This window comes from Myodes glareolus, chromosome 27 (assembly GCF_982192425.1).
Source record: "Myodes glareolus chromosome 27, mMyoGla1.1, whole genome shotgun sequence".
Classification (NCBI taxonomy): Eukaryota; Metazoa; Chordata; class Mammalia; order Rodentia; family Cricetidae; genus Myodes; species Myodes glareolus.
This window is the reverse complement of record NC_142052.1, coordinates 22,171,354-22,243,442: the sequence shown is the minus strand read 5'-3', so window position 1 is coordinate 22,243,442 and position 72,089 is coordinate 22,171,354.

The following is a 72,089-nucleotide window of genomic DNA, read 5'->3' as shown; positions in this document are numbered from 1 at the left end:
TAACAACAGATACAGAGGAAATTCAGAGAATCATTAGATCTTACTACAAAGTTTATATGCCACAAAGTTGGAAAATGTACAAGAATTGGGTTGGTTTTTAAATAAATACCATTTACCAAAGAAAAATCAAGAGCAGGTGAACAATCTAAATAGACCTGTTAGTCACGAAGAATTAGAAGCTGTTATCAAAAACCTCCTGACCAACAAAAGCCCAGGACCAGATGGTTTCAATGCAGAATTCTACCAGAACTTCCAAGAAGAGCTGATACCTATACTCCTTAAGGTATTTCACAATATAGAAACATAAGAGTCATTGCCAAATTCTTTTTATGAGGCTACAGTTACCCTGATACCAAAACTACATAAAGACACAACCAAGAAAGAGAATTTCAGGCCAATCTCACTCATGAACATCGACGCAAAAATTCTCAACAAAATCCTGGCACACCAAATCCAAGAACACATTAGAAAAATTATCCATTATGATCAAGTAGGCTTCATTCCAGAGATGCAGGGCTGGTTCAACATACGCAAATCTATCAATGTAATCCATCATATAAATAAACTGAAAGAAAAAAATCATATGATCATTGCATTAGATGCTGAAAAAACATTTGACAAAATTCAACATCCCTTTATTGTAAAGGTGTTGAAGAGATTGGGGATACAAGGATCATACCTAAATATAATAAAAGCTATTTACAGCAAGCCGACAGCTAACATCAAACTGAATGGAGATAAACTCAAAGCCATTCCATTGAAATCAGGAACACGACAAGGCTGTCCACTCTCTCCATATCTCTTCAATATAGTGCTTGAAGTTCTAGCAATAGCAATACAAAAACATAAGCGGATCAAGGGGATTCGAATTGGAAAGAAAGAAGTTAAACTCTCATTTGCAGACGATATGATAGTATATATGAACGACCCCAAAAACTTTACCAAAGAACTCCTACATCTGATAAACATCTTTAGTAATGTGACAGGAAACAAGATCAACTCCAAAAAATCAGTCGCCCTCCTACACACAAAGGATAAAGAAGCAGGGACGGAAATCAGAGAAACTTCACCTTTCATGACAGTCACAAATAGCATAAAATATCTTGGGATAACTCTGACCAAGGAGTTATCCTATTCAAACAGTTCAAAAACCTGTAAGATGTAAAAGGAGTGTTGCTTTACATTGGAAATGCTATAGTTTAAAAGATAATCACTTTCCTTGAAAGTGCATTTAGCTTCTTAGAACCTTTCATGAGAAACACACATGCACTTCTCTAAAAGAGAAGCAGTCTGTTCAGACACTTCAGAGCACTGTGAAAAGTGAATGGAGTGTTTTATTTCTTTGTAAATGCTGTAGTTTCAAAGAAAATTACTTTCCTTTGAAAGTGCATTTACCTTCTTAGAAGCTTTCATGAGAAAAGCCCATGTGTTTCTCTAAAACAAAAGCAGTCTGTTCAAACATCACAAACCACTGTCATATGTGAGAGGAGTGTTGATTTACATTGTAAACAATGTATTTTCAATGATAATAACATGCCTTTGAAAGTGCATTTACCTTCTTAGAAGCTTTCATGAGAAAAGCCCATGTGTTTCTCTAAAACAAAAGCAGTCTGTTCAAACATCTCAAACCATTGTCATATGTGAAAGGAGTGTTGATTTACATTGTAAACAATGTATTTTCAATGATAATAACATTCCTTTGAAATTGCATTTAGCTTCTTGGAAGCTTTCATGAGAAACACACAAGCATTTCTCTAAAAGACAAGCAGTGTGTTCAAACACTTCAAAGCACAGGGAGAAGTGAAAGGAGTGTTTTGTTTCTTTGTAAATGCTGTAGTTTCATATCACTTTCCTTTGAAAGTGCATTTTGGTTCTAGGAAGCTTCCTTGAGAAATGCACATGCCTTTCTCTAAAAGAGTAGCATTCTGTCAAAAAGTTCAAAGCCCTGTAGAGGTGAAAGTAGTGTTGCTTTACAATGTAAATGATGTAGTTTCAAAGATAATCACTTTCTTTGAAAGTGCATTTGGCTTCTTAGAAGCTTTCATGAGAAACACGCATGCAGTTCTGTAAAATATAAGCATTCTGTTTTGACAATTCAAAGCTCTGTCAGAAGTGAAAGGAGTGTTGCTTTACTTTGTAAATGTTGTACTTACAAAGATAATTACCTTCCTTTGAAAGTGCATTTCGCTTCTTAGGAGCTTTCATGAAAAACACACATGTGTTTTTCGAAAAGAAAAGTGGTCTGTTAAAACACTTCAAACCACAGTGAGTAGTGAAAGGAGTGTTGCTATACTTTGTAAATGTTGTTGTTTCAAAGATAATCACTTTCTTTGTAAGTGCATTCAGCTTCTTAGTACATTTCATGAGAAACACGCATGCATTTCTCTAAAAGAGAAGCAGTCTGTTTAGACACATCAAAGCATTGTGAGAAGAGAAGGTAGTGTTGCTTTCTTTGTAAATTCTGTAATTTCAAAGATAATCACTTTCCTTTGAATGTGCATTTAGCTTTTAAGAAGCTTTCATGAGAAACACACATGCATTTCTCTAAACGAGAAGCTGTCTGCTCAAACTTTTCAATGCACCATGAACAGCGAAAGGAGTGTTGCTTTACTTTGTAAATGCTGCAGTTTCACAGATAATCATTTTCCTTTAAAGCTCATGTAGGTTCTAGCAAGCTTCCTTGAGAAATGCACATGAGTTTCTCTAAAAGAGAAGCATTCTGTTAAAACACTTCAAAGTACTGTGAAATGTAAAAGGAGTGTTGCTTTACTTTGTAAATGCTGTAGTTTCAGAGATAATCTCTTTCCTTTGAAAGTGCAGTTAGCTTTGAGGAAACTTTCTATAGAAACAGACATGCATTTCTCTAATAGAAGCAGTCTGTTCAAACACTTCAAAGCACTGTGAGAAGTGAAAAGACTGTTGCTTTACTTTGTAAATGCTGTAGGTTTACAGATAATCACTTTTCTTTCAAAGTGCATTTATTTTCTTAGAAGCTTTCATGAGAAATGCATAAGCGTGTCTCTAAAAGAGAAGCAGTCTGTTCAAACACTTCAAAGCACTGTGAAAAGAGAAAGGAGTGTTGCTTTACTTTGTAAATGCTGTAGTTTCATGAATAAGCACTTTTCTTTAAAAGTGCATTTAGCTTCTAGTATGCTTCCTTGAGAAATACACATGCGTTTCTCTATAAGAAAAGCATTCTGTTCAAAGACTTCAAAGCTCCATCACATTTGGAAGGAGTGTTGCTTTACTTTGTAAATGCTGTATTTTCGAAAATAAACACGTTCCTTTGAAAGTGCATTAAGCTTCTAGGAAACTTCCTTGAGAAACGCATAGGCGTTTCTCTCAGAGAAGCATTCGGTTCAAACACTTCAATTCATTGTTCGAAGTGAATGGAGTGTTGCTTCACTTTGAAAATGCTGTAATTTCAGAGAAAATCACTTTCTTTTGAAAGTTCATTAACCTAATTAGAAGCATTCACAAAAAATATACATCTGTTTCTCTGAAAGAGAAGCAGTCTGTTCAAATACTTCAATTCACTATGAGAGGTGAATGGAGTGTTGCTTCCCTTTGTAAATGCTGTCTTTTTAGAGAAAAATCACGTTCTTTTAAAACTGCATTGAGCAACATAGAAGCATTTAGGAGAAACTCACATGCGTTGCTGTGAAACAGAAGCAGTCTGTTCAAACACTTCAATTCAGTATGAGAAGTGAATGGAGTGTTACTTCACTTTCTTAATATTGTAATTTCAGAGAAAATCAATTTCCTTTGAAAGTGCATTAAGCTTCATAGTAGCATTCTCGAGAAACTCACATGCGTTTCTCTGAAAGAGAAGCCCTCTGTTCAAATACTTCAATTCACTGTGAAAAGTGAATGGAGTGTAGCTTCACATTGAAAATGCTGTATTTTTAGAGAAAATCACTTTTTTTGAAAGCTCATTAAGTTACTTAAAAGCATTCACGAGAAAGTCATATGCATTTCTCTAGAAGAGAGGCAGTCTGTTCAAACACTTCATTTCATTGGGAAAAGTGAATGGAGTGTTTGTTCACTTTGTAAATGCTGTAATTTCAGAGAAAATCACTTTCTTTTGGAAATCCATTAAGCTTCTTAGAAGCATTCAGGAAAACTGACATGGGTTTCTCTGAAGGAGAATCAGTCTTTTCAAACACTTCAATTCACTGTGAGAAGTGAACGGAGTGCTACTTCACTTTGCAATGCTGTAATTTCAGATAAAAACACTTTCTTTTGAAAGGGCATTAAGCTACTTCGAAGCATTCGGGAGAAACTCACATGCCAGTATCTGAAAGAGAAGCAGTCTGTTCACACACGTCAGTTCACTGTGTGAAGTGAATGCAGGTTTACCTCTTTTGAAAATGCTGTACTTTCAGAGAAAATCATTTTCTTTTGAAAGTGCATTAAGCTTCTAAGCAACATTCACCAGAAACTCACATGCACTTCTCTGAAAGAGAAGCAGTCTGTTGAAACAATTCAATTCATTGTGCGAAGTGAATGTAGTGTTGCTTCACTTTGTAAATGCTGTAATTTCAGAGAAAATCACTTTCTTTTGATACTTAAGATACTTAGAAGCATTCACTAGAAACTCACATGCATTTCTCTGAAAGAGAAGCAGTCTGTTCAAACACTTCAATTTACTGGGCGAAGTGAATGGAGTGTTACTTCACTTTGTAAATGCTGTAGTTTCAGAGAAAAACTCTTTCTTTTGAAAGTGCATTAAGCTGCATAGAAGCATTCAGGAGAAACTCACATGCATTGTTGTGAAACAGAAGCAGTCTGTTCAAACACTTCAATTCACTATGCGAGGTGAATGGAGTATAGTTTCACTTTGTAAATGCTGTAATTTCAGAGAAAATCACTTCCATTTGAAAGTGCTTTAAGCTTTTTAGTAGCATTCACGAGAAACTCACATGCATTTCTCTGAAAGAGAAGCAGTCTGTTCAAACAATTCAATTCATTGTGCGAAGTGAATGGAGTGTAGCTTCACTTTGTAAATCCTCTCTTTTTAGAGAAAACCACTTTCTTTTGAAAGTCTGTTAAGCTTCTTAGAAGCATTCATGAGGAAGTCACATGTGTTTCTCTGATAGAGAAGCAGTCTGTTCACACAATTCAATTCTTGTGCTATGTGAATCTAGTGTTGCTTCACTTTGTAAATGCTGTCTTTTTAGAGATAATCACTTTCTTTTGAAAGTTGATTAAGCTACATAGAAGCATTCATTAGAAAGGCCCATACGTTGCTGTGAAATAGATTCAGACTGTTCAAACACATCTATTCACTATGCGAAGTGAATGAAATGTTGATTCACTTTAAAAGATGTAATTTCAGAGAAAGTCATTTCCTATTGAAAGTTCATTAAGCTACTTAAAAGCATTCATGAGAAACTCACATCCATTTCTGTGAAAGAGAAGCAGGCTGTGCAAACACTATAATTCACTTTGGGAAGTGAATGGAATGTGCTTCACTTTGTAAATGCTGCAGTTTCAAAAAAAACACTTTTTTGAAAGTGTATTCAGCTACTTAGAATTAAACAGGAGAAACTCACATGGGATTGTCTGAAAGAGAAGCATTCTGTTCATACCCTTCTATTCACTGTGCAAAGTAAATGCAGTTTTGCCTCACTTTGTAAATGTTGTAGTTTCAGAGAAAATGACTTTCTTTTGAAAGTCCATTAAACATCTTAGAAGCATTCACAAGAAACTCACATGAATTTCTCTGAAAGTGAAGCAGTCTGTTCAAACACTTCAATCACTTTGGGAAGTGAATGGAGTGTTGCTTCACTTTGTAAATGTGGTAGTGTCAGAGAAAATGACTTTCTTTTGAAAGTCCATTAAGCTTCTTTGAAACATTCACCAGAAACTCACATGTGTTTCTCTGAAAGAGAAGCACTCTGTTCACACAGTTCAATTCCTGTGTTAAATGAATTTATTGTTGCTTCTCTTTGTAAATGCTGTAATTTCAGAGATAATCTCTTTCTTTTGAAAGTCATTTAAGCTTCTTAGAAGCATTCACGAGAAACTCACATGCGTTTTTCTGAAAGAAAATTAGTCTATTCACACAGTTCAGTTCATTGTGCTAAATGAATCTAGTGTTGCTTCACATTGTAAATGCTGTCTTTTTAGATAAATCACTTTCTTTTGAAAGTGCACTAAGGTACAAAGAAGCATTCATGAGAAACTCACATGTGTTGCTGTGAAACGAAAGCAGTCTGTTCAAACACTTCAATTCATTATGTGAAGTGAGTGGAGTGCTGCTTCACTTTGTAAATGCTGTAAATTCAGAGAAAATCACCATAGTTTGAAAGTGCATTAAGCCTCTTAGAAAAATTAACGAAAAACTCACATTTGTTTTTCTGAAAAAGTAGCAGTCTGTTCACAGTTTTATATTCAGTGTTCAAAGTGAATGCAGTTTCAAACATTTCAATTCACTGTGGGAAGTGAATGGAGTGTTTCTTCACTTTGTAAATGCTGTAGTTTCAGAGAAAATCACATTTTTTCCAAATTTCATTAAGCTAAATGAAAGCATTCAGGAGAAAATCCCATGTGTTGTTGTGAAACAAAAGCACTCTGTTCAAACACATCAATTCACTATGCATATAAATTGAGTGTTGCTTAACTTTGTAAATGCTGTAATTTTAGAGAAATTCACTTGCTATTGAAAGTGCATTGAGCTGCATAGAATCATTCAAGAGAAACTCACATGCGTTGTTGTGAAACAAGAGCAGTGTGTACAAACACTTAAATTTACTATGCGAAGTGAATGGAGTGTTGCTTCAATTTGTAAATGCTGTAATTTCAGAGAATTTTACTTTCCTTTGAAAATCCATTAAGCTTCTGAGAAGCATTCACGAGAAAATCACATGCGTTTCTCTGAAAGAGAAGCAGTCTATTCACACAGTTCAGTTCACTGTGCTAAGTGAGTCTAGTGTTGCTTCACATTGTAAATGCTGTCTTTTTAGAGAAAATCATTTTCTTTAGAAAGTGCATTAAGCTACAATGAAGCATTCAAGAGAAACTCACATGCCTTGCTGTGAAAGAGACGCCGTCCGTTCAAACACTTCAATTGATTATGCGAAGTTAATGGAGTGTTGCTTCACTTTCAAATGCTCTAATTTCAGAAAATCACTTGCTTTTGAAAGTCTGTTAAGCTTCTTAGAAGAAATCACGGGAAACTCACATGTGTTTCTCTGAAAAAGAAGCAGTCTATTCATACACTTACATTGACTTTGTGAAGCAAATGGGGTGTTGCGTCACTTTGTAAATACTGTAATTTCAGAGAAAAATGCTTTCTTTTAAAAGTGCATTTAAGCTTCTTAGCAGCATACACGAGAAACTCACATGCGTTTCTCTGAATGAGAAGCAGTCTGCTCAAACACTTCAATTCGCTGTGGGAAGTGAATGGAGTGTTGCTTCACTTTGTAGATGCTGTAATTTCAGAGAAAAACAATTTCTGTGAAAGGGCATTAAGCTGTGTAGCAGCAGTCACGAGAAACTCACATGTGTTTTTCTGAAAGAGAAGCAGTCTGTTCACACAGTTCAATTCCTGTGCTAAGTGAATCTAGTGTTCCTTCACTTAGTAAATGCTGTCTTTTAAGAGGAAATCACTTTCTTTTCAAATTTCATTAAGCAACACAGAAGCATCAGAAGAAATTCACATGCGTTCCCGTGAAACAGAAGACCTCTGTTCAAACACATCAATTCAATATGCGTATAACTTGAGCGTTGTTTCACTTTATAAATGCTGTAGTTTCAGAGAAATTCACTTTCTTTTAAAAGTGACTTAAGCTACATAGAAGCATTCACAAGAAAATCACATGCGTTTCTCTGAAAGAGAAGCAGTCTGTTCAAACACTTCAATTCACTCTGCGAAGTGAATGGAGTGTTTCTTCACTTTCTAAATGTAGTAGTTTCAGAGAAAATCACTTTCTTTTGAAAGTGTCTTATGCTACTTAGAAGCATTCACAAGAAATTTATATGGGTTTCTCTGAAAGAGAAGCAGTCTGTTCCAACACTTCAATTCACTGTGCGAAGTGAATGGAGTGTTGCTTCGCTTTTTAAATGCTGTAGTTTCAGAGAAAATCACTTTCTTTTGAAAATGCCTTAAGCTACTTAGAAGCATTCACAAGAAACTCACATGCATTTCCCTGAAAGAGAAGCTGTCTGCTCAAACACTTCAATTCACTCTGCGAAGTGAATGGAGTGTTTCTTCACTTTCTAAATGTAGCAGTTTCAGAGAAAATCACTTTCTTTTGAAAGTGTCTTATGCTACTTAGAAGCATTCACAAGAAATTTATATGGGTTTCTCTGAAAGAGAAGCAGTCTGTTCCAACACTTCAATTCACTGTGCGAAGTGAATGGAGTGTTGCTTCGCTTTTTAAATGCTGTAGTTTCAGAGAAAATCACTTTCTTTTGAAAATGCCTTAAGCTACTTAGAAGCATTCACAAGAAACTCACATGCATTTCCCTGAAAGAGAAGCTGTCTGCTCAAACACTTGAATTCACTGTGCGAAGTGAATGGCGTGTTGCTTCACTTTCTAAATGTTGTAGTTTCAGAGAAAATCACTTTCTTTTAAAAGTGTCTTAAGCTACTTAGAAGCATTCACAAGAAATTTACATGCATTACTCTGAAAGAGAAGCAGTCTGTTGAAACACTTCAATTCACTGTGGGAAGTGAATGGAGTTTTGCTTCCCTTTGTAAGTGCTGTCTTTTAAGAGAAAATCACTTTCTTTTGAAAGTTCATTAAGCTTCCTAGATGCATTCTGGAGAAACTCACATGAGATTCTCTGAAAGAGAATTAGTCTGTTCACACACTTCTGTTCAATTGCCAAGTAAATGCAATTTTGCCTCACTTTGTAAATGCTGTACTTTCAGAGAAAATGACTTTCTTTTGAATGTCCATTAAGCTGCATAAAAGCTTTCTGGAGAAACTCACATGCATTGTTGTGAAACACAAGCAGTCAGTTCAAACACTTCAATTCACTGTGCGAAGTGAATGGCGTGTTGCTTCACTTTGGAAATGTAGTTTCAGAGAAAATCACTTTCTTTTAAAGTGCATTAAGATACTTATAACCATACCCAAGAAACTCATATGCGATTCTCTGATAGAGAAGTGGTCTGTTCACACCGGTCTAGTCACTGTGTGAAGTAAATGCATATTTGTCTCATTTGTAAATGCTGTAGTTTCAGAGAAAATGACTTTCCTTTGAAAGTCCATTAAGCTTCTTATAATCATTCACGAGAAACTCACATGCGTTTCTCTGAAAGAGAAGCAGTCTGTTCACACAGTTCAATTAACTGTGCGAAGTGAATGGAGTGTTGCTTCACTTTGTAAATGTTGTAGTTTCAGGGATAATTACTTAGTTTTGAAAGCGCATTAAGCTTCCTAGAAGCAATCATGAGAAACTCACATGCATTTCTCTGAAAGAGAAGTCTGTTCTAACAATTCAGTTCACTGTGCGAAGTGAATGGAGTGTTGCTTCACTTGGTAAATGCTGTCTTGTTACAGAAAATCACTTTCTTTTGAAAGTGCATTAAGCTACTTATCAGCATACACGAGAAAGTTACATGTGTTTCTCTGAAAGAGGAGCAGTCTTTTCAAACAATTCCAATCACTGTGCGAAGTAAATGGAGTGTTGCTTCAATTTGTAAATGTTGTAGTTTCAGAGAAAATCACTTTCTTTTCAAAGTGCCTTAAGCTACTTAGAAGCATTCACAAGAAACTACATGTGTTTCTCTGAAAGAGCAGCAGTCTGTTCCAACAATTCCAATCACTGTGCGAAGTAAATGGAGTGTTGCTTCAATTTGTAAATGTTGTAGTTTCAGAGAAAATCATTTCTTTTGAAAGTGTCTTATGGTACTTAGAAGCATTCACAAGAAACTCACATGCATTTCTATGAAAGAGACGCAGTTCGGTTCAAGCACTTCAATTCACTGTGCGAAGTGGATAGAGTGTTGCTTCACTTTGTAAATATTGTAGTTTCAGAGAAAATCACTTTCTTTTGAAAATGCCTTAATCTACTTAGAAGCATTCACAAGAAACTCACATGCGTTTCCCTGAAAGAGAAGCGGTCTATTAAAACACTTCAATTCACTGTGCAAAGTGAATGGATTATTGCTTCACTTTCTTAATGCTGTAGTTTCAGAGAAAATTAGTTTCTTTTAAAAGTGCCTTAAGCTACTTAGAAGCATTCACAAGAAACTCACATGCGTTTCCCTGAAAGAGAAGCGGTCTGTTCAAACACTTGAATTCACTGTACAAAGTGAATGGAGTGCTGTTTCGCTTTTTAAAGGCTGTAGTTTAAGAGAAAATCACTTTCTTTTGAAAATGCCTTTAGCTACTTAGAAGCATTCACAAGAAATTTACATGTGTTTCTCTGAAAGAGAAGCCGTCCGTTGAAACAATTCAATTCACTGTGCGAAGTGAATGGAGTTTTGCTTCCCTTTGTAAGTGCTGTCTTTTTATAGAAAATCACTTTCTTTTGAAAGTTCATTAACCTTCCTACATGCATTCTGGAGAAACTCACATGCAATTCTCTGAAAGAGAATTAGTCTGTTCACACCCTTCTTTTCACTTGCCAAGTAAATGCAATTTTGCCTCACTTTGTAAATGTTGTAGTTTCAGAGAAAATGACATTCTTTTGAATGTCCATTAAGCTGTATAGAAGAATTCAGGAGAAACTCACATGCATTGTTGTGAAACACAGGCCGTCAGTTCAATCATTTCAATTCACTGTGCTAAGTGAATGGCGTGTTGCTTCACTTTGGAAATGTAGTTTCAGAGAAAATCACTTTCTTTTAAAAGTGCCCTAAGCTACTTAGAAGCATTCACAAGAACTTTATATGGGTTTCTCTGAAAGAGAAGCAGTCTGTTCAAACACTTCAATTCACTCTGCGAAGTGAATGGAGTGTTGCTTCAATTTGTAAATGTTGTAGTTTCAGAGAAAATAACTTTCTCTTGAAAGTGCCTTAAGCTACTTAGAAGAATTGACAAGAAACTCACATGCATTTCTCTGAAAGAGAAGCAGTCTGTTCCAACACTTCAATTCCCTGTGCAAAGTGAATGAAGTGTTGCTTCACTTTTTAAATGCTGTAGTTTCAGAAGAAATCAATTTCTTTTGAAAATGCCTTAAGCTACTTAGAAGCATTCACAAGAAACTCACATGCATTTCCCTGAAAGAGAAGCGGTCTGTTCAAACACATCAATTCACTGTGCGAAGTGAATGGAGTGTTGCTTCACTTTCCAAATGCTGTAGTTTCAGAGAAAATCACTCTCTTTTATAAGTGCCTTAAGATACTTAGAAGCATTCACAAGAAATTTACATGCGTTATCTGAAAGAGAAGCAGTCTGTTGAAACACTTCAATTCACTGTGCGAAGTGAATGGATTGTTGCTTCTCTTTGTATGTGATGTCTTTTTTAGAGAAAATCACTTTCTTTTGAAAGTTCATTAAACTTCCTAGATGCATTCCGGAGAAACTCACATGCGATTCTCTGAAAGAGAATTAGTCTGTTCACACCCTTCTGTTCACTTGCCAAGTAAATGCAAATTTGCCTCACTTTGTAAATGCTGTACTTTCAGAGAAAATGACTTTCTTTTGAATGTCCATTAAGCTGCATAAAAGCTTTCTGGAGAAACTCACATGCATTGTTGTGAAACACAAGCAGTCAGTTCAAACACTTCAATTCACTGTGCGAAGTGAGTGGCTTCTTGCTTCACTTTGGAAATGTAGTTTCAGAGAAAATCACTTTCTTTTAAAGTGCATTAAGATACTTATAAGCATCCCTGAGAAACTCACATGCTATTCTCTGATAGAGAAGCAGTCTGTTCACACCGTTCTATTCACTGTGTGAAATAAATGCAGTTCTGCCTCACTTTGTAAATGCTGTAGTTTCAGAGAAAATGACTTTCCTTTGAAAGTCCATTAAGCTTCTTATAATCATTCACGAGAAACTCACATGCGTTTCTCTGAAAGAGAAGCAGTCTGTTCACACAGTTCAATTAACTGTGCGAAGTGAATGGAGTGTTGCTTACTTTGTAAATGTTGTAGTTTCAGAGAAAATCACTTACTTTTGAAATTGCAGTAAGCTTCATAGAGGCATTCACGAAATATCGCATGCATTTCTCTGAAAGTGAAGCAGTCTGTTCAAACACTTCAATTCACTATGCGAAGTGAATTGAGTGTGGCTTCACTTAGTAAATGCTGTAGTATCAGAGAAAAACACTTTCTTTTCAACGTGAATTAAGCTAATTAGATGCATTCAGGAGAAACTCACATGTGTTTCTCTGAAAGAGAAGTATTCTGTTCACACAGTTCAGTTTACTGTGCTAAGTGAATCTAGTGTTGCTACTCATTGTAAATGCTGTCTTTTTAGAGAAAATCACTTTCTTTTGAAAGTCCATTAATCTACAAAGAAGCATTCAAGAGAAACTCACATGCCTTGCTGTGAAAGATACACAGTCTGTTCAAACACTTCAATTGATTATGCAAAGTGAATGGAGTGTTGCCTCACTTTCAAATGCTGTAATTTCAGAAAATCACTTGCTTTTGAAAGTGCATTAAGCTTCTTAGAAGAAATCACAATAAACTCACATGTGTTTCTCTGAAAAAGAAGCAGTCTATTCAAACACTTCCATTCACTTTGTGAAGCGAATGTGTTGTTGCGTCACTTTGTAAATACTGTTATTTCAGAGAAAAATGCTTTCTTTTGAAAGTGCATTTAAGCTTCTTAGCAGCATTCACGAGAAACTCACATGCGCTTCTCTGAAAGAGAAGCAGTCTGTTCACACAATTCAATTCCTGTGCTAAGTGAATCTAGTTTTGCTTCACTTTATTAAAGCTGTCTTTTTAGAAAAAATCACTTTCTTTTGAAAGTGCATTTAAGCTTCGTAGCAGCATTCACTAAAAACTCAAATGTATTGCTGTGAAACAGAGGCAGTCTGTTCACACCCTTCCATTCACTGTCCAAAGTAAATGCACTTTTACCTCACTTTGTAAATGCTGTAGTTTCAGAGAAAATCAGTTTCTTTTGGAAGTCCATTAAACTTCTTAGAAACATTCATGAGAAACTCACATGCATTTCTTTGAAAGAGAAGCAGTTTGTTTCAACACTTTAAATCAATGTGTGAAGTGAATGGAGTGTTCCTTCACTTTGTAAGTGCTGTAGTTTCAGAGAAAATCACTTTCTTTGAACGTGCATTTAGCTTCGTAGCAGTATTCCCGAGAAACTTACATGCATTTCCCTGAAAGAGAAGCAGTCTGTTCACACAGTTCAATTCCTGTCCTAACTGAATCTAGTGTTGATTCACTTTGTAAATGCTATAATTTCAGAGAAAATCACTTGCTTTTGAAAGTACATTAAGCTTCTTAGAAGAATTCATGAGACACTCACATGCTTTTCTTTGAAAGAGAAGCAGTCTGTTCAAACATTTCACTTCACTTTGGGAAGTGAATGGAGTGTTGCTTCACTTTGTAAATGCTGTAGTTTCAGATAAAAACACATTCTTTTAAAAGTGTATTAAGCTACTTTGAAGCATTCAGGAGAAACTCACATGCGATTCTCTGAAAGAGAAGCAGTCTGTTTACAGCCTTCTATTCAGTGTGGGAAGTGAATGCAGTTTTACCTCACTTTCTAAATTCTGTAGTTTCAGAGAAAATGACTTTCTTTTGAAAGTCCATTAAGCCTCTTGGAAACATTCAAGAGAAACTCACATGCATTTCTCTGAAGGAAAAGCAGCCTGTTCAAACACTTTAGTTCTCTGTGGGAAGAGAATGGAGTGTTTCTTCACTTTGTTAATGCTGTAGTTTCAGAGAAAATCACTTTCTTTGAAGTGTAGTCATGAGAAATGAAGCAGCATTCACGAGAAACTCACATGTGTTTCTCTGAAAGAGAAGCAGTCTGTTCACTCCTGAATCTCTCTCTGCCAAACACAGTAGCCTTAAACTCACAGTGACCTGCCTGCCTTGGGCTCCCTGATCTCTTAGGTGTTTTATCATCTCTCTGTTTCTCTGCCTGGATATCTATCTATCTATCTATCTATCTATCTATCTATCTATCTATCTATCTATCTGTCTATTTGCTAAGCCTGACTCATTTATTTACTCATTGATTGTTTTTATTCATTTTTATGCATTCATTTATTCATTATTTCTTTGTTTGTTTATTTATCTGTTTTTTATGTATGTATTTTCTTAATTATTTTTTGTTTTTCATTTACTTTTTAAAAAACTTACTCTCTTTTTTCCGTTGGGAATGTAGATCGATTATTTCCTTCCTTCCTTCCTTCCCTCCCTCTCCTGACTGTTCTGGAAACATAACTGACTAAGAATATGCTGGCCTCCATCTCACTGAAATGAAATTTGATATTGTGTGGGCGGGCAGGTGAAGGGATAGATGGGATGTACACACACACAGATTTAAGTGCAATAGCTAAATAGTAAATCATTAGAATACCTAAAACTGTTCAAATAAAAAGCAATTCCATCTCTCTCTCTCCCTCTCTCTCTCTCTCTGCTCAGAGATCTCTTGGGCCATATACCAGCACATCTTTTATATGGCAACATATAAAAGAAGAAACATGGAAAGAAGATGTCCCTGCCAGAGAGAGAGAGAGAGAGGGAGAGAGGGAGAGAGAGAGAGAGAGAGAGAGAGAGAGAGAGAGAGAGAGAGAGAACTCATGCTTTGAGTGGGTGACCCGAAGAGGTTGTAGGGACAGGATCTGAGAATGAATTCGTCCAATGGCTGCAGACAGCATTTTATTGAGAAGAGATTGCACATTTTGTTCTGTATAGTTAGTTAGGTAGTTGTTAGATTAAGAGGGGCCTGTGAACTGGGGTGGGGTGTGGCTTCTCAGGTTGGGTCAGGTCAGGGAGGGGCTGAGGAGTGAGTATAGCAGTAGCATTGGCCTTGACAATAGGTGCCAATAATATGTTAATATCACAGCCTGAAGTTTCTCAAAAGGGGTTGAATAGAGACCCTTGCTTATCTAGAAAATGCCTGAATTTGGGAAAAGGTCTTTTGGAAAGCAGGCACCTGGGACCTCAGAAAGCTTCCTCCTGAAAGGGAAAGTTATATCTTACTCTTTTACCAAGGATACACTACCATTCTGATCATTCTGTACTGATTAACTCTTTCAATGTAAGTAAATAAAGAAATAAAGTAAAGAAATATGTGAACGGATGAATAAACACACAAACAAATAGATAAAAAGTTCACTGTTGTTGATTGACTTTGGATGAAACTCTCTCTCTCTCTCTCTCTCTCTCACACACACACACACACAAATAAACACTTGAATGAAATTTTAAATTAATTTGTATTTAATTAAATACAGACCGGGCGGTGGTGGCACAAGCCTCTTTCATCCCAGCATTCGGGATGCAGAGTTTGAGGCTGCCAGCCTGGTCTACAAGAAGAAGTTCCAGGACATGTTCCAAAGATTCAGAGAAACCCTGTCAAAAAAATCCCCACAGAACAATAACTACAATAAACAATGAATATACAGTATTTTCTACAACTTTACTCAGGAGGCAGAGTGCACTCTTAAACTCATGTTTTCCAGGCAGGGCTATGTACCCGAAGGCTATGTCAGGCTGGAGAGGTAGCTTAGTGGTTCAACACTGACTGCACTGTCTGCTCTTCCACAGGACCCAGGTTCTAGTCACAAGGCAGCTCACAGCTGTCTGTAATCCCAGTTCCAGGGACCTGAGAGCCATGGCCAAAACACGAATGAACATGAGATAAACAAACATAAATAAATTAGAGCAAGAGAGAGAGAGAGAGAGAGAGAGAGAGAGAGAGATGCTCCATGTTGATATACAAACAAACTGAGAAATAGGAAAGACGGTACTGGCTGGCTGTTGGGCTTTCAGTTCCCTGACAGCAATAAGCACATTATGGAGGAACCACAAAGTTGTTGTTACACTATGTGGGTATGATGAGAGATTGTGAGTGTGTGTCTGTCCTATCAAAACAAAGGTAGTTGATGAAAATTATCCCAAAACTTCAGCAGAATACATTTCAGTCATCCTAAGTTTGCAAATGTGTGATTAACTTGTGAGAAATCAAATTTCTCAGTCATAGATAGTGAGGAGATATAGTATGCAACTAGATAAAGCAACACAACAAAAATCAGATTCCTTGATTTAGGGCCACAATGGACATGCCTTGGAAAAGAGGACATGGCCCACTTGAATCGCAATGTCCATCAGAGCAAGGGAAGAGTGTGCAAAGGAAGCAAAAGGAAAGATAGTTGCAGTACTTCCTTCTCCCTCCCTCCCTCCCTTCCTTCCTTCTTTCCTTCCTTACTTCCTTCCTTCTTTCCTTCCTTCCTTCCTCCCTCCCTCCCTTCCTTCCTTCCTTCTATCTTTCCTTCTTTCCTTCCTGCCTTCCTTTGTTCGGGAAGTGACTGAAAGATGAGACTTTGTCCAAGCAGGTTCTGACTTGAGTCTGCCCCTCGGTGGGTATTAGTCAATCCTCCCTTCTTTCTGTAGTGCATGTCTCTCAGAAGTTACCTGGTTTCCAGGGGAAAGCTTTCTAAGCCTTATTCCAGGGGAAAGCTTTCTAAGCCTTATTCAGAGACCTCAGTCATGTGCTCTCAGAAGCCTGGTAGTATAGGGGTGGGTGCCAAACTCACTTGCTTGATGCTTCAGACTCATGTAATTTAAGGGCAGAATGTAGTCTGGATTCACAAAGATTTACAACACAAAGCCATCGTCACTTACTAACAGCCCAGGACACCCAGAGCTAACAAGAAATTGCGGTCTCAGCCAGGTTGTCTGTGGTGCTGGGAGCATGCCTTTAATCCCAGCACTTAGGAAGGCAGAGGCAGGCAGATCTCTGTGATTTCAAGGATGGCCTGATTTACAGAGTGAGTTTTAGGATAGTCCAAGATACACAGAGAAACCTTTTCTTGAAAAGCAAAACAAAACAACAAAAGAAAGAAAGAAAGCTTTTTAAGCTTAGAAAGAAAAAATAGAAGAAAGCAAAAAGACAAAAGAAGAAGAAAAAAACTGCAGTCTCTTCCCACTCTCTCACCCTCTGACTCTAAATAGCTCTCAGGCTGAGCTGGAGACCAGGGGTCACGGGAGAAGTGCAGCAGTTGATGCCTCAACCCTGCTAATGGTTGTGACATAAAGCATGCTAAAATCAGGCTTTGGCAGAGCACTACTCCCCTTCTTTCTATTTGTAGTGATACACAACAAAAAAGACTGGGGGGTTACAGTTCTGGTATTGAAATCTCACTGACCCATCCACACTCAGTGTGAATGAAGAGCATCTCCAGCACAAAGGTTACATTCTTGTCAATTCCTGACTTTGTCAAATCATCTATAATGAATCTTTGATGTGCGTTGGCCCTTTAGGAATGCAGAGAAACAAGACAGGCCTTTTGCATACTAGAACCCCCCCCATTTCCTGAGCCCTTACCCTAGAAGGCTCAAGGCCTTCACATCCAGAAATCTCTCTAGTCCCTGCTAGTGGTGAACTCACTTTGTCTTCTCCGTGACCACTTATTTCTCCATGTTTCCCTGTGAGATCTGGGGCCAGCTTTCTTCTTCCTTACTCTGGCCTCCTCACAATCTCCATTCTCTCTCGCAAGTAGACTCATCAGACTAGACTCATGTCCAGAAGCGAGGAGTCTTACAGGCACCGAAAGAGTGTGTCTTGAGGGCCATTGGCATTTCTAGGACACAAATGACATTACAAAATTCTGAGAGCTCTCCAGGATAAGATAAAATTTCAGAGAAGGAACTGCTGATGTCATGAGGCATGGCCTTTACCTCTTTCCAAATATTTCTCCCCGAACTGACCGACCGGAAGCTGAGGTTTTCCTTTCCAGGAGTCTTGCCCGCAACACAGAGGAAGCCATTCAGTATCTCCTCCTTCCAAAACCAGAAATTTCTCTGTGTTTCATTAAAATCTTTTCACTACTTCCTTCACCCATGGGGAGTTAGTTGAACACTCATTTTTTTCATAAATGACCCTTCCTCTCTTGAACAGATATTCATACTCAGTAATATGAGAAATCAGGCCAGTATGATACAGAGGATGAGGGTTGAGTCCTCTGAAGTGAACAAGCACTTAGGGAAGGCTAAACTTAAAGGAATTTGACTCTGAGTGGCAAGAGATGAATAGCTGCCCCTCAGCCCCAGAGCAGCTGTTGCAAATGCACAGATGCAGCCATCAGGCTGAGGTACCAACTGGGTTCTCTGCACCTTCCTGCATCATCAGAGGTGTGTGGAGGGGCTGTATTCAGAGGGAAAGGGCATTTTCTAGAATAGCACACTTTTTTTTTGATTTTTGAGACAGGGTTCTTCTGTAGTTTTTGGTGACTGTCATGGAACTAGCTCTTTTAGGCCAAGCTGGCCTCGACATCACAAAGATCTGTCTGCTTCTGCCTCCTGAGTGGAGTGCTGAGATTAAAGGCATGAGCCACCACCACCCGGCCATTTTTTTTAACTCAGATAAAACTTCACCCAAAATATCCTACAGGGTTGGAGGTCTTTAACTTAGTTAGTCTAATGCTGGTGGAGACTGTGTTGGGCTGAGATAGAGTATAAGGTTGATGGTGAGTTAGTTTTGAGGTCACATGCTAGCTTCTCATTAAGTCTCATTCTAAAGCTTTAAAATGAAATACTTAAAATGCTTTCTCTATTGTTAAGAACACAGTGCATCATTCCTGTTTTTGCTACATGTAAGAGCACAGCAGCGGGACTTGAGAAACGGCTCAGAGGTTAAAAGCCCTGGCTGCTCTTTCAGAGGTCCTGAGTTCAATTCCCAGCAACCACATGGTGGCTTACAACCATCTGTAATGAGATCTGGTGCCCTCTTCTGGCCTTTGGGCCTATATGGAAGCAGAATATTGTATACACAATAAAGAAGAAAGAAAGAAAGAAAGAAAGAAAGAAAGAAAGAAAGAAAGATAGAAAAATGAGCACAGCAGCTCTGATGAGATCTGGTGCCCTCTTCTGGCCTGTGGGCATACATGGAAGCACAATGCTGTATATACAATCAATCAATCAATCAATCAATCAATCAATCAATCAATCAATAGCACAGCAGCTCAGATGCCCCTGTCACTCTGGGGATGCAGCACTCCTGAATTAACTTTCTCCATTCTACTTCCTTATGATGCAGTCTCATTTTTAATCAACATTTAGAACAACCATGGACTGGGGCAGAATATTCCAATTTTTAAGACGCATTCTAAAACCTTAAAACCATGATGCTTATATTCCTGTTTTGTTGTTTTTTTTCCTACAGTGGTAATTTTACTTAAATTATTTAACAGGTGAAGATTCTTGTTATTTTAGAGTGTGTCTTTAAAAACTGTGGTATTTGTGTACATGTTCTGAAGGGGACAGAAGAGAGTAACAGATCCCCTGGAGCTAGAGTCACAGGCAGCTGTGATCTACCTGAGGTAGCTAGCTGCTAGGGAGTGAAGGAAGGAACAAGAACCCTTATTTACTGAGGTATGTCAGTCTCCCTTAGGGCCCAGCAAAGGCCCTAAGTAATGACTAAGAACAAAAGTGCTACATCACTCCCAATTTCCCTGCCTTTCCAAGTGAATATCACAAAAAACTCTCCCAGGGTGGACAGACAGAGTTGGCCGGAATGAGGAATATATTTACAGAATAGCCAATATCTTCAACATTGCTTGAACTGTGTGAGGAAAGTAGCTCTCTTTTTAGATAAATGCAAGTGTGTTAATCACAAAAGCTTCTATGAAGCTAAATATACTTCCAAAAGTATGTTCTAATCTTTACAACACCAACATACTGAAAGGAATTGAACACTCCATTTACTTCTAAAAATGCTTTGAGCTGTTTGAGGAAAGTAGTTCTCTTTTGAGATAAACACTAGTGTGTTAATCACTAGAGCTTTGAAGAAGCTAAATATACTTCCAAAAGAAGGTTCTAATCCTTCCAACTACAGCATATAGAAAGGAATGGAACTTTCCATTTACCTTTAAAAATGTTTTGAACTCTTTAAAGAAAGTAGTTCTCATTTGAGATAAAAGCTACTGTGTTAATCAAGAAAGCTTTGAAGAAGCTAAATACACCTCCAAAAGAATGTTCTAATACTTCCAACGACAACATATAGAAAGGAATGGAACTCTCCATTTGCTTCTAACAATGCTTTGAACTGTTTGAAGATAGTAATTCTCTTTTGAGATTAATGTTAGTGTTTTAATTGCAGAAGATTCTAAGAAGCTAAATACACTTCCAAAAGAATGTTCTAATACTTCCAACAACAACATATAGAATGAATGGAACTCTCTATTTATTTCTAACAATGCTTTGAACTGTTTGAGAAATGTAGTTCACTTTTGAGATAAATGCAATGTGTTAATCACGAAAGCTTTTATGAAGCAAAGCACACTTCCAAAAGAATGTTCAAATCCTTCCAACTACAGCTTATAGAAAGAAATGGAACTCCTCATTTACCTATAACAAGGCTTTGAAATGTTGCAAGAAAGCAGTTCTCTTTTAACATAAACACTAGTGTGTTAATCACAAAGCTTCAAAGAAACTAAATACATTCCCAAAAGAATGTTCTAATTCTTCAAACTACAATATCTAGAAAGGAATGGAACACTCCATTCACTTATAACAATACTTTGAACTCTTTGAAGAAAGTAGTTCTCTTTTGAGTAAACACAAGTGTGTTAATCACAAAAGCTTCTAAGAAGCTAAATACACCTCCAAAAGAATGTTCTAATCCTCCCATCTACAACATGTAGAAAGGAATGGAACACTCCTTTTACTTCTAACAATACTTAAAACTGTTTGAAGAAAGTAGTTCTCTTTTGAGAGAAATGCATGTGCATCTCACGAAAGCGTCTCAAGAATCTAAATACTCTTCCAAAAGAATGTTCTTATCTTTTCAACTACAGCATATAGTAAGATTGGAACACTTCATTTAATTCTTACGTGTTCAACTGTTTGAACAAAGTTCTTCTCTCTGAGAGAAACATATACACGTTTCTCATGAAAGCTTCTAAAAAGCTGAATACAATTTCAAGAGAATGTGCTTATGTAGTCAACTATAGTATATAGAAAGGAATGGAACACTCCATTTACTTCTCTCTATGCTTTGAACTCTTTGAAGAAAGTGTTTCTCTTTTGAGAGGAGCCCATGTGCATTTCACAGGAAAGCTTCTAAAGAAGCTAAATACACTTTAAAAAGAGGTACTTATCTATACACGTGCAGAATACAGAAAGGAATGTTACATACCATTTATTTCCAACAATGATTTTTACTCTTTGAAGAAGATTCCAATGTTTTAAGATAAATGCTTGTGTGTTAAGTATGAAAGCTTCTAAGAAACTAAATACACTTTCTAAAGAATGTTCTAATCCTTCCAACTACAACCTATAGAAAGGAATGGAACACTGGATTTACTTCTAACAATACTTTGAACTGTTTGAAAAAAGTAGTTCTCTTTGAGAAGAGGACACGTGAGTTTCACAGAAAAGCTTCTAAAGAAGCTAAATACTCTATCAAAATAGGTGATTTTCTTTACAACTACAGCATATAGAAAGGAATGTTACACATCATTTATTTCTAACAACATTTTTTACTCTTTGAAGAAAGTGCCTCTGTATTGAGATAAATGCTTGTGTTAATAATGAAAGCTCCTCAGACTAAATACACTACCAAAAGAATGTTCAAATTCTTTCAATTCCAAAATATAGTAGGAAATGAACACTCTATTTACTTCTAAGAATGCTTTGAACTGTTTTAAGAAAGTATTTCTATTTTTAGAGAAACAGATGTGCATCTTGTGAAAGCTCCTGAAGAAGCTAAGTATACTTCCAAAAAAATGTTCTTATCTTTCCAACTTTTGAGAGGAGCACTTGTGAGTTTCACATTAAAACTTCTAATGAAGCTAAGTACACTTTCAAAAGAGGTGCTTATATATACAACTACAACATATAGAATGAAATGTTTCATGCCATTTATTTCTAACAATGTTTGTTACTGTTTGAAGAAAGTGCCTCTCTTTTGAGATAAACGCTTCTGTGTTAATCATGAAAGTTTCTAGGAAGCTAAATATACTTCAAAAAAGTCCTAATTTTTCCAACTACAACATACAGAAATCTATGGAACACTCCATTTACTTCTAACAATGCTTTGATCTGTTTGAAGAAAGTAGTTCTCCTTTGAGAGAAATGCATGTGCATCTCACAATAGTTTCTGAAGAAGCTAAGTACTCTTCCAAAATAATGTTCTTATTTTCCAACTACAGCAAACAAAAAGGAATGGAACACTCTGTTTACTTCTAACAATGCTTTTAACTGTGTAAATAAAGTTCTTTAAGATAAACACATACAGGTTTCTCAGGAAAACTTCTAAAGAAGCTAAATACAATTTCAAAAGAATGTGCTTATCTTTTCAACTACAGCATATAGAAAGGAATAAACACTCCATTTACTTTTAACAATGCTTTGAACTATTTGAACAAAATAGTTCACTTTTGAGAATGTGCTCTCACGTAAGCTTCTGAAGAGGCTAAGTACACTTTTAAAAGAATGTTCATATCTTTTCAACTATACCATGTAGAAAGGAATGGAACACTCCATTTACTTCTAGCAATGCTTTCAACTGTTTGAACAAAGTTCTTCTCTTTGAGAGAAACACATACACCTTTTTCACAAAAGTGTCTAAAGAAGTCAAATACAATTTCAAAAGAATGTGCTTATCTTTCCTACTACAGCATATAGAAAGGAATAAAACACTCCTTTTACTTCTATCTATTCTTTGAATTCTTTGAAGAAAGTGCTTCTCTTTTTAGAGGAGCGCTTGTGAGTTTCACAGGAAAGCTTCTAATGAAGCTAAATACACTTTCAAAAGAGATGCTTATCATTACAACTACAACATACAGAAAGGAATGTTCCACACCATTTATTTCTAGCAATGTTTTTTACTCTTTGAAGAAAGTGTCTCTCTTTGAGATAAATGCTTGTGTGTTAATCAGGAAAGCTTTTAACAAGCTAAATCAACTTCCAAAAGAATGTTCTAATCCTTCCAACTACAACATATAGAAAAAAATGGAATATTCCAATTACTAAAGAAACTAAATACAGACTAAGGTAATCCACCCACAGTGATGAGTGTCTGCAGGCCAAGCATGGTGGAAGGTTCCATTAATGAGTGCAGGGCACCTTCAGGTTCTGCTGCAGGGTCTTTTGTTTTACACTTTACCCTGCCCACCCCCATAGCCACCCTGTGCCTGCGGTGTTCTTGGACTACCAGGTGTCTCTGTTTCTATGCTGAGGATTTCCATCCAGATGGGTGAGTGGGAGCAACCCCTGGGTGAACTATCCTGAAGCAAGCATAGCTCCCTCCCAGCTCCTGCTGCATGGGCTTCTTTGTTACACATGACCCTCCCTCCCCCAAGCCAGCCTTATTGGCTACAAAGTCCTTGGACCAAAACAGTTCCTGCTCCTGCCCTAAGGTAACCCACCCAAAGGGGTGAGTGTCTGCCCTCTAGGCATTCCAGAAGGTCCACTTAAGGGAGTCCAGGGCACCTTCAGCTTCTGCTGCAGGGTCTTCCGTGTTCCATGTGACCCTACCCTAACCCCATGGCCACTCTTGTCTGTGGGGTCCTTGGGCTATCATGAGTCCTTGCTTCTGTGCTGAGGGGTTCCATCCAGATGGGAACAGTTTCTGCACCTGCACTGAGGAGATCCACCCAGAGACTCATTCACAGCAAAGATTGGACCAAGACACCAAGACTCTCCTGGCTGTATTTGAAAGAAGAGATGGTCAGGCACCAATGCAAGAATTCCTCCAACAAAATGAAAGGCAACATGACATCACCAGAATCCAGGGATTACACAACAAGGAGAATTGAACACACTACTCCAGAAGAAATAGAAGAAATCTACTTTAAACAGAACTTTTTGAAAATAATAGAGGAACATAAACAGGAAGTGGAAAAGTGCCATAAAGAAATGGAGATGACAAACAAAAAGGTAGAGGAAATGAATAACTCTTAAAGATACCCAAGAAAACCAAGAAAAAGCAATCAAACAGGTAAGGGAAACAGTGCAAGACTTGAAAAATAAAATGGAGGTAATGAAGAAAACAGAAAATGAGGGAAGGCTGGATATGGAAAATTTGGGTAAATGAACAGGAACTACAGAGACAAGTATTACCAACATAATACAAGAGATAAAAGAAAGAAACTCAGACACTGAAGATACTACAGAGGAAATAAACTCACTGATTAAAGAACAGAACAAATCCAACAAATTCTTAACACAAAACATACAGAAAATCTGGGACATCATGAAAAGACCAAACCTAAGAATAATAGGGGTAGAAGAAGGTGAAGATTTACTGCTCAAAGTCCCAGAAAATATATTCAACAAAATTATAGAAGAAAACTTTCCCAACCTAAAGAATGATATTCCTATGAAGGTACAAGAAGCATACAGAACACCAAATAGACTGGATCAAAAAAAGCATCCATTCACCATATAATAATCAAAACACAAAACATACAGAATAAAGAATGAATATTAAGAGCTGTAAGAGACAAAGGTCAAGTAACATATAAAGGGAAACCTACCAAAATTACACCTGACTTCTCAATGGAAACCATGAAAGCCAGAAAGTCTTGGATAGATGTACTGCAGACACTAAGAGACCATGGATGCAAGTCCAGACTACTATATCCAGCAAAGTTTGCATTCACCATCGATGGAGAAAACAAGATATTCCAGGACAAAAATAGATTTAAACAATACGTTGCCACAAATCCAGCCTTACTGTTATTCTCCTGGGGAACTGAATTTCCCAGGAGGCCCCTGTGTGCAGGCACAGAGTGAAGTGTGGTCCGCTTGACTTGAAAGACTTCATTTCCCAGAAACACATGCACCCACAATCCAACACAAAGCCCCACGCACAAACGCAGAATGCAGTGTCTGATGCGCGTACGCTGGGTTGGTCTTTAAAAGGCAGAGCTGCGGTACCTCCCCTCCCTTTTTTCCTTTCCTGTTTCCCACCTGCACTGTCCCTCACACCCCTTCCCTTTAATAAAGTTACATGTGGGTTTGTTTGCACCTCGTGGTTTCTTTCGTATTCTGAAGAAAGAACAACACTGGTGCCGAAGACCCAACCTGGAGTCAAAAGCCAGCCAGCTCAGGCCAGGCGCTGCCTGGGCCTCCGGTTGCATCCATGGGTTACGAACAGAACTGAGGACCTCTTCTACAATGACCTATGTGTTCCATCTACCTGGGCGTGCTTCTATGAACAACACCGGCTTCTAATTGTGAGTGACTCCTTCTGGCTAGCTTAACCGACTCTCTTAACATGGGAAATGACTGGTACTTCTGCTGTTTCTAGGGTCGGGGGGACTTTTCCCAACTGCAGGCCTTTGGGGACTGGGGTCCCTTCACTGGCCTTCATTCCCGACTTATTTCCTTTGCTAAGCCTGTGTCTGGGGCAGCTCACCTAGGCAGCCCCACCACACCCACACTAGAGGCCCGGGGCCTCTAGTTCTTGCTTTTTCTCTTCTTTCATCATTTTCTTCCTTCTTATCATTCTCACGGTCGGCTGATACAGTTCAGCCCTTGACCCCTGCTTTCTGAGCAATTTGCCCAGAATCAGCTAGGCCCATAGCACCCCACTTGTTAACGCAGACGCCCATTCTCGAGTCCTTGGGTGCTCGAGCCATCTGCATCTGCATCTCGCCTTAACAGCTTGAGGTGCCACAGTTTTTTAGCAGGTGTTTTCACAGCCTTAACTAAGGGGGGCAAGTTGTCTAAGACTATCGCGCCAAACTCCCCACTAGGACGTCTTTTGGATGTCCTGCAACCTCATGCTTTGATGCCTTCCCTACAGATTTCCACACTCGTCCGTCTCTGCTCCAAAAAATGGCCCCAGTATTCCTTAGAGGGAAACTGCAAATGGCCGCCTAACGGCACCTTTGACATTTTACGGGAGTTATCAAATTATTGCAATCGTACAAGTAGATGGAAAGAACTCTCCTATGTCTCTGCTTTCTTCTCTATGGCCCTTAAGACTGACCCCTTCATTCTCGCTCACTGTTCATCTGCTCACATGTTTCTAGCTATGCCATCTCCTCTGGAACCCTCCACTCCTGCTATGGACCCAGCCAATGAATCTCCGTCTTTCCAGCCTCGGAGAACTACCTCCTCTCACTCTACCCAGTCAAATACAACTTCACATACACCTTCCAGTTCTAGGTCTCCAGAAGTCCCACGTAAATCTCCTTCCAGGTCCAGTCATAAGGAAACTTCACGTAACCTCTCTCCTTCTAGGTCCCCAAAAACCTCACACAAATCCTATCCAAAATCTAAAATGGCCTCATCTAAGCACCGTTCTCCCTCTCCTGTTAACAGGTCTCCATCCAGCTTCTCCAGTTCTGCTTCCTCCCCCTTCCCCTCTTCTCATCTCAGGTCATATAGATCGCCAGAAGCTTCTTCAGCTATATCTTCCCCATCTCCCTTCCGCTCTCACCCTACCCTGCCTCCTCGGTCTCCCAAAGCCTGGCCGAGTACCCTTTCCTCTCGTACCAGCCGCCTTGCACTGGTACCTTCCTTCACTCCTCTGCTCACGTGTTCGTGGGCCGCTACGGAGCCTAATCCTGACCAAGCCAAGCAGGCTGCCATCCTGCCATTGAGGGAGGTGGCTGATACTGATGGATTGATTAGGGTTCACATTCCATTCTCCCTATTGGAACTCTCTCATATAGCCAAATTACTTGGGTCCTATACATCTAATCCTACCACTTTCATAAAAGAATTTCAATATATTATTCAATCCTATAATCTTACTTTCCATGACATCTTTATGATCCTGTCTAATAACTTACTTCCCAAGGAGCACAGGCGGGTCTGGGAACAGGCCAGACAACACAGGATGAAGTCCACCAGACACATGCCTCCCACCCTCCTGGGGTAGAGGCAGTCCCAGACCAAGAACCACACTGGGATTATAACACTCGAGGTGGGATCTTGGCCAGAGACCGATTTTTAACTTGCCTCCTAACAGGCCTCTGAAAAGCTCTCCTCACGTTGGTAAATTATTCTAAACTCTTAGAGATTATTCAGGATACAAAGGAAAATTCTTCTGCATTTTTAGAACACCTTACAAAAGCTCTATTACAGTATATAAATCCAGACCCAGAATCCCCTGAGAGCAGACAACTACTAATGACTCACTTTTTAAATCAATGTTATTCAGACATTAAGGCCAAGCTCAGACGCTTGGAGAAAGGCCCCTTAACCCCACAGGCGGAAGTCCTGGAGACGGCTTTTAAGGTGTACCATGCAAGGAATGACAAAGCTCGCAATCACTGCCACATGGTAGACATAGCCACCCTGCCAGTTGAGGTGACAGACTACTCAACCCGCCCTGTTCATGCTGCCCCCCCTGCCTCCCGGGCCTCCCAGGTAGACCCCCATCAGAGAAGAAGGGATATGCCCTTGGAGTCTTAGGACATCAATTGGGACCTTCTTTTGCACCAGTAGCATACCTGTCAAAGAAGATGGACCTCACCACTCGGGGCTGGGCACCCTGCACATGTGCTTTGGTGGCCGCTGAACGTCTGATTCATGAGTCAAAGAAACTAACCTTTGGGGCACCTACCACAGTCTTCTCTCACCTTAGTCTGTCCAACCTCTTAACTTACAAAGGCTTACAAACCCTACCCTCTTCTCGAGTTCTTTCCCTTCAGGTGGTGCTGGTAGAAGATGCCAGTCTCACTTTTCAATGATGCCCACCCCTTAATATCTCAAATCTTCTACCTCAACCTATTGTTAATGATTCCCCATCCCACTCCTGCATTGAGGTCCTACAGGACCTACTACCCCATCCCTCACATATACAGGAGGATAAACTGCCCTAGGCCACTTATACTTGGTACACAGATGGCATATCCTTTTTATGTGATGGGACCCATAGAGCAGGCTATGCCATAGTATCAGTTATGGAGATAGTTGAGGCAAGGGCACTCCCTGCCCATACCACTAATCAGCAGCCTGAGCTGATAGCTCTCAGGCTTAACCATGTCTTCCAGTTAACAGAGGGACAATCTTTAAATGTTTACATAGACTCTAAATATGCCTTCCACATCCTCCTGTCCCATGCAGCTATCTGGAAGGAGCACGAACTCCTTACGAAAAAAGCAGGATCCATAACGAACTCAAGTTATATTATGAACCTGTTAAAAAGCCTCCCATCTCCCTAAAGCTAGGGATAATAATATTTATAAATAAATAAAGGAATTATTCACTGTCGGTCTCCCCAGTCCGACAGTTCCATTATTTTCAAGGGAAATAATCAGGTTGACAGAGCAGCTAAGACAGCAGCACTCCAGAGCCCATATCTACCTCAGTCACCTCAGGGGGTCCTTACAGTGCAGCCCACACTCTCACAGACACCTCCTGACACCCAACAGATCCTGTCAAAACTACATGAACTCTTTCATGCTAATAACAAAGCTCTACTTCATTTTGTTAAGGGTCACCTCCAACCCACCCCTAAGGACATAAGGTTCCTAAATGCTATCACTACCTCCTGTCAGATCTGTCAAAGTTCAGATCCTAAGACTAAATACCGTAGCTTCCTTTTTCCTACCCACCAGGCCAGAGGCTCCCTTCCAGGAACTGACTGGCAGCTGGATTTTATGCATATGCCTGCAGTCAAAAGGATTAAATACCTCCTGGTTTTGGTGGACACAATGTCTGGGTGGATTGAAGCCTTCCCCACTACAAATAAGAGATCCCAGACAGTCTCTGATGTTCTTCTCTGAGAAATCATTCCCTAGTTTGGAATTCCAACCTCTCTTTAGTTAGATAATAGCCCTTAGTTCACTTCTCAGATTTCTCAAAACTTGTCCAAGGCTCTCAATATTCCCCGGCATTTCCATATCCCATACCATCCTCAGTCTTCAGGGAAGGTAGAACGGACTAACCACACTTTAAAAGATGCCCTTACTAAAATATCACAGGAACTTCACATTGACTGGGTACAACTCTTACCTCTGGCCCTCCTTAAGCTTAGGGCCCTCCCAAAGAGCCCCCTTTTTATCTCACCCTTTGAACTAATATATGGGCAGCCTGTTCTAACTCCCGGCCTCTCACCTAAAACCTCCCCCTCCCTGATCACCTACTTACCCCACTACTAACCCATTTACGCACCTTACTGTGGAACTTTACTGACCACACACTACCTCAACCATGTGCTAACATGTGCCCACTGCTGATTAAAATAGGAGATCAGGTATTATTTTCTCCCCCAGGTCAACGTCCCTCACCCTTTTCCCTCAAATGGCAGGGTCCCCTCAGGGTAATTCTTTTAACTCCTACAGCTGCCATGCTCGAGGGAATTCCTCACTGGATTCACCTGTCACATCTTAAACCATTTACTCCTCCAGCTCAAGACAATCCCTCATACACAGTAACTCATATAGGACCTTGCTCTCTTAAGTTCCAGAGGACACAAGAAAAATAGAGTTCCTATTCTTCACTCAACTCTCTTATGCCAACATGTTTTCCTTTCTTCTCTTTTTCCAATATGTAACTTCTCCAAATATCTCCAATGTCATGTTTAAATTTCCAAATAACTACTCAGCTGCTCTTACAGGAATCATCAAACACACAGCCAAAGATTTCAAGGAGCCAAAGATTATAAACCCAGGTGGTAAGCAAAACCTTAACGGGTCCCTTGGCATGACAGGTCTGACACTGACTACAACAGTGTCCTCTGGAGGTTGAGGCAATGCCCAAAATAAAAAGTTTTATCTCTTTAAGATATTTTCTTTAAGCTCCAGGGAGCCAGCTTGACCCACCTAAACGGACCAGACTCAAAACGAAGTAAGTATCATTTAATTTTATTTTATTCCCCCCCACCTCAAATCTCCCCTTTAATTTTTTTCTTCTTCTAACGACTTGTTTTCCAGCTCCTCAAGACCTAGAGAGACTCGGTTTCAATCAGCCACCACAGGACACCAGCAGACAAGACGTGATCACCAGGATGCATTGGACACCACAGGACACCAGCAGACAGGACATGATCACTGGAATACATCGGACACCCCAAACCCCTCGATGCCCACAAAGTCAGCAGGAAGCAGTTATGAGAGACCGGGCTATGCCCCCATTCCCTACCCACTAAGACTCTCAATTCCCCAAATCAGAAAGTGTGGAATGTTATTCTCCTGGGGAACTGCATTTCCCAGGAGGCCCCTGTGTGCAGGCGCAGAGTGAAGCATGGTCCGCCTGACTTGAAAGACTTCATTTCCCAGAAACATATGCACCAACAATCCAACGCAAAGCCCCAGGCACAGACGCAGAATGCAGTGTCTGATGCGCTGTATTGGTCTGTATTGTCTGTATGCTGGGTTGGTCTTTAAAAGGCAGAGCCACGGTATCTCCCCTCCCTTTTTTCCTTTCCTGTTTCCCACCTGCACAGTCCCTCACGACCCTTCCCTGTAATAAAGTTACATGTGGGTTTGTTTGTACCTCGTGGTTTCTTTCATATTCTGCAGAAAGAACAACACTTACAGAAAATACTGGAAGGAAAATCACAAATCAAGGAAACAAACAACACCCATAATGACACAGGCATCTGACATCCCTCCACCAACACAACTCAAAGAAGGGAAACACACAAACTCCTCCACCAGAAAAAATAACCGGAGTTAACAACCACTGGTCATTATTATCACTAAATATCAATGGACTCAATTAACCTATAAAAAGGCACAGATTAAGAGAATGGATATGAAATCAGGATCCAACATTCTGCTGCTTACAAGAAACACACCTCAAATTCAAAGACAGACACAACCTCACAGTAAAGGGCTGGGAAATGGTATTCCAATCAAATGGACCAAAGAAACAAGTGATGTGGCTATAGTAATATTTAACAAAATTGATTTCAAGCTAAAATCATTCAGAAGATGGAGATGGACATTTTATACTCATAACAGGAACAATTCATCAGAATGAAAACAGATGACTCTCCTCCTATGTCATTAGATCTTACTACAAAAGCCTGTATTCCACAAAATTTGAAAATGTTAAAGAAATGGACACTTTTTTAGATAAATACCATATACCAAAATTAAGTCAAGACCAGGTGAGTGTTTAAATAGACCTGTAAGACATGAGGAAATAGAAGTTGTCATCAGAAACCTCCCTACCAAAAAGAGCCCTGGACCAGATGGTTTCAATACAGAATTCTACCAGAACTTCCAAGAAGAGTTAATACCTATACTCCTTAATGTGTTTCACAAAATAGAAACAGAAGAGTCATTGCCTAACTCCTTTTATGAAACTACAGACACCCTGATACCAAAACCACACAAAGACTTAACCAAGAAAGAGAATTACAGACTTACTTATGAACATCAAAGCAAAAATTGTCAATAAAATACTGGCAAACCGAATCCAAGTACACATCTAAAAAATTATACATTATGATCAAGTAGGCTTCATCCCAGAGAGACAGGGCTGGTTCAGCATATGAAAATCTATCAACATAATGCATTACATAAATAAAATGAAGGAAAAAACATCATTTCATTAGATGCTGAAAAAGCATTTGAAAAAATTCAACACCCCTTTATGATAAAGGTCTTGGAGAGATTAAGGATACAATGCTCATTCCTAAATATAATAAAAACAGTATGCATCAAGCCAACAGCTATCATTACATTAAATGGAGAGAAACTCAAAGTCATCCCACTAAAATCAGGAACAAGACAAGGCTGTCCACTTTCTCCATATCTCTTCAATATAGTGCCTGAAGTTCTAGTAATAGCAATAACACAGCATAAGGAGTTCAAGGGGATTCGAATTGGAAAGGAAGAAGTCAAACTTTTATTATTTGCAGATAATATGATACTGTACATAAGTGACCCCAAACAATCTACCAAAGAACTCGTACAGCTGATAGTAACATGGCAGAATACAGTATCAATTCCATTAAATCATTTTCCATCCAATATACAAATAACAAAGAAACAGAGATAGAAATCAGAGAAACATCACCTTTCACGATAGCCACAAGTAGTATAAAGTATCTTGGGGTAACAATAACCAAGGAAGTAAAGATCTATTTGACAAGAACTTTAAGGCTTTGAAGAGAGAAATTGAAGCGGATACCAGAACATGGAAGGATCTCTCATGCTCTTGGATTGGGAAGATCAACATAGTAAAAATGGCAATTCTACCAAAGCAATCTATAGATTCAATGCAATCCCATAAAAATCCCACAAATTCTTCACAGAACTTGAGAGAACAATAATCAAATTTATGTGGAAAAACAAAAAACCCAGATAGCCAAAACAATCCTATACACTAAAAGTACTTCCAGAGGCAATACCACCCCTGATTTCAAGCTTTATTACAGAGCCACTGTAATGAAAACTGCTTGGTATTGGCACAAAAACAGAGATGTTGACCAATGGAATCGATTCAAAGTCCCAGATATTAACCCACAAACCTATGAACAACTGATATTCGACAAAGGAGCTAAAATTATACAATGGACGAAAGAAAGCATCTTTAACAAATGGTGCTGGCACAACTGGATATCAACCTGTAGAAGAATGAAAGTAGATCCATATCTATCACCATGCACAAAACTCAAGTCCAAATGGATTAAAGACCTCAATAATAATCTGACCACATTGAACCTGATAGAAGAGAAAGTGGGAAGTATTCTACAACACATGGACACAGGAGACTACTTCTTATGTAGAAACCCAGTAGCACAGACAATAAGAGCAAAAATGAATTAATGGGACCTCCTGAAACTGAGAAGCTTCTGTAAAGCAAAGGATACTGTAGTAAGACAAAAAGACAACCTACTAATTGGGAGAAGATCTTCACCAACCCCGCATCAGACAAGGGTCTGATCTCCAAAATATACAAAGAACTCAAGAAACTAGACACTAAAACTCTAATTAATCCTTTTTTAAAAAATGGGATACTGAACTGAATAGAGAATTCTCAACAGAATGAATTCAAATGGTCAAAAGACACTTAAGGTCATGCTCAACCTCCTTAGCGATTAGGGAAATGAAAATTAAAACAACTTTGAGATATCATTTTCACCTGTCAGAATAGCTAAAATAAAAACACCAATAATAGCCTATGCTGGAGAGGATGTGGAATAAGGGGAACACTAATACAATTTTTGGTGGGAATGCAAACTTGTGCAACCACTTTGGAAAGCAGTGTGGTGGTTTCTCAGGACACTAGGAGTCAACCTACCTCAGGACCCAGCAATTCCACTCTTGGGAATATATTCAAGAGATGACCAATCATACTACAAAAGCATTTGTTCAACTATGTTCATAGCAGCACTATTTGTAATAGCCAGAATCTGGAAACAACCTTGATGCCCCTCAAACGAAGAATGGTTAAAGAAGGTGTGGAACATATACACTTGAGAGTTTTACTCAGTGGTAAGAAACAATGACATCTTGAATTTTGCATGCAAATGGGTGGAAATAGAAAATGCTTTACTGAGTGAGATAACCCATACCCAAAAGATGATTATGGTTTGTACTCACTCATAAGTGGATTCTAACCATAAATAAAAGACATTGAGCATATAATTCATGATTCTAGAGAAGCTAAATTAGAACGTGAACCCAACAAAATCATAATGTTATCCTCCTGGATATTTAAAGTAGACATGATTTCCAGGCAAAACTTGGGTGCATGGGGGGGTTGGGTGTAAAGGGAGATGGGTAGAGAGAAGGGAGAAGGGGAGGATTGGGGAGAGCTTGGGGGAATGGGATGCGTGGGATGGAGGAAGTGTGCATATGGGTGCAGGGAAGTAAATATCTTTAGTAAGGTAACCGTTTTAGGGTTTGCAAGAGACTTGATTTTAGAGGGGTTCCCAGGTCCAAGGAGATGTCCCCAGCTTGTACCTAAGGCAGCAGAGGAGAGGATGCCTGAACTGGCGTTGTCCCATAGCCACACTGATGAATATCTTGCATATCACCATAGAACCTTCATCTGGCGATGTGGAGACAGAGACCCCCATTGGAGCACTAAGCTGAGCTCCCAAGGTCCAAATGAGGAGCAGAAGGAGTGAGAGCATGAGCAAGGAAGTCAGGAATATGAGGGGTACATTTACCCATTGAGACGGTGGGACTGATCTAATGGGAACTCACCAAGGCCATCTGTACTGGCACTGATGGATCATGTGATCAAACCAGACTCTGAATGTGACTGGAAATGAAGGATCACTGAGAAGCCAAGGATAATGGCACTGGGTTTGTTCTACTGCATGGACTGGCTATATGGGAGCCTGGTTTGTTTGGATGCTCACCTTTGTAGACCTGGATGGAGGGGGGACAATCTTGGACTTCCCAAGGGGCAGGGAACAATGACTGCTTTTAGTACTGAAGAGGGATGGGTGAGGGGAAAGAGGAGGGAAGAAGGAGGTGGGAAGGAGATGAAATTTTTTAAAAAATAAATAAAATTAAGTAAAAACATGTAAAATACACACTCAAAAGAAAGTTCTTTTCTATCATACTACAGCATTTAGAAAGAAATGCAACACTTCTTTCACTTCTGACAATGCCATGAAGTGTTGAAGAATGTGCTTCTCAATTGAGAGTAACCCATGTGCATTTCTCATGAAAGGTTATACGAAGCTAAATACTCTTTCAAAGAAAGTCCTTATCTTTCCAACTACAGTATTTAGAAAAAAATGCAACACCCCTTTCACTTCTAACAATGCTTTGAAGTGTTTGAAGACAGTGTCTCCTTTTTAGAAAATGCATGTACGTTTCTCACGAAAACTTCTTAGAGGCTAAATACTCTTTCAAAGGAAAGTGCTTATCTTTCCAAAATACAACATTTTGAAAAAGTAGAACACTCCCTTCACTAAGAAAAAATGCCTGGAAGTGTTTAAGAAAAGAGCAATTCTTTTAGCTACAAGAATCTAAATGCACTTTCAATGAATGTGCTTATCTTGCCAACAACAGCATTAAGAAAGAAATGCAACACTCCTTTAACTTCTAAAATTGCTTTAAAATGTGAAAAAAGTGTATCTTTTTTGAGAGAAATGCATGTGTTTGTCAAGAAAGCTTCTAATGGTGCTAAATACACTTGAAAAAGAAAGTGCTTCTCTTTCCAAGTGCATCATTTAGAAAGAAAAGCAACACTCTTTTCCTTTGTAAAAATTCTAGAAATGATTGAATAAAGTGCTTCTCTTTTGAGAGTAACACATGTGTTTTTGTCAAGAAAGCTTCTAAAGATGTTAAATATTATCTTAAAATTAAAGCATTTAGAAAGAAATGCTTTCACTTCTAAAAATCCTTTAAAGTGGTTGAAAAAAGGGCTTCTCTTTTGAGAGAAATGCATGTCTTTTTTTATGAAAGATTCTAACGATCCTAAACACACTTTCAAAAGAAAGTGCTTATCTTTCAAATTACAGTATTTAGAAAAAATGCAATAATCCTTTCACTTCTAACAATGCTTTGAAGTGTGTAATGTAAGTCTTCTCTTTTGAGAGAAACACATATGCGTTTCTCATGATCAGAAGCTAAATACACATTCAAAGAATGTGCTTACCTTTCCAACTACAGCATTCAGAAAGAAGTACAATACTCCTTTAACTTCTAAGAATGCTTTGAATTTTTGAAGACAGTGTTTCTCTTTGAGAGGAATGCATGTGCGTTTACATGAAACCTTCTATGAAGCTAAATACTCTTTCAAAAAATTGCTTATCTTTCAAACTACAGCATATTGAAGGAAATGAAACACTCCCTTCTCTTCTAAAAATGCTTTGAAGTGTTTGAAAAAATAGTGTCTCTTTTAGCTTCTAAGAAGCTTCATACACATTCAAAAGAAAGTGCTTATCATTCCAACTACAACATTTAGAAAGAAATGCAGCTCTCCTTTCAAGTCTAACAATGCTTTGACGTGTTTTAAGATAGTGTTTCCATTTTGAAATTAAAAATATGAGTTTTTCTCACGAAAACTTTAATGATGGTAAATACACTTTAAATTAAAGTACTTATTTTTCAAACTACAATATTTCAAAAGAAATGCACTACTCCTTGCACTTCTAACAATTCTTTGAAGTGTTTGAATCAAGTGCTTCTTTGAGGGAAACACATGTGACTTTGTCAAGAAATCTAAAGATACAAAATATGTGTTCAGACACCTTCCTCTCTTTCCCCCTTCCCCCTGGGGCCAGAAGATCTCCCCATAGCTGCTCCCTTGCACGCTGAGCCTGGGCTGTGGGCTCAGCCAGACAGGGACAGTTCCTGTGCTTTAAGAGCAGGCCCTGAATCAGATCACCCACATTCCTGGCCAGCAAGAGACACTGAACTTCTAGCAGACATCCATTGGAGGAGGGGTGAGTCTGCTCCTGGCCCGAGGGCTTTGGCTAGGAGGAATTCAGACTTTCCCCGCCCCCCTCAACTTTCTGGTCACCCCGCAGTGGTGGCTCCACCCTGCGGAGCTCTCCCGAATCCCATCCCAGCCTTCATCCAGGTACACCTTCCTCTATTCCCCCCTTCCCCCTGGGGCCACAAGATCTCCCCAGAGCAGCTCCCTTGCACGCTGGGCCTGGGCTGTGAGTGCAACCCGGCAGGAGGGAGTGCCTGTGTTTCAGTAGACTGTCTGAGGAAAGGTAGACCTTCTGACAGTGAAACCCCTGCCCAACAAGGGAACCTGACCTGGTCCAGAAGATCCAATATAGAGTAGTTGAAGGAAAAGATGGGCAGACATCAAGGCAAGAACTCCTCCAACAATCTAAAAAATAACATGAAATCATCAGATCCCAACGACCCTACAATAGAAGGACTTGAACCTCTTAATTCAGAAGAAGTGGAAAAAAGGGCCATTATGAAAGCAATAGAGTCCCTTAAATAGGATATGAATAATTCCCTTAAAGAACTGGATGAGAAGAACAACAAAAAAATTGAAGAAATAAGTAAAGAAATGGATGAGAAGTATAACAAAAAGTTCGAAGAAATGAGTAAATCCGTGAATGATACACTGTGAAACCAAGAAAAAACAATCAAACAGGTAATGGAAACAGTTCAAGAATTGAAAACTGAAATGGAGGCAATGAAGAAAACACAAAACGAGAACCGGCTAGATATGGAAAATCTAGGTAAATGAACAGAGTCTACAGAATCAAGCATAACCAATAGGATACAAGAGATAGAAGAATGAATCTCAGAGTCTGAAGATACCATAGAGAAAATAAATGCTCTGATCAAAGAAAACAGCAAATCCAACAAATTCTCTTCACAAAACATTCAAGAAATCTGGGACACAATAAAAATACCAAATCTAAGAATAATAGGGATTAAAGAAGGAGAAGAACTGCAGATCAAAGGCCCAGAAAATATATTCAACAAAATTATAGAAGAAAACTTTCCCAACCTAAAGAATGATATTCCTATGAAGGTTCAAGAAGCATACAGAACATCGAATAGACTTGATCAAAAAAAAATCCCCTTGCCATATAATAATCAAAACACAAAACATACAGATTAAAGTAAGAATATTAAGAGCTGCAAAGGAAAAAGGTCAAGCAACTTATAAAGGTAAACCTATCAGACTTACACCGGACTTCTCTATGGAAACCATGAAAGCCAGAAGGTCCTGGAAGGTACTGCAGAAACTAAGAGACCATGGATGCAAACGCAGACTACTATACCAGCCAAGCTATCATTCACTATCAATGGAGAAAACAAAATATTCCAGGATAAGAGCAAATTTAAACAATTCGTAGCCAAAAAACCCAGCCTTACAGAAAGTAATAGAAGGAAAATCGCAACCCAAGGAATCCAACATTGTCAACACTGCCTACAATAAGTCAGACATCTAGAGACCCTTCATGAGATTAACACAAAGAAGGGACACATACAAACTCTCTTAAACAAACAAACAAAAAGTAATAATAACCGGAGTCAACAACCACTGGTCATTAATATCACTTAATATTAATGGACTCAATTCACCTATAAAAAGGCACAGACTAAGAGATTGGGTACGAAAACAGAATCCAACATTCTGCTGTTTACAAGAAACACACCTCAACCACAAAGACAGACATCTACTCAGAGTAGAGGGCTGGGAAAAGGTTTTCCAAGCAAACGGACCTAAGAAACAAGCGGGTGTCGCCATTCTAATATCTAACAAAATTGACTTCAAACTAAAATCAATCAGAAGAGATGGAAACAGACATTTTATACTCATAACAGGAACAATTCATCAGGAGGAAGTCTCAATCCTGAATATCTATGTCCCTAATATAAAGCCTCCTACTTATGTAAAAGAAACACTTCTAGAACTCAAGGCAATCATCAATCCACAGACACTAATAGTAGGAGACTTCAACACTCCTCTCTCACCAATGGACAGGTCAATCAGATAGAAACCTAGCAGAGAAATAAGAGAATTATTGGAGGTATTGAATCAAATGGATTTAAAAGACATCTATAGAACATTCCACCCAAATAGGAAAGAATATACATTCTTCTCTGCAGCTCATGGAATCTTCTTGAAAATTGACCACATACTCGGTAGCAAAGCAAACTTACACAGATACAAAAAAAAATATTAGTAATCACCTGTATCTTGTCGGATCACCACAGAATAAAGTTAGAATTCAATAACAATTCGAATACCAGAAAGCCTACAAACGCGTGGAAGTTGAACAGTCAACTACTGAATCATCCTTGGGTCAAGGAAGAAATAAAGAAAGAAATTAAAGTCTTCCTTGAATTTAATGAAAATAAAGACACAACATACTCAAACCTATGGGACACAATGAAAGAAGTTCTAAGAGGAAAGTTCACAGCACTAAGTGCCCAATTAAAGAAAACAGAGAAAGCATATATTGGAGACTTAACAGCACATCTAAAAGCTCTGGAAAAAAAGAAGCAGACTCTCCCAGGAGGAGTAGAAGATTGGAAATAATCAAACTGAGGGCTGAAATCAAAAAAATAGAAATACAGAAAACAATCCAAAAAATCAACGAAACAAAAAGTTGGTTCTTGGAGAAAATCAACAAGATTGACAAACCCCTAGCCAAACTAATCAAACGGCAGAGAGAGAACACTCAAATTAATACGATCAGGAATGAAAAGGGGGACATAACAGCAGACACAGTGGAAATTCAGAGAATCATTAGATCTTACTACGAGAGTTTATATGCCACAAAGTTGGAAAATGTACAAGAAATGGATTGGTTTTTAGATAAATACCATTTACCAAAGTTAAATCAAGACCAAGTGAACAATCTAAATTGACCTGTTAGTCGCGAAGAATTAGAAACTGTTATCAAAAACCTCCCCACCAAAAAAAGCCCAGGACCAGATGGTTTCAATGCAGAATTCTACCTGAACTTCCAGGAAGAGCTAATACCTATACTCCTTAATGTATTCCACAATATAGAAACAGAAGAATCATTGCCAAACTCTTTTTATGAAGCTACAGCTACTCTGATACCAAAACCACACAAAGACACAACCAAGAAAGAGAATTACAGGCCAATCTCACTCATGAACATTGATGCTAAAATACTCAATAAAATACTGGCAAACGGAATCCAAGAATACATTAGAAAAATTATCCATTATGATCAAGCGGGCTTCATCCCAGAGATGCAGGGCTGGTTCAACATACACAAATCTATCAATGTATCCATCATATAAATAAACTGAAAGAAAAAACCATATGATCATTTCATTGGATGCTGAAAAAGCATTTGACAAAATTCAACACCCCTTTATAATAAGGGTGTTGGAGAGATTGGGTATACGAGGATCATACCTAAATATAATAAAAGCAATATATAGTAAGCCAACAGCTAACATCAAATTGAACGGAGCGAAACTCAAAGCCATTCCACTAAAATCAGGAACACGACAAGGCTGTCGACTCTCTCCATACCTCTTCAATATAGTGCTTGAAATTCTAGCAATAGCAATAAGACAACATAAGGAGATCAAGGGAATTCGAATTGGAAAGGATGAAGTTAAACTTTCGTTATTTGCAGATCATATGATAGTGTACATAAGCGATCCCAAAAACCTCTACCAAAGAATTTCTAAAATTGATAAACACCTTTAGTAATGTGGCAGGATACAAGATCAACTCCAAAAAATCGGTTGCCCTCCTATACACAAAGGATAAAGAAGCAGAGAGGGAAATCAGAGAAACATCACCTTTCATGATAGCCACAAATAGCATAAAATATCTTGGGGTAACTCTAACCAAGGAAGTGAAAGACCTATTTGACAAGAACTTTAAGTCCTTGAAGAAAGAAATTGAGGAGGATACCAGAAAATGGAAAGACCTCCCCTGCTCTTGGATTGGGAGAATCAACATAGTAAAAATGGCAATTCTACCAAAAGCAATCTATAGATTCAACGCAATTCCCATCAAAATTCCATCAAACTTCTTCATGGACCTTGAGAGAACAATAATCAAGTTTATATGGAAAACCAAAAAACCCAGGGTTGTAAGAGTCTGCACTTCCCAATGGATACCCACACCCGGTTCAGGCTGCGCGCTTTCCCGAACTCAAGCCCACGAGAATGGACGATAGTCCTGAGGGTTGAAAAAAGAGACACACACACAAAAGAGACCTTTCCTCATTCACCAGAGTAAATGGCCACTTTATTAAACTCAAGTCAGGTATTTATACCAGTGGGATAGAAGGATCGAAAATGCAAGGCCTCCTCCCATCCAGGAGCAGGAGGGAAGATTAAAGTCTTCCCAGCGCCTCAGGCAGGGTCAGCTGGGGAGCCGGGCTAAGGGCCCATTGCTAAGACCTTGAATACAAGTGGAATCACCATAACAAAGAGAACCAGGTTCTCGCTAAGTTATCCCCTCAAGCCAGAGCTAGTGCAGAGTCTCCAGGGAGCCGGAGGTCACACGGCCCTGCGAATTGCCAGGAGAGAAGGGAAGAAATTTTGGTAGCTACACAGGATAGCCAAAACAATCTTATACAATAAAGAAACTTCTGGAGGCATTACCATCCCTGACTTCAAACTCTATTACAGAGCAACAGTATTTAAAATAACTTGGTATTGGCATAAGAACAGAGAAGTCGACCTATGGAATCGAATAGAACACCCGGGTATTAACCCACAAACGTATGAACACCTGATATTTGGCAAGGGAGCTAAAGGTATACAATGGAAGAAGGAAAGCATCTTCAACAAATGGTGATGGCATAACTGGATGTCAACCTGTAGAATAATGAAATTAGATCCATATCTATCACCATGCACAAAACTCAGGTCCAAATGGATTAAAGACATCAACATTAATCCGTCCACTTTGAACCTGATAGAAGAGATAGTGTGAAGTATTCTACAAGATATAGGCACAGGAGACCAGTTCCTAAGCAGAACCCCAGGAGCGCAGACAATAAGAGAAGCAATGAATAAATGGGACCTACTGAAACTGAGAAACTTCTGTAAAGCAAAGGACACTGTCAGTAAGACAAAAAGGCTACCTTCCGACTGGGAGAAGATCTTCACATATCCCTCATCAGACAAAGGTCTGATCTCCAAAATATACAAACAACTCAAGATACTAGACACTAAAACTCTAATTAACCTAATTAAAAAATGGGGTACTGAACTGAACAGAGAATTCACAACAGATGAACTTCGAATGGCCAAAAGGCACTTAAGGTCATGGTCAACCTCCTTAGCGATCAGGGAAATGCAAATCAAAACCACTTTGAGATATCATCTTACACCTGTCAGAATAGCCAAACTCAAAAACACCAACAATAGCCTATGCTGGAGAGGATGTGGGGTGAGGGGAACACTCATCCATTGTTGGTGGGAATGCAAACTTGTACAGCCACTGTGGAAATCAGTGTGGCAGTTTCTCAGGAAACTGGGAGTCAACTTCCCTCAGGACCCAGCAATTCCACTCTTGGGAATATACCCTAGAGATGCCCTATCATACTACAAAAGCATTTGTTCAACTATCTTCCTAGAAGCACTATTTTTAATAGCCAGAACCTGGAAACAACCTAGGTGCCCCTCAATAGAAGAATGGTTAATAAAGGTGTGGAACATATACACATTAGAGTTCTACTCAGCGGTAAAAAACAATGACATCTTGAATTTTGCATGCAAATGGTTGGAAATAGAAAACCCTTTACTGAGTGAGGTAAGCCAGACCCAAAAAGAGGAGCATGGTATGTATTCACTCATATGTGGATTCTAACCATAATTAAAGGTCTTTGAGCCTATTATTCATGATTCTAGAGAAGCTAAATAAGAAGGTGAACCTGATGAAAATCATGTAGCTATCTGCCTGGAGATTGGAAATAGACAAGAGTCCCATGTAACCTCGGGTGCATGGGGGGGTGGGAGGGTTTTTGGAAGGGGAGAGGGTTAGATAGAATCGAGTAGGGGAGGGATGGGGAAAGCTAGGTGGACTGGGATGTTGGGAGGGAGGAAGGATGAATATGAGATCAGGGAAGAATATATTTCAACTAAGGGAGTCATTTTATGGTTTACAGGAGATTTGATTATAAATGGGATCACAGGTCGAAGGAAATCCCCAGATTGTTCTCTGGACAGAAGAGAGGGTGCCTGAAACGGCCTAGGCCCATAATCATACTGATGAATATTTTGCTTATCACCATAGAACCTTCATCTGGCGATGGATGGAGATAGAGACAGAGACCCACATTGGAACACTGGACTTAACTCCCTAGGTCCAAATGAGAAGCAGAAGGAAAGAGAATGTGAGCAAAGAAGGCAAGATCAGAGAGAACCTTCATCCCACGAAGGATGGCGATACACACAGAGACCCACATTGGAGCACCAGACTGAGCCCCCCAAGGTCCAAATGAGGAGCAGGAGGACGAAAATGAAAAAGGAAATAAGGACTGTGAAGGATGCTCTCACCCACTGATACAAGGGGGCGGATCTAATGAGAGTTCACCAAGGCCAGTTGGACTGGGACTGAACGAGGACGCAATCCAACCAGATTCTCTGAATGTGGCTGGATTCTCTGAATGTGGCTGGCCCGGAGTCTTTCTGAAAAGCCATTGACAATGGCACTGGGACTTGTTTCCTCTGCATATACTGGATTTTGCGGATTCAGTCCGTCTGGACACTCACCTTCCTGGACCTGGAGGGAGGCGGGAGGAACTGGAACTTCCCACTGAGCAGGAAACCCTGACTGCTCTTAGAGATGGAGAGGGAGGAGGAGAGGGAGTGGGGGGAGTGGGAGGGTGGTGGGAGGAGGGGCAGAAATGGAAACTTTTGTAATTTAATAAAATTACTAAAAAAAATGTAAAAGGCCAAGGCAGTCTCTTTATTAACCAATGAAAGTAACACATAGAGAGATGACCCTCCTACATCATTTTTCCTTTTTCTGTTTAAACAAAAAAGAAAGGCTTTCACTTTAACATAGTAAAATTACATATAACATAACAGTTATCAAGCAAGAATTACATTTAAAATATTTATATCTATTTTATTTTTTATCGTAACAAAGGAAAACTATATCCAACATTCAAATGAAATTGCTTATTTTTCAAACTACAGCATTTAGAATAAAATACAATACTTCTTTCATTTCCAACAATGTTTGGAAGTGTTTGAAGACAGTGCCTATGTTTTACAAAAATGCATGTGCATTTCTCAAGAAAGCTTCTGAGAAGTTAAATACACTTTCAAGAGAAAGTATTCATTGTTCAAGTTACAGCATACAGAAAGAAATGGAGACTCTTTCAATCACAACAAAGATTTGAAGTGTTTGAAGATGATGCTTCTCTTTTGATAGAACTGCATGTCATGTGCATTTCTCAGAAAAGATTCGAAGAAGCTAAATACACTTTCAAAATAAAATGTTTATCTTTTCAACTACAGCATTTAAACAGAAATGCAACACTCCTTTCACTTCTAACAATGCTTTAAACTGGTCAAATAAAGTTCTTCTCTTTTGAGAGTAATGCATGTGTTTTTTATGAAAGCTTCTAAATTTGCTAAGTACACTTTTAAAAGTAAGCATTTATCTTTCAAACTACAGCATTTAGAAAGAAATGCAACACTCTTTTTACTTCTAACAATGCTTTGAACTGTTTGAAAAAAGTGGTTATCTTTTGGGAGAAACACAAGTGTTTTCTCATAAAGCTGCTATAGATGATAAATACACTTTGAAAAAGTTGTGCTTTTCTTTCAAACTACAGATTTAGAAAGAATGCAATACCCCTTTCACTCCTACAAATGCTTTGAAGTGTTTCAATAAAAAGATTCTCATTTGAGAGAAACGCATGTGTGTTTCTCAAGAAAGCTTCTAAGAAGCTAAATACACTTTCAAAAGAATGTGCTTATCTTTCCAACTATATAATTTAGAAATAAATGCAACACTCCTTTCACTTCTTAAAAGACTACGAACTGTTTGGAAAAAAGTCTTCTTTTTATAAGAAACACATGTGTGTTTCTCCCCAAAGCCTCTAAGAGGCTAAGTATACTTTTGAAACCAAGTGCTTATCTTCCAAACTACAGCATTTAGAAAGAAATGCAACACTCATTTCACTTCTGATAATGTTTTGAAGTGTCTGAAGACAGTGCCTCTCTTGGAGAGAAATGCATTAGGTTTCTCACAAAAGTTTCTATGAAGCTAAATACTCTTTCAAAAGAAAATAACTATCATTCAGACTACAGCATATTGAAGGAAATTGCATACTCCTTCACTTCAAAAAATGTTTTGAAGTGTTTGAAGAAAGTGCTTCTCTTTTATCTTCGAAGAAGCTAAATACACTTTCAAAAGAAAGTCTTTATCTTTCCAATGATAGCATTATGAAGAAAATGCACTTCTCCTGTCGCTACTATCAGTGCTTTGAAGTGTTTTAAGAAAGTGCTTCTTATTGAGAGAAACTCATGTGTGTTTCTCACAAAAGCTTCTAAGAAGATAAATACCCTTTCAAAAGAAAGTGCTTATCTTTCCAACTACGGTATATAGAAAGAAAGGCAATGCTCTTTCATTTCTAAAAATGCTTTGCAGTGTTAGAATAAAGTGCTTCTCTAGTGAGAGACACACATGCTTGATTCTCAAAAGAGATTCTAAGAAGCTAAATACACTTTCACTGAAAATTGCAATCTTTTAAACTACAGCATTTAGAAAGAAATGCACCACTTCTTTCATTTCTATCAATGCTTTGATGTGTATGAAAAAGTCTTCTCTTTGAGAGAAACACATGTGATTTTCTCAGGAAAGCTTTTAAAGATGGTAAATACGCTTATAAATGAGTGCTTTTCTTTCAAATTATAGCAATTAGAAAAAATGTCATAATCCTTTCACTTGTAAAAATGCCTTAAAGTGTTTGAATAAAGTGCTTCTCTTTTGAGGGAAATGCATGTGTTTTTGTCAAGAAATCTTCTAAAGATGCTAAATACACATTCAAGAGAAAGTGCTTATCTTTCAAACTACAGGATATATTAAGAAATGCAATAATCGTCTCACTTCTAAAAATGATTTGAAATGTTAGAAGAGAGTGCAACTTTTTAAGAGAAACACATGAGTGTTTCTAGGGATAGCTCCTAAGAAGCTAAATACAGTATAAAAGAAAGTGCTTATCTTTTAAACTACAGCATTTAGAAAGAAATGTAACATTCATTTTATTTCTAACAATGCTTTGAAGTGTTTGAATAAAGTGCTTCTCTTTTGAGTGAGACACACGTGTTTTTGTCAAGAAAGCTTCTAAAGATGCTAAATACACATTCAGAAGAAAGTGATTATCTTTCACACTACAGCATTTTGAACGAAATGCAATGCTCCTTTCACTTCTAACAATGTTTTGAAGTGTTTGAAGACAGTGCTTCTCTTTGAGAGAAACGTATGTGTTTTTCTCCCAAAAGCTTCTCAGAAGCTAAATATACTTTCCAAAGAAAGTGTTTATCTTTCCAACTACAACATATGGAAAGTAATGGAAAATTCCTTCACTTCTAACAATGCTTTGAAGTGATTGAATAACATGCATTTCTATTGAGAGAAACACATGTGTGTTTCTCACAAGAGCATCTAAGAAGCTAGATACACTTTCAAAAGAATGTCCCTATCATTCCAACTACAGCATTTAAAAAGAAATGCACCACTCCTTTCATTTCTATCAATGTTTTAAAGTGTTTGAAAAAGTATTCTCTTTTGAGAGAAATGGATGTGTGTTTCAAAGAATAACTCTTAAGAAGCTAAATACACTTTCAAAGAAAGTGCTTATCTTTCTAACTACAGCATTAAGAAAGAAATGCAACCCTCTTTCACATACAACAATGATTTAAAATGTTTGAAGACAGTTCCTCTCTTTGAGAGAAATGCATAAGCATTTCACATGATATATTCTAAAAAACTAAATAGACTTTCAAAAGAAATTGCTTATCTTTTAAATTACAGCATTGAGAAAGAAGTGGAACACTCTTTTCACATGAAACAATGCTTTGAAGTTTTTCAAGCCAGCACTTCTCTTTGAGAGAAATGAATAGGCTTTTTCACAAAACCTTCTAAGAATGTAAATACACTTTCAAAAGAAATTGCTTATCTTTCAAATTACAGCATTGAGAAGAAAGTGGAACACTACTTGCACATGTAACAATGCTTTGAAGTTTTTGAAGACAGTGTTGCTCTTTGAGAGAAATGCATATGCTTTTTTCACAAAACCTTCTAGGAACCTAAATAAACTTTCAAGAGAAAGAGCTTATCTTTCCAACTACAGCATTTAGAAAGAAATGCAACACTCCTTTCACTTCTATCAATGCTTTGACGTGTTTGAATAAAGTGTTATCTCTTGAGAGAAATGCTTGTGTTTTTGTTAAGAAATCTTCTAAAGATGCTAAATTCACTTTCAGAAGTAATACCTGTGTTTCAAATTACAGCATTTGGAAAGAAATGCAACACTCCTTTCTCTTCTAACAATGCTTTAATGTGTTTTAAGACACTGCCTATTTTGAAAATAACGCATGTGTTTCTCACAAAAGTTTCTAGGATACTAAATACTCTTTCAAAAGAAAGTGCTTATTTTTCAAACTAAAGCATATTGAAGAAAATTGAACACTTGGTTCTCTTCTAAAAAATGCTTTAAGTGTTTGAAAAAAGAGCTTATCTTTCAGCTTCTAAGAAGCTAAAAAGACGTTCAGAGGAAAGTGTTTATCTTTACAACTACAGAACTTAGAAAGAAATGCAACTCTCCTTTCACTTCTAACAATGCTGGAAATACTGTGAGGAAAGTTTTTCACATTTTAGTAAACACATGTGTTTTTCTCATGAAAGCTTCTAAGAAGTTAAAAATACTTTTAAAAGAAAGTGCTTATCTTTCAAACTGCAGCATTTAGAAAGAAATGCAACAATCCTTTCCCTTCTAACAATGCTTTGAAATGTTTGAAGAGAGTGCTTCTCTATTGAGAGAAAAGCATGTGTGTTTCTCACGAAAGTTTCTAAGAAGCTAAAAACACTTTCAAAAGAAAGTGGTTATCTTTCAAACTGCAGCATTAACATAGTAACGCTCCTTTAACTTCTATCAATGCTTTGAAGTGTTTTAAGAGAGTGCTTTTCTTTTGAGAAAAACTCATGTTCGTTTCTCATGAAAGCTTATAAGAAGCCCAGTACACTTTCAAAAGAAAGTGATTATTTTTCAAACTATAGCATTTAGAAACAAATGCAAAACTCCTTTCACTTAGAACAGTGCTTTGAAGTGATTAAAGAGACTTCTACTCTTTTGAGAGATACAGATGTGCATTTCTCATGAAAGCTTCAAAGAAGCTACATATACTTTTAAAAGAAAGTGATTATCTTTCAAACTACAGTATTTACACAGTAAAGCAATACTCCATTCACTTCTAAGAGTGCTTTGAAGTGTTTGAACAGACTGCTTCTCTTATATAGAAACAAATGTGCTTTTCTCATGTAAGCTTCTAAGAAGCAAAATGAACTTTCAAAAGAAAGTGATTATCTTTGAAACTACAGCATTTACAAGATAAAGCAACACTCCTTTCACTTCTAGCAGTGCTTTGAAGAGTTTGAACAGAGTTCTTCTCTTTTAGAGAAATGCATGATCGTTTCTCAGGAAAGCTTCTAAGAAGCTAAATGCACTTTCAAAAGAAAGTGATTATCTTTCAAGCAACTGCATTTAGGTAGAAGTACAAGACTCCTTTCACTTCTAACGATGCTTTAAAGTGTTTTAAGAGAGTTCAGCACTTTTGAGGGAAACACATTTTCGTTTCTCACCTAATCTTCTCAGAAGCTAATACACTTTCAAATGAAAGTGATTATCTTTCAAACTAGAACATTTAGATTCAAAAGGAACACTCTGTTCGCATCTAACAGTCTTTGAAGTGTTTTAAGAGAGTTCTCTTTTGAGAGAAATGCATGTGGGTTTATCATGAAATTTTCCAAGAAGCTAAATACACTTTTAAAAGAAAGTGACTATCTTTCAAACTACAGCATTTATAAACAAATGCAACACTCCTTTCACTTCTAAAAATGCATTGAAGTGTTAGAAAAGAGTGCACCAAGAAAGCTTACAAGAAGGTAAATACACTGTCAAAAGAATATAATTATCTTTCAAACTTCAGCATTTAAATACAAAAGCAACACATATTTCACTTAGAACATTTCTTAGAAGTGTTTGAAAAGATTTCTACACTTTTGAGAGAAATGCATGTGCGTTTCTCAAGAAAGCTTATAAGAAGCGAAATACACTTTCAAAAGAAAGTGATTATCTTTCAAACTTCAGCATTTACAAAGTAAAGTAACACTCCTTTACTTTTAACAATGCTTTGAGGTGTTAAAGAGAGTGCTACTCTGACTTCTAGCAGAGGGCCATCGGTGGGGTGAGTTTGCTTCGGGCCGTGGCAGGGTCCCGGCGAGAAGGAGCTTGGGCGTTCCCCGACCCCATAGACACCCAGGTCGCCCTGCAGTGCTGGCTACCCCCTCCCGCCTGCCATCCCAGCTCCCATCCAGGTACGAATTCCTATATTTCTCCCTTCCCCCTGGTGCCATAAAATTTCCCCAGTTCAGCTGCCTTGCGAGCTGGGCCTGGGCTGCAGGCGCAGTCCGGCTGGAGGCAGTTCCTGGGTCTTAAAGGCCTCCCTGAGGACAGGTGGACCAGGTGTCAGCTCAGCCACATTCCTGACCAGCAGGGGCCCTGACTTCTAGCAGAGGACCATTGGTGGGGTGAGTTTGCTTCGGGCCGGGGCAGGGTCCCGGTGAGGAGGAGCTTGGGTGTTCCCCGACCCCATAGACGCCCAGGTCGCCCTGCAGTGCTGGCTATCCCCTCCCACCTGCCATCCCAGCTCCCATCCAGGTACGAATTCCTATATTTCTCCCTTCCCCCTCGGGCCATAAAATTTCCCCAGCTCAGCTGCCTTGCAAGCTGAGCCTGCATTGTAAGCACATCCCAGAAAGAGGGAGTTCCTGTGCTTCAATAGCCTGCCTGAGGAAAGGTGGGCATTCTGTCAGTGAAGTCCCTGCCCAAGAAGGGAGCCTGACTCGGTAACAGAAGTTCCAATAGAGAACATTTGAAGTAAGAGATGGGCAGACGCCAAGGCAAGACCTCATCCAACAATCTGAAAAACAACATGAAAACACCAGATCCCAAGGACCCTACAACAGAAGGACTTGAACACCTTAACCCAGAAGAAGTGGAAAAAAGTGCCATTATGAAAGCAATAGAGTCCCTTAAACAGAATATGAATAACTCTCTTATAGAATTGGATGAGAAATATAACAAAAAGTTTGAAGAAATGAGTATAGAAATAGATGATAAATATAACAAAAAGTTTGAAGAAATAAGTAAATCCGTGAATGAGACCCTGAGAAACCAAGAAAAAAAAATCAAACACGTAAAGGAAACAGTTCAAGAATTGAAAACTGAAATGGAGGCAATGAAGAAAACACAAAACGAGAACCGGCTGCATATGGAAAACCTAGGTAAACGAACAGAGACTACAGAATCAAGCATAACCAATAGAATACAAGAGATAGAAGAACGAATCTCAGAATCTGAAGATACCATAGAGAAAATAAATGCTCTGGTCAAAGAAAACGGCAAATCCAACAAATTCTCTTCACAAAACGTTCAGGAAATCTGGGACACAATAAAAAAACCAAATCTAAGAATAATAGGGATTGAAGAAGGAGAAGAATGGCAGATCAAAGGCCCAGAAAATATATTCAACAAAATTATAGAAGAAAACTTTCCAAACCTAAACAACGATATTCCTATGAAGGTTCAAGAAGCATACAGAACACCGAATAGACTGGATCAGAAAAAAACATCCACTCGCCATATAATAATCAAAACACAAAACATACAGATTAAGGAAAAAATTTTAAGAGCTGCAAAGGAAAAAGTTCAAGCAACTTATAAAGGTAAACCTATCAGGCTTACACCGGACTTCTCTATGGAAACCATGAAAGCCAGAAGATCCTGGATAGAGGTACTGCAGAAACTAAGAGACCATGGATGCAAACGCAGACTACTATACCCAGCCAAGCAATCATTCACTATCAACGGAGAAAACAAAATATTCCAGGATAAAAACAAATTTAAACAATACGTAGCTACGAATCCAGCCTTACAAAGAATATTGGAAGGAAAATCACTACCGAAGGAATCCAATATTCCCAACACTGCCTACAATAACTCAAACATCTAGTGACCACTCACAAGCACAAATCAAAGAAGGAAAACACATACACTCTACTACCTAAAAAAAATGACTGGAGTCAACAACCACTGGTCATTAATATCACTTATTGTCAATGGACTCAATTCACCTATAAAGAGGCACAGACTTAGAGATTGGATACGAAAACAGGATCCAACATTCTGCTGTTTACAAGAAACACACCTCAACCACAAAGACAGACACCTACTCAGAGTAAAGGGTTGGGAAAAGGTTTTCCAAGCAAATGGACCTAAGAAACAAGTGGGTGTGGCCATTCTAATATCTAACAAAATCGACTTCAAACTAAAATCAATCAGAAGAAATGGAGATGGACATTTCATACTCATAACTGGAACAATTCATCAGGAGGAAGTCTCAATCCTGAATATCTATGTCCCTAATATAAAGGCACCCACATATGTAAAAGAAACTCTTCTAGAACTCAAGGCAGTCATCAAACCACAAACACTAATAGTAGGAGACTTCAACACTCCTCTCTCACCAATGGACAGATCAATCAGACAGAAACCAAACAGAGAATTAAGAGATTGATTGGAGGTATTGAATCAAATGGACTTCACAGACATCTATAGAACATAGATGTTCTTAACAGACATCTATAGAACACTCCACTCAAATAGCGAAGAATATACCTTTTTCTCTGCAGCTCATGGAACCTTCTCGAAAATTGACCACATACTCGGTAACAAAGCAAACTTCCACAGATACAAAAAAATATTAGTAACCACCTGTGTCTTGTCAGATCACCATGGACTAAAATTAGAATTCAACAACAATGCCTCCCCTAGGAAGCCAACAAACTCATGGAAGTTCAACAGTCAACTACTAAATCACCCCTGGGTCAAGGAAGAAATAAAGAAAGAAATTAAAGTCTTCCTTGAATTTAATGAAAACAAAGACACAACATACTTAAACCTATGGGACACTATGAAAGCAGTGCTAAGAGGAAAGTTCATAGCACTAAGTGCCCAATTAAAGAAAATGAAGAAAGCACACATTGGAGACTTAACAGCACAATTGAAAGCTCTAGAAAAAAAATAAGCTGACTCACCCAGGAGGTCTAGAAGACTGGAAATAATCAAACTGAGGGCTGAAATCAACAAAATAGAAACACAGAAAACAATCCAAAGAATCAATGAATCAAAAAGCTGGTTTTTGGAGAAAATCAACAAGATTGACAAACCCCTATTCAAATTAATCAAACGGCAGAGAGAGAACATGCAAATTAATAAGATCAGAAATGAAAAGGGGGACATAACCACAGACACGGAGGAAATTCAGAGAATCATTAGATCTTACTATGAAAGTTTATATGCCACAAAGGTGGAAAATGTAAAAGAAATGGACATTTTTTTAGATAAGTACCATATACCAAAGTTGAACCAAGACCAGGTGAACAATCTAAATAGACCTGTTAGTCGTGAAGAATTAGAAGCTGTTATCAAAAATCTCCCTACCATAAAAAGCCCAGGACCAGATGGTTTCAATGCAGAATTCTACCAGAACTTCCAGGAAGAGCTAATACCTATACTCCTTAATGTATTCCACAATATAGAAACAGAAGAGTCATTGCCTAATTCCTTTTATGAAGCTACAGTTACATTAATACCAAAACCACGCAAAGACACAACCAAGAAAGAGAATTACAGGCCAATCTCACTCATGAACATCGACGTGAAAATTCTCAATAAAATACTGGCAAACCGAATCCAAGAACACATTAAAAAAATTATCCATTATGATCAAGTCAGCTTCATTTCAGAGATACAGGGCTGGTTCAACATATGCAAATCTATCAATGTATCCATCATATAAATAAACTGAAAGAAAAAAACCATATGATCATCTCACTAGATGCTGAAAAAGCATTTGACAAAATTCAACACCCATTTATGATAAAGGTGTTGGAGAGACTGGGGATACAAGGATCATAACTAAATATAATAAAAGCAATATACAGCAAGCCGACAGCTAACATCAAACTGAATGGAGAGAAACTCAAAGCCTTTCCACTAAAATCAGGAACGCGACAAGGCTGTCCACTCTCTCCATATCTCTTCAATATAGTGCTTGTAGTTCTAGAAATAGCAATAAGACAACATAAGGAGATCAAGGGGATTCGTATTGGAAAGGATGAAGTTATACTTTCATTATTTGCTGACGATATGATAGTTTACATAAGTGACCCCAAAAACTCTACCAAAGAACTCCTACAGCTGATAAACACCTTTAGTAACGTGGCAGGATACAAGATCAACTCCAAAAAATCAGTGGCCCTCCTATACACAAAGGATAAAGAAGCAGAGAGGGAAATCAGAGAAACATCACCTTTCATGATAGCCACAAATAGTATAAAATATCTTGGGGTTACTCTAACCAAGGAAGTGAAAGACCTATTTGACAAGAACTTTCAATCTTTGAAGAAAGAAATTGAGGAGGATACCAGAAAATGGAAAGACCTCCCCTGCTCTTGGATTGGGAGAATCAACATAGTAAAAATGGCAATTCTACCAAAAGCAATCTATAGATTCAATGCAATCCCCATCAAAATCCCATCAAACTTCTTCACAGACCTTGAGAGAACAATAATCAATTTTATATGGAAAAACAAAAAACCCAGGATAGCCAAAACAATCTTATACAATAAAAGAACTTCTGGAGGCAGTACCATCCCTGACTTCCAACTCTATTACAGAGCTACAGTATTGAAAACAGCTTGGTATTGGCTTAAGAACAGAGAAGTCGACCTATGGAATCGAATAGAACACCCGGATATTAACCCACAATCTTATGAACACCTAATTTTTGACAAGGGAGCTAAAGGTATAAAATGGAAGAAGGAAAGCATCTTTAACAAATGGTGCTGGCATAACTGGATCTCAACCTGTAAAAGAATGAAAGTAGATCCATATCTATCACCATGCACAAAAATCAAGTCCAAATGGATTAAAGACATCAACATTAATCCGTCCACTTTGAACCTGATAGAAGAGAAAGTGGGAAGTAGTCTACAAGATATAGGCACAGGAAGCCTCTTCCTAAGTAGGACCCCAGTAGCACAGACAATAAGAGAAACAATGAATAAATGGGATCTGCTGAAACTGAGAAGCTTCTGTAAAGCAAAGGACACTGTCAGTAAGACAAAAAGGCTGCCTTCTGACTGGGAGAAGATCTTCACAAACCCCTCATCAGACAAAGGTCTGATTTCAAAAATATACGAAGAACTCAAGAAACTAGACACTAAAACTCTAATTAACCCAATTAAAAAATGGGGTACTGAACTGAACAGAGAATTCACAACAGATGAACTTCGAATGGCCAGAAGACACTTAAGGTCATGCTCAACCTCCTTAGTGATCAGGGAAATGCAAATCAAAACCACTTTGCGATACCATCTTACACCTGTCAGAATAGCTAAAGTCAAAAACACCAACGATAGCCTATGCTGGAGAGGATGTGGGGTGAGGGGAACACTCATCCATTGTTGGTGGGAATGCAAACTTGTACAGCCACTGTGGAAATCAGTGTGGCAGTTTCTCAGGAAACTGGGAGTCAACCTCCCTCAGGACCCAGCATTCTACTCTTGGGAATATACCCTAGAGATTCCGTAACATACTACAAAAGCATTTGTTCTACTATGTTCATAGCAGCACTATTTGTAATAGAAAGAACCTGGAAACAGCCTAGGTGCCCCTCAATAGAAGAATGGTTAAAAAAGGTGTGGAACATATACACATTAGAGTTTTACTCAGCGGTAAAAAACAATGACATCTTGAATTTTGCATGCAAATGGATGGAAATAGAAAACGCTTTACTGAGTGAGGTAAGCCAGACCCAAATGAGGAACACGGTATGTATTCACTCATAAGTGGATTCTAACCATAATTAAAGGTCTCTGAGCCTATTATTCATGATCCTAGAGAAGCTAAATAAGAAGATGAACCTGATGAAGATTATTTAGCTATCCGTCAGGAGGTAGGAAATAGACAAGAGTCCCAGGTAACCTTGGGTGCATGGGGGTGGGAGGGTTGTTGAAAGCGGAGAGGGTTAGAGAGAAGGGAGTAGGGGAGGAATGGGTAAAGCTAGGTGGCCTGCGATGGGGGGAGGGAGGAAGGATGAATATGAGATCAGGGAAGAACATATTTCAACTAAGGGAGTCATTTTAGGGTTTACAGGAGACTTGATTATATATGGGATCCCAGGTCCAAGGAGAGATCCCCAGATTGTTCTCTGGACAGAGGAGAGGGTGCCTGAACCGGCCTTGGCCCATAACCATACTGATGAATATTTTACTTATCACCATTGATCCTTCATCTGGCGAAGGACAGCGATACAGAAGGAGACCCACATTAGAGCACCCGACTGAGCCCCCCAAGGTCCAAATGAGGAGCAGAAGGAAAGAGAACGTGAGCATGGAAGGCAAGATCAGAGGGAACCTTAATCCGATGATGGATGGCGATACAGACAGAGACCCACATTGGAGCACCGGACTGAGGCCCCCAAGGTCCAAATGAGGAGCAGAAGGTGGAAGAACATGAAAAAGGAAATCAGGACTGCGAGGAATGCTCTCACCTACTGTTACAAGGGGACGGATCTAATGAGAGTTTACCAAGGTCAGTTGGACTGGGACTGAACAAGGACGTGATCTAACCAGATTCTCGGAATTTGGCCGGATTCTCTGAATGTGGCTGGCCCGAAGTCTTTCTGAAAAGCCATTGACTATGACACTGGGACTTGTTTCCTCTGAATATACTAGATTTTGGGGATCCAGTCTGTTTGGATACTCACCTTCCTGGACCTGGAGGGAGGGGGGAGGAACTTGAACTTCCCACAGGGCAGGAAACCCTGACTGCCCTAAGGGATGAAGAGGGAGGAGGAGAGGGAGTGGGGGGAGTGGGAGGGTGTTGGGAAGAGGGGCGGAAATGGAAACTTTTATAATTTAATAAAATTACTTTCAAAAAAAAAGAGAGTGCTTCTCTTTAGAGAGACTCTCATGTTCGTTTTTCATGACTAGTTCTAGGAGTTAAATGCACATTCAAAAGAAAGTGATTACTTTTCAAACTACAGCATATAGAAACAAATGGTACACTCCTTTTGCTTCTAACAATGAATTAAGTAGTTGATGAGAGTTCTACTCTTTTGAGAAACGAATGAGTATTTCTCATGAAAGCTGCTGAGACGCTAAATACACTTACAAAAGAAAGTGATTATCTTTCAAACTACGGCATTTACAAAGTAAAGCAATATTCCTTTTAAATCTAACAGTGCTTTGAAGTGTTTGAAAAGTCTGCTTCTCTTTGGGGACAAATTTATATGCGTTTCTCATGAAAACTTCTAAGAAGATAAATGCACTTTCAAAAGAAATTGATTATCTTTGAAACTACAGCATTTACAAAGTATAGAAACACTCCTTTCATGTCTCATAGTGCTTTGAACTGTTTGAAGAGACTGCTTCTCTTTTGAGAGAAACTTATGTGCCATTCTCATGAAAGCTTCTAGGAAGCCAAATGCACTTTCCAAAGAAAGTGATTATCTTTCAAACTACAGTATTTACAAAGTAAAGCAACACTCCATTCACTGCTAACAATGCTTTGAAGTGTTTGAAGAGAGTGCTTCCCTTAGAAAAACGCATGTGAATTTCTCATGAGAATGTCTAAGAAGCTGAATATACTTTCAAGAGGAAGTGATTTTCTTTTACAGTACAGTATTTACCAAAGAAAGCAACATTCCTTTCACTTCTAACAGTGATTTGAAATGTTTTAACACACTGTTTCTCTTTTAGAGAAACACATTTCTGTTTCTAATGAAAGTTTCTAAGAAGATAAATTCACTTTCAAAAGAAAGTGGTTATCTTTGATACTACAGCATTTACAAAGGAAAGCAACACTCTTCTACTTCTCACAGTGCTTCTACGTATTTGAACAGACTGCTTCTCTCTTAGAGAAATGCACGTGTTTCTCATGAAAGCTTCTAAGAAGCACAATGCATTTAGAAAAAAAAAGTGATTTTGTTTGAAACTACAGCATTTACAATGTAAAGCCACACTCTTTACACTTCTAACAGTGCTTTGAATTGTTTGAAGAGAGTTCTTCTTTGTTAGAGAAACTTCTAAGAAGTTAAATGTACTTTCAAAAGAAAGTGATTATCTTTCAAACTACAGCATTTATAAAGTAAAGAAATAGACCTTTCACTTCTAAGAGTGCTTTGAATTGTTCGCAGAGACTGCTTCTCCTTTAGAGAAATGCATGTGTGTTTCTCATTTAATCTTCTCAGAAGCTAAATACACTTCCAAAAGAAAGTGATTATCTTTCAAGCTACATCATTCACAAAGTAAGGTAACACTCCTTTCACTTCTAACAGTGCTTGGAAGTGTCTGAAGAGAGTTCTTCTTTTTTAGAAAAAACCATGTGCGTTTTTCATGAAAGCTACTCAGAATCTAAATGCACTTTCAAAAGAAAGTGATTATCATTCAAGCTACAGCATTTGTAGAGTAAAGCAACACTTCTTTCACTTCTAGCAGTGCTTTGAAGTGTTTGAAGAGAGTGCTCCTCTTTTATGGAAATGCATGTGCATTTCTCACGAAAGCTTCCAAGAAAATAAATGCACTTTCAAAAGAAAGTGATTATTTTTGCAACTTCAGCATTTCAGTTTTCAATTCTTGAACTTTTTCCATTACCAGTTTGATTGTTTTTTCTTTTTTGGTTTCCCAGGGTGTCATTTATGGATTTACTCATTTCTTCAAACTTTTTGTTATACTTCTCTTCCATTTCTTTAAGGGAGTTATTCATATCCTGTTTAAGGGACTCTGTTGCTTTCATAATGACACTGTTTTCCACTTCTTCTGGAATAGGGTGTTCAAGACCTTCTGTTGTAAGACCGCTGGGATCTGGTGTTTTCATGTTGTTTTTTGAGATTGTTTGAGGAATTCTTGCCTTGGTGCCTGCCCATCTCTTCCATCAAATGCTCTCCAATGGATCTTCTGGTACGGGATCAGGTTCCCTTGTTGGCCAGGGACCTTGCCCTCTGATGGATCTTCTGCTAAAGGATGAGTGCCCCTTGCTGACCAGGGACCTTTCCCTCTGATGGATCTTCGGCTAAGGGATGGGTGCCAGGAATCTCGCTGGAAAAAGGCCTACCTTGCTGTTGGCAGACTATTAAAATAAAGGAACTACCTCCTGCCCGCTTGCACTCACCACCGTGTCCCAGCACCCAAACAGGCTGAGCTGGGGGATTTTATGGCCCCAAGGAAGGGAGGGAGGAAGGGAAGGGGTTCCCGGGTTAAACTTGGGCTGGGATAGGTGGAGAGAGGGCTTAGCAGAGTCCCTGCAGAATGACCAGGGAGATAAGGGTTTCGGAGAATGTCTGTGTTCCCTTGCTGGGCTTCTGCTGTGGGTCAGTGTAGGGCCTGTCTCCCCTTACTCCCTGGGGTGCATCTCGAGGACAGTTCTGGCCAGCCAGCTAAAGCTTTCTGCTAGTCCCTGTGTTCACTCTGCCATAGCCTGGTGATTTAGCTGTAGGGCCTTGCTTCATCTTTGGTATGGTAATTTTCCACCTGCCTGGGAGAAGTTCCTATGGTGCCAGTTTTTCACCTGCCTGGGAGAAGAACCTACATGGGGCCAGTTTTCCACCTTCTTGGAAGGAGTTCCCATGGTGCCAGGTTCCCCCCTGCCTGGGAAGGAATTCCTTTACTGGGGCCCTAGTATATTAGTTTGGCAAAAAGTTGAATAAAGTGGCATTCGGCTATTCTCTTTCGAAAGACCCAGGTTTCTTGTGTCTTTTGTTCAATCTCCAGGCCTTTGCCCAAACTCGTGATTGGTACAGAGGCATGCGAACCGTACCGAGATGGTAATGCAGAATCGGGTGGTACAGATCAGGAGCACACTCACCCCTTCGATGGATCTTCAGATACAAGATCAGTGCCCCTTGCTGACCAGGAATCTCGTTGATTAAAGCTGAAAGCTTCAATCTTACATGGTCTAATTCCACCAAAATTGACATATAGCAGAAGAAATAAGTCACTTGGTCATACTACATTTAAGGAGTGAGGACCAAACAAAGGTATAAATACCAGGCTATGGAGACAATTAAAGGGTATTTTAGAATCTTTACTATATTGACCTTTGAACAGTATTTTAAAACTGTGTTTAGATTCCATGCTTTTTACGTAAGGAAGTTGTTAATGAGATGAAAGATCGGTACAAATTTTGCACTTGTATCTCTGTATGATGGTTTCTTAGTACATAGCTGATGCTTCATTCATACTTGATTTCTCAATTTTTTCATATATTCATTAAACAAATGCATGTAGGAGGGAGTCGCTTGTTTGGTTTCTGGCCAATCACACTGAAACTGTATTAATTAAATCACTGCTTGGCCCATTAGCTCTAGCTTCTTATTGGTTAACTATTACATCTTAATTTAACCCATTTCTTTTAATCTGTATATCACCATGAGGTCATGGTCTACCAGGAAAGCTTCAGTATGTTTATCTCGGGCTCCGTAATGTCTCTCTGAGTCTGTCCTCTTGCTCTCAGCATTCATCCTAGCTTTTCCTGCATACATAAGTTCTGACTTGCTATTGATTCAAAGCAGTTACTTTATTCATTAATGGTAATCACAGCACATAGAATGAACTTTCACATCAAATGCAGCTTATGCTAATTTAATGTCGAGTACCTTTATAAGTGCCACAGACTAATAAAAACAGGTCCTTCCCCTTCACAGAACTTACAATGTATTCAAGAGTGATGTTGATGGATTCGAGCAACATACAAATATAAAATTCTTGTCATGTGGATAATTAACTTGTGAAGAGTAAGAAGCCAGGAGAGGTGAATGAATGTGACAGATGGTGTTACGGTTTGATTTTCAAATGCTTCTAAGGATCATATTTTGTGTTTGATTCCTAGGTGGTGTTCCTAATTTGAAAAGTTGTAGAATCTTTGTGAGGTGGGAACTGATTGGGGAAAGTAGGTTGCTAGAGGTAAGATCTTGGGGGTCTATTATCTATGGCCCCTCTGCTTTCTTATTGGCCATGAAGTAAGGAGCTCTTTTTCACCTTCTGTTTCATTGCCATGATTTTCTATTTAACTGAAGGGGAGCCTGTACTCATGGACTGGTCTTCTGAAGCTATGAGGCAAAATGAATCTTTGCTTCTTCAAGTTGGTTATGCCAGTTGTACAGTCACAGTAAGGAAAAGCTGACTTGTACAGATGGAAGGAGAGATCCTACATGAGACCCAGTAAATGGAAAGCTAACTAGAGCAGATGACAGAATAGATCCTACGTCTTTGCTTCTTCAAATTGGGTATATCAGTTATACCAGACCCAGTAATGAGAAGCTAACTAGTATGAATAGACAGGGTAGCAGAAACGTAAGACTACTAGAACACATTATGAGAATTTTGAGAGAAAGAGCCTATAAAGGTGATGAGAAGATAGTGCTCAGGTCCCTGGTGGTCTGCTTAGAGTTGACAATTGTTAGCAATTAGCTAATAGCCTGTTGCTACTCTAAAGACCACTGCTTATTGCTGGTGGCTAAGCACAGCAGGATACAGAGACAGATACACTATAGGAAAATAAAAGATTCTGCTGTTAAGTATCCTGGCTTGGAGGATTCCATCACTAGCTGTCCCAAAATTCCTCAAAATTGCAGCTTATTTTAAGACTTTTTCTTTAAAACTTTCTCTTCCATTTTAAGCCCCTTCAGCATTTTATAGGTATTTCTACCAGTATATCTTTTGCATGTCAAATGCCATTTTTGTGTTTACTACTCTGCTGACTCAACCTCCCCAATGTTTTAAGTAGAATTTATATAAGTACATAGGCCAGTAATGGTTGAGGAATGTGGTTCAGCAGTAAAGTGCTTGCTTTGCCTTCTTGAAACCCTGTATTTGATAAGAGAAAGAAGAGGGAAGGTTTGGAGTTGGAATATTAAGGAGGCCAGTATGGCTTTAGTGGAGTGAGCAGGGGTAAGAGTAATGAGGTATAGCATCAGAAATGAATACAAAGTCCTTGTAGGAGAAAAATTGGTGATGTATAAAACCTTACAAAACCTACCTTTTCAAAAAAGAATGTTGAGCATTGGCATGTGTACCAGTTACAGGCTTTAAAGGAAGGGTATTAGAAAGCTGGTGCTTGTGAATCTCATTAGCAGCATTCAACCAACATCTGTTCAGGTAGTAAATGTAAGTGGTCCAGTTCTGGGCTATTAAGTTTTTGATGTTACTCATTAAAGCAACTTATAAGCCTTAGTTCAAAGGGTTGTTGCCTTTGTATCTGAGAGAGGGGTACAAAGTGTATTTTATGTAAATTTAAGAGATTTGTAATAAATGATCCTGTCTAATAAGTGGATGAGAAAATTTGGGCATTCACTTTAGAGTGACCACCAACGTTGTTTTCTAAGACTCTTTGGCAGCACTGATCATTTGATGAAATTTAACACAATGCCAACAAGTGAGCATGAAGAAAGGGCTGCTACTAACATTGAGGATGGCTCTTTTGTTGTTGTTTTTAATTATTTCCTTTGTTTTAGAGATTATAACATAATTTCATCATTTCTCCCTTCACCCTCTTTCTTTCAAACCCTTTCATATTCTTTCCTATCTTACAAATTCATGGCTTCTTTTTCATTAAGTGTTGCTACATGCATACACACACATATACACTCATACATATATATTCCTAGTATAGCCTGCTGGGTCTGTATAATATTACTTATATGTGTATTTTCAGGACCATGTGATATGGAATGTCCATCCAGTGTGTTCTTCAGTGGGAGAAGATGATTCTTAAGAGCTGTCCGCTAAACTCAAAGGAAATCATCCAATACTACTGAAAGGTCCAGATGAACATACTACTGAAGGTTCAGATGATGATACCACTGAAGGTCTGGCTTCATCTTTAGAGGTTAACTTAGATCCCCATTTTACCAAAGGCCATAGGCCTGTGGTCATCCAGACTTGACTGCACTTTTCCAAAGGTCACTTAAAGGACTTCTCCTGCTCTCTTCCACCTCCATGACCTATGGATGACAGGCCTTTCCTACACTGATAATCAGAAGATTGAAAAACTTCTTACAGAATGATGCTCAGTCAAGCAATAAATGCTTCAGAAATTAGTCTTGTATATTATCACTGTGTATCAATTGAAGTTGGATGAAGAGCTCTACATTCATTCAAGTTCTTTTCCATACTAATTAGAGACTCTTCAAAGGTGTAATTACCATTTAAAAATTACTTTGGAGTGTAGGACAGACAATAGATTTTTTAATGTCTTGTAATTTTTCTCAGTGTCTCTCATATTTCACCGGCACTCTCTTATTTTGCAGATGAACCACAGGATCTTCAAGGACTTTCCTCTCTCACAAGTTAAAATTCTAAACGGAAATTCGGCTCACATGGAAAACTTGATTCAATTACCGGAGAAAGACCATAATAATCAAAATTTTGATTGCTCTGATTATCAAGTAGCTTGAAACGCCTGCTACCACCTTGAGCAGAGAGCAATTTTCCAGTCCCAGAATTGGGTTGCCTTGTTTATGAGTGTTGGATAAGAAGTTTGACAATGTATCTATTGTCACAATTTCTAGCAGAGCTCAGACTGATTATATACAGTGGCCTAACCCAGCATCTTTGTTCTTCTCCTATGGCAGGCTATAATTTGGGTCTTGAATGATCCCCCAAAAGCCCACCGTTTAAAGTTTGGATCTGAGGTTCCAGAGGAATGTGGATGAACTTAGTGAGCAGGGAAAAGTAGATGCAAGTTAAATCACAGTGTGTGCACGTGGGGGGGGTAGCCTCTTGAGTTGGAGATCAGAACATTAGCCCCTTTCATCTTTCTCCTTTTGTTTCCTGGATACCATGAGGTGAACAGGTATCTGCTGCCTCATGCTCCCACCATGATGCATTCTGCTGACCTAAGTTGAAAGCAACAGGGCCAAGTAACCATGGACCCAAACCTCTGAAACTACTAGCTGAAACATAAACCTTCCTTCCTTTTATATTAATTATTCTTGATATTTTGTCCCACAAAAAGAAAGTTGACTGCTACATGGTATTTCTTGATGTTTTGTACATTTTCATATGGGTAAGAATGACATAAAGGAGTTTTGAAGTTGATGAGCAGGGAATGCGAATATTTAGTGATGTGTATAATGTAGCAAATGTAGGAAAGACTGCTTCATCTGTGGCTGGGTTGAGTTGCTCCAGAAAGCAGAGCTTTTCCTTCCAGAGTGGGTGTCTTGGTGTCAAAGAAACTTCTGGAGCACAGATCTTTGATGTCTTGCTGCTTCTCTTTGCATAAAGTAGGAGCTCATGAAAATAGCCTCCAAGTCTATGTGGTCTGCTCTTCTGTTTTCTTGAGCATCATTTTTCACAGACTACTCTCTTCCTGACACTCTGGTCTCCTGTTCATGCCTTATATTCTCTTCCTTTTCCCCAGATAGGAGAACTTTGCATATTGTTTAAATGTTTTTTATTGTTTACTTATTGTGTATGTGTGTGTCTTTGTGTATGTCTGTGTGTGTCTCTGTGTGTTTATGTGTGTTGCATATCTGAGCATCATGGAATGTGGATGGAGATGGGCATTGATTCCCTCTCCTCTGTGGGTTCTGAGGATTGAATTCAGTTTTTCTGTTTTAATGGGAATCTTGTTGGATTCCTTCTGATTCTCTGCCTGGAACACAGGCTCTTCTCTTCATCTAAATACCTCTAACTCAAAATTACATCTTATCTCAAAAACTGATTCCCAAGAACTTCATTCCTTCTGCCCACCTCCTAGGGCTTTGGTTATGAGTTTTCATAGCCCCTTCTGAGACCACTCCCTCCCTGAATGGTTGTATATTTATGTTTGTCAGTGCAAATATTTGGTTTAAGTTTCCTGCTTGTTTCCTTCCTCACAGTGTATTCAGAGTGGGCATAGAGACTGGTGTTGCTCACAAGTGTCTCCAGAACGTGATCGCTAAGGAAGGAGAAATGTGTTCAATGACCATTCATTGATGTGATACCTAAACAAGTGCTTAGCACAATCTGCCTCTCTCTGCTCATAGTGACTTCAGGGCAAATCTGCTCCTCCAGTCTCTGACTATGTAAATGAATCATTGGGAATCTGAAGTGAGTGGAAAAGATCCTGACCAAAAAATCTGGTGTCTTATAATGGTTTCTTAGCTTGGCTATAAATGGATTATCAGGCCTTGTATCAGTCATCTAAAGTCTACATAAGTCCTCATATACAAAGCAAAAATATATTATTAAGAGTTGCTTTATTAACTTAATTTTTCTTCTATGCCAGTAATATTTAAGGTCCAGATTTGTGTTTGTGTCACACAGACATTACTAGGTGAGATGGAGTTGACTGTAAGGTCTCTGTTTCTAAATAGAGTGTAGTTTTAAATGCTGAATAAGAGATAGTAATTAATGTCATATTTTAGAATATTCTTAGCAATGGATTATTATGTACTGTGTCTCAGAACAGAGACCCCATGTAGTAGTAGTAAGGGTCTTGCCTGTGCTTCCTTCTCCCACCACTACAATGTAGCTTCCCCCACATAGGCATATGTGGCATGCCATTCTCTCATTGCTCAGGAATTGTGATCAACACTTGTTTCAACCCTTGTCTCTATTTCTATCAGTTTCCATCACTGAAGTGAAATCCAAGTATAGGTCTTAAGCACAAAGAATACAGACACAAAGAATAGAGTTAGAGGAAGAAATGGATGATATGGATTGTCTTACTGCTTAACACAGCTGATTATTACTCTATTGATCTTGATTGGCATGCTCTTCAATGTATGACTTCTGAATTCAAGTCTGGTGTGGTAGAAGTTTAAGAGCAGTGGCTTCCTTAATGATGTTGTTATCCTTTCTTTTTCATACAAATAGAAATATTATGATGTATTTCAATTGTTATTAGTCTGTGACATTGGAAAGAAAGATGACATTATTTTTTGTCTGATGAAAATATGGAAAGTGAGACACAGAGAGTTTGTTCTAGTGTCTCAGCAATACATGTTTAAGTAGGCTCAATCCAGGCCTCAAACTTGCATTTTTGTTGACAATGATGCTAGGAGTTATCGTGATATGAGAACGCAGATAGATGTACTCAGACACCTAGAACCTAGTGTTCTAAACTCCAACATTTATTCTAAAGATTAAGGTGGTTCTTGGAGAAATGTATTTTAAAATTAATTTTGCAACCATATGACATCACCCTATACTTTAATTAAGACCAAGAAATTTGCACATCTGAGTTGGAATCTGGAGCAGACTAGGAATATAATCTCACTGACTGTTCTGGAGCCCCCACCTCAGCAGAGCCTTCAGAAGTCTTCAGGACACACACAGCATTCCACTGGAGGCATGTTGCCAATAATAGAAAAGGCAGAACAATGAGCAAAGTTATGGTCTGTCCACAGAAAATAGTGTTCACAGATGCCTGGCAGAGCACCCTGTCTGCAGACCCCTCTTTCAGCCTGGATGGGTTTCCACATTCACAACGTGCATCTCTCCTTCTTGACATTAAAGATATCACAAGGTGTGGGTTGGACTACACAAAGCATTTTCCTCCCCACTCCCGCAGCTTGGCTTACACTGTTCAAGAGTTTCCCACAGTCTTGGTATCTGGTTTCCTTCTGGGAAGTATCTGCCCTGCTGAAAGTACAGGATGCTGGGGAAAAGAATACTATCCACAGGACTCTAATTCTTGGGGGGGGGGGACCAACATGACCTTGGTTCAGCAGATCTGTTCACAAGAAGCTTAAGCAGAGATCCCATTCTTTCTTACAAGAAGTTTGCAAAAACTGTGATGATTCTGTTTGAAGGAAATCTTCTGAACATAGTGAGACTCTATATTGTAAACAAAAGGAGTCTTTTGTGTGCTTTGTATGTCCCCCACAAAGTGTACTTGATTTAAAAAAAATGAAACCTGCATGCTGTTTTTCTCTCTGAAAAATGAAAAGACTGGAATTCTTAATACCATTTCAGAGATTTTCTGGGAGAGTTGATGTATACCTTCTACTAAGTTCAGAACACCACTGTCCTCTAATTGTTTTCAATATTTCTTCATATTTTTAGCATCTCTCAGAAAAGCATTTCCAGAAAGCTTTACCTAGAGGGAATAGAAGAATATAAAAATGCAATGATTTGATCTTTAAAAAGACTAAGAAAAAAGTTTGCAATACCCGAATTCAACACGACTTTTCTTATTTTACAAATGTTAATGTTTATGTAACATCCAGAGCATGCTGTCATAAAAAAACTTGGCAGCAAATCAAAAGTATTTCGTTTTTGTGTTTACTTTCCTTATTAATGTTTTCAGAAGTATTTGAAGTAAAGTTTTAGTTGTCTATAAACCCGAGATTCCAAACTGGCTGAGAAACTAAATGAATAGGACTATAATGGTTTGATAAATTCCCAATATTTACTGAAAGAACAGAGAATCACTGAGAGGGGATATAAGAAAATATTCACCATTTAGTGAATGCCTTTCAATTGGGTACTGACTTGGGAATGACTTCACTGACATCATTGCATGTTATTTTCGCAAATGGTGGATGTCTTTAGTTTCTTCCTTGCTGTAAAGCTATCCTTGGACCTGATGACCTGCCATGTCTCAGAGTTAGAGATTCCAAAGCAAGTCACTCACTAGACCTTATTTCTAATATAGGTTAGAAAGAATATAGGTTCTTTATTCTATACAGAATTTAATGTGATTTCTTAAGATCACTTTTGACTTCTTGATTTTAAGAATGACAGTTAAAGAAATAAGGACAGAGGAAAATTCTGAAATAGATGCTTATCTGGTAGAGGATTCAAAGTCTCAAGGAAACTGAAATTTCAAGGGGGCTGAGAAGATTGTCTCTCGGCATGCCTTGTCACAAATATTCTCAGGTTTAAAGACTTGGTTTCTAGAAAGGCCCTATATGTCTATAGCAGTGAGAACCCTTGGGAGGACCTGGTATCAACAATAACTAAGGACATCCCCAAATACAGTGATCACATAAAAATAGCCTAGGATCAAAGACTCAGGTCTCCTTGATGTGTCAGGCACATTTTTGTTGTGGGAGAATTATCAGTATTCTGCCAATCATGTATTTTAATAAAATGCTGATTGGCCAGGCAGGAAGTATAGGTGGGTCAACCAGACAGGAAATAGTGGTGGGGCAATGAGAACAGGAATATTCTGGGAAGCAGGAAGCTCCCTCTGCCATTCCTGCCCAGACCACCGAAGACGCAGCATGTGAGCTGACAGCTGAAAAAGATACCAAGCCATATGGCTAAGATAGATCAGAATAATGGGTTAGCATAAACTACAAGAGTTAACAAGAAGCCTAAGCTAATGGGCCAGTTTTAAAATCTTATGGAGATCTCTGTGTGATTGATTTTATTTGGAGTTTGCCCGTTGTGAGGTTCTGGGCAGGACAGAAACTCCAACAAGTAGGCCTCTCCATGCTGCAGATGGTGCTCATGTGGATAACTGCATCCACAGAAAGCCTGAGAAACCTTGGGAAAGAATAGAGTAAAGCATGTCTTCTTGGTAGCAGCAATTTCTTGGGTCTGCTCTGCTTGTTAGAGGTAAGCAAGTGCTCTAATCTAAGAGAGACTTCCTGACTCAGCTTTAGCTGCAAAACCCTGCAGCTCATTAAGAGGTCCTGCCATGAAACACTTAAATGGTGTTGATGAAAAGCTGACCACAAGTTTTTCAGTTTTCAGTCACAGCAGGAAAAAAGCTGTGCTGTATTAAAATGTTGGCTTTATGGGGCATCCTGTCAGGGCAAACTCTGACTCTTTCAAGCAGGCAGTCTGACTGAGTGTGGTCTGTGAGCAGAATGCTTGCTGGCAGGGACCTTGAAACGCCACAGAGTTGTGGCAATAAAAATGGCTCCAGCAGTACCTCTGTCATGAGGCTGGAAAGCTAAGGATTGGGCTGGATCCAGCTGTCAAAGCCATGGTTTTAGACTCATGTTGTCAGAAAAAGAGAGAGATATAGAGTAAAGAGAGATTCAAAGATGAAAAAACCTCTAAATGGTTTACTGTGTGTTAAAAATATATACAGGCTAAAAGTAAACATTCTTAAAGTGAAAAAGAAAGAGAGTAGTTGGATGTGGTGGCACACACCTTTAATCCCAACACTTAAAAGGCAGAGGTAGATTGACCTCTGAGACTTCAAGGAGCAGAGGTAGATTGACCTCTGTAAATTCAAGGTGTGGTAGCACACACCTTTAATCCCAATGCCTGGGAGGCAGAACAGACAGGTTTCTGTGAGTTTAAGGTGTGGTAGCATACACCTTTTAGCCCAGCACTAGGGAGGCAGAGACAGAGGGATGTCTGTGAGTTCAAAGACAGCCTGGTCTAAAGAGATTTTCCAGGACAAAGATATATACAGAGAATCTGTCTCAAAAAGCCAAAAGGTAAAAGTAAAAATAAAAGAAATAGAGGTTGAAATAAAGCCACATAAAGATGGAAAATACACAGAGAATCTTGATACTATATGCTATTATGCTCTCTTTGAACTGTTTGAATGTTGAGGAAGGAGCAACAGCTGCTAAAACATATTTGCTTATAAATGCTGTTGAATTAATCCAAGATAGGTATTTTGAAAATACCTTGGCTTCAAAACTGAAGTCAAAATGTATGTTACTTTGGAGAAGAGATTTTGCTTTTGTTTCCACAGAAGATGAGAGGCTGTGGATTCATTCTGAGTTAAGAAAAATCAGGTTTGATATAGGAAGACCACCTGAGAAATCTCCGATAGGAACTGATGGGCCAGATGTCAGAGTTCTACATCCAGAATGGATTCAAGACTGCTGCCTGTGATGATAAAGACTCCCAGGATACTCCAGTCAGGACTTGATTATAATTCTAAATTTTCTTTAGGTCCCCATAAGACCTAATCACTGTCCCCATATCAGTGTCCCCAATCAGCAGGAAGTAGCCTGGAATACTATGCCCACATTGCCAAAAAAATGGACTATGGACATTTTCCTTTTTTTTTTAAAGAGGGGGAAGTTGTGCAGTAGAATCATCTGTATTCTGTCAATCATGTATTTTAATAAAATGCTGATTGGCCAGGCAGGAAGTATAGGTGGGACAACCAGGCAGGAAGTAGAGGCCGGGCGATGAGAACAGGAATATTCTGGGAAGCAGGAAGCTCCCTCTGCCATTCCTGCCCAGATCACCGAAGACACAACATGTGAGCTGACAGCTGAAAAAGGTACCAAGCCATATGGCTAACATAGATCAGAATAATGGGTTAAAATAAACTACAAGAGTTAACAAGAAGCCTAAGCTAATGGGCCAACCAGTTTTATAATCTTATGGATTCCTCTGTATGATTTTATTTGAGGTATGCCCGCTGTGGGGTACTGGGAGGGACAGATAGCCCAACAAGCCGGCCCCTCATGTTACAATTGGCCAGCTGCTCTCATTTTCTTCTGAGTTTGCCTGAGACTTTCCCAAGTGCTGGTAAGTTTCATGGGTTAAGTTCAACCAGGCTGGTGTTGGCCCCATCTTCTCTTACTGACTAGCTAAGTTTCTCCTTCATTCTGTTGCCATCACTGTTCTTGCATGAGGTTCTTCCTCATCACTTCCCTAGGACATGGCTTCTTTCCACTTTCCTCAGAAATCATTACTCCAAATCTTTCTTGTTTCATCCAAGCATTGTCCGGGGGGCCCCTTGAATCTTCTGTCGCAGGATCTGGTTTTCTGTAAAACTCCACATTTAGCCTTGCTCGAAGTTTCTCTTTATTCTTCCATGCTTCAAATCATGACTTGTTTGAAGCCAGATAATTTGTGGTCGTGGGATGAACATTACTGTTGGAGGAAGGAGGCAGAAAAAGAAATCTTAATTTATAAGATAGCTGCTGCCCGGTACCCCACAACTGGCATGCCCTAAAGAGAAAATCACACACAGGACTCCATAAGGTTATAAACTGATTGGCCCATTAGGTCAGGCTTCTTATTAGCTCTTATAACTTTGTTATCCCATTATCCTTATCTACGTTAGACACATGGCTCCATACCTTTCTCAGCTGGGCAAGTTATATTCTGCCTCTTTGGTGGTCTGTGCAGGAGTGATGGAGGGAGCTTCCTGTGTCCCAGAATACTCCCAGTCTCTTGGCTAAACCTCTACTTCCTGTCTGGCTTTCCCACCTATACTGCCTGGCTGGCCAATCAGCGTTTTATTAAAATATGATTGACAGAATACAGACAATTCTCCCACACCATTTCCCTCTGTTTTTTTTTAAATAAAGGAAAAGACCCATAGTCCATTTGTTGGGAATGTGGGCATAGTATTTCAGGCTACTTCCTGCTGGTTGGGAGCACTGATGATTTTATGGGGACCTAAAGAAAATTTAGAGTTATAATCAAGTCCTGACAGGAGTATCCTGTGAGTCTTGATCATCTCAGGCAGCAGTCTTGAATCTGTTCTGGATGAAGACCTCAGACATCTGGGCCATTTGTTCCTGTTGGAGATTTCTTAGGTTGCCTCCCTTGATCAAAGCTGATTTTTCTTAACTCAGAATGAATCCATAGCCTCTCATTTTCTGTGGAAACAAAAGCACAATCTCTTCTCCAAAGTAGCATACCTTTTGACTTCAGTTTTGAAGCCAAGGTATTTTCAAAATACCTATCTTGGATTAGTTCAGCAGCATTTATAAACAAAAGTCTTTTAGCAACTGTTGCTCCTTCCTCAGCATTCAAACAATTCAAAGAGAGCATAATAATACACAGTGTCAAGATTCTCTGTGTATTTTCCATCTTTATGTGGCTTTATTTTAAACTCTATTTCTTTTATTTTTACTTTTACTTTTTGAGACAGGATGTCTATATATCTTTGTCCTGGAATAACTCTGTAGACCAGGCTGTCCTTGAAGTCACAGAGATCCTTCATCTCTGCCTCCCCAGCATTGGGATTAAAGGTGTGTACTACAACACCTTGAATTCACAGAGATCTGTTTGTCTCTGCCTCCCAGGCATTGGGATTAAAGGTGTGTTCTAACACACCATGAAGTCACAGAGATCAATCTACTTCTGCCCCTTGAAGTCACAGAGGTCAATCTGCCTCTGCCTCCCAGGCATTGGGATTAAAGGTGTGTACCACCACACCCTATTTCTCCCTTTCTTTTTTTATTTTTAATGACTTTAACCTTTAACCTGCATATATTTTTAACACACTGTAAACTATTTAGAGGTTTTCTTCATCTTTGAATCTCTCTTTACTGTATATCTCTCTTTTTCTGACCACATGAGTCTTTTAGGAGATGACTTAAACTGTGGCTTTTATGGCTAGAATTAGTCCTTTCCTTAGCTTTCCAGCCTCATGGCTGAGGTACCGACTGCAGCCATTTTTATTGCCACAACTCTATGGCATTTCAAGGTCCCTGCCAGCAAGCAAGCTGGAGCATTCTGCTCACAGACCACACTCAGTCCGACTGCCTGCTTGAAAGAGTCAGAATTTGCCCTGTCAGGACGGCCCAGAAAGTTGGCATTTTAAAACAGCGCAGCTTTTTTTCTGCTATGGCTGAAAACCTGAAAAGCATGCATTCAGCTTTTCATCAGCACCATTTAAGTATTTCGTGGCAGGACCTCTTAAAAGAGCTGCAGGGTTTTGCAGCTAAAGCTGAGTCAGGATGCCTCTCTTAGATGAGAGCATTTGCTTGTCTCTAGCAAGCAGAGCAGATCCGAGAAATTGCTGCTACCAAGAAATCATGCACAATCTGTTATTTTGTTCTAGAATTACTTCCTAAGCTGTCTCAGGCTTTATGTGGATACAGTTGTCCACACATTGGCACCATATGTAACATGAGGGCCCAGTTTTTGGGGTTTCTATCCCGCCCGGTACCCCACAACCGGCATGCCCCAAAGAGAAAATCACACACAGGACTCCATAAGGTTATAAACTGATTGGCCCATTAGGTCAGGCTGCTTATTAGCTCTTATCACTTTTGTTACCCCATTATCCTTATCTACGTTAGCCACATGGCTCCGTACCTTTCTCAGCTGGGCAAGTTGCATCCTGTCTCTTTGGTGGTCTGTGCAGGAATGACGGAGGAAGCTTCCTGTGTCCCAGAATACTCCCAGTCTCTTTGCTCCACCTCTACTTTCTGTCTGGCTTTCCTTTCTATACTGCCTGCCTGGCCAATCAGTGTTTTATTAAAACATGATTGACAGAATACAGACAATTCTCCCACACCAAAATGGGTGGGACATTTTGGGACAACCAAAATGACTCGTAATCTCCAGTCCATGACTGTAAGTGCTGAAATATTAGCTGAGAGGATTATAACCATTGAATGTAAAAATCGGACTTTATCAAAAGGGTATGATAGATTAATTGACAGGATTTCCATACAAGAAGGCACAGTACATGCCATAAGGATTATGTCC